General features: G+C 35.5%; 1 protein-coding gene across 2 annotated transcripts; it reads right to left on the reverse strand.

The window, feature by feature from the left end:
- Positions 1–4,674: 4,674 nt before the first annotated feature.
- LOC150105824 (chitinase-3-like protein 1) lies at positions 4,675–32,983 on the reverse strand. 2 transcript variants are annotated; one of them, XM_090394363.1, is made up of 9 exons: positions 32,907–32,983; positions 25,988–26,062; positions 25,656–25,853; positions 21,949–22,205; positions 20,152–20,255; positions 19,934–20,057; positions 18,588–18,773; positions 6,114–6,239; positions 4,675–5,289 (listed from the first exon to the last, which is right to left on the reverse strand). In XM_090394363.1, exons 2-9 carry the CDS (start codon positions 26,049–26,051, stop codon positions 4,852–4,854), a joined length of 1,497 nt encoding a protein of 498 aa, XP_090250489.1. In that variant the 5' UTR covers positions 26,052–26,062; positions 32,907–32,983; the 3' UTR covers positions 4,675–4,851. The 2 variants fall into 2 exon arrangements, with proteins under 2 accessions (XP_090250489.1, XP_090250490.1); XM_090394364.1 differs by having other exon boundaries at positions 25,656–25,850; positions 32,907–32,976.
- Positions 32,984–72,089: the final 39,106 nt, after the last annotated feature.

Below are 72,089 nucleotides of genomic sequence, written 5' to 3' on the forward strand. Positions count from 1 at the left end.
TGACCCTAAAACCCTAAAAGGTTGATGATGACTGGCCTCTTAAGTTTCTTGGGAATGAGGAAGCGGTGGAGAGGATTCAGAGGCGAGTGACCACGATTGGTCACTCGCCTCTCAATGGCCAGTGGAATGTTCCGTTTGAGGATAGATTGAGGGGGTGTCGATTGCAAAAGTTGGTTGACAGGAAAAAAAGAGGAGATAGGATAGAAACATTTAAGTTGCTTAAAGGGTTTTATAGGATTGATGCAGGAGGAAGTGTTTCAGTACTGGGGCCACAAAAAGGGTCGTCCCTGGAAGTTGAATGAAGGTGTGGTTAGTAGGAGTGTGAGGACTACATTTTTTGCTTGGAGAGTGGTTAATGAGTGAAATGGGTTGCCAGCGTCAGTTGTGAGTGCTGTGTCTGTTAATGGGTTCAAGGAGAGGAATGAGAGATTGCGTGGATAGATTGGGTCTCCCACGATGAGTCTACGGACTCCATGGAGGTGCCCGTATAATAATAATAATAATAATAATAATAATAATAATAATAATAATAATAATAATAATAAAGAGCCTCAGTGGATGTGGCGTTTGCACACCACCGCGCTTGGCCGCACGAAGGAAGACTTCATTTCGAGTCTAGTCGGCGACTAGAGGAAATTTTTCTAAGCCTTTTTTCGACCGGTTCCCGAGTTAGTAGATCTCTGGCACGGGCAAGCAGGTTTTTCCTCCCGGAAACTCGGGTTTTTCGTCCTGTAAACTCAAGAAAATCGACCGTAGAACCCACATTATTTCAGACATTAATATATTGTGTTAGGGTTAGGGACCACGAGATGGCGGCACATTTGAGCAGTCTCTCTTCACTGCGTACCGCTTAATTAGTGATAGCTTTGGGCCATCTGTCTCTGATTGGGTACCAGTGGAGATTGAACTGCCCACTCAGTCTCCAAAAGTTAGATAGGGCTAAATGGCCTCGCCTACTCCCGTATACGGGAATAAAAAGGCGTTAGCTGGTTTTTTAATAATAATAATAATAATAATTTTGATTAGAGCATCTAATCAGTCTACATGATCGAAATGCAGAAGAATTTAATTATTTGTTGCAGCCAAGCTCAGTGGAAGACTGGATGATACTGGGCGCACTTTTCTTTTTATGGAAGATAAGGATAAGGTGCAGACCCAAGTAACTATCGCCAATTAACATCCCTACCAACTATGTGTAATCTGTTCACTGCAATCATAGCAAATTTCATATACCTTTACTTATCAGATAATCAGATTTATCCGATTGAAGAAAAAGGCAATTTTCAAAAATCCAGACGAACAAAAGACCAGATCCTTATTAATAAAACGATTCTCAGAAATTCAAGACGAAAAACTTACTTAAACATGGCATGGATAGACTATAAGAAAGCATTCGATTCCCTCACACACACACCTGGATCCTAAAAACACTTCAAATATTTGGAATTAACAAACACATATGTTCGGTTCTCGCTGCTGTTATGAAACATGGAAAACAACATTAATAGTAAATAATGAACGATTCGGAGATATCAGCATTAAACGTGGAATTTTCCAAGGTGATTCCTTGTCACTATTGCTCTTCAACATTTCTTTGATACCTTTAGCTATGATTCTGAAGAAAACAAAACTTAGTTATGAAATTCCTAAATGTAATATTAAAATTTCCCATCTGGCTTGAAGTTATATGTAAAATTGGTTCAGCAAATAGATTCTTTACTGAACACAGTTCGTCTTTTTCAGGACATCAAAATGGAATTTGGGTTAGATAAATGCGCAATTTTAACTATTAAACGAGGAAAAATTAATGACAGCAATTTTAATTTTGATCAATGAAAATATTTAAACGCAATTTCAGTTGAACACTATAAACACTATAAATACCTAGCAATATTAGAAGCCAATGATATTCTCCACTCGAAAGTTAAACAACAGGCAGCATCAGAATACATCAAAAGAGTTAGAAATATTCTGAAAACAAAATTAAATGGATTAAACACAATTATAGCAATGAATTCTTGGGTTATGCCAGTGATCAGATACACAGATGGCATAACAGATTGGACAAAAGAAGACCTGGACAAACTGGACCGCAAAACGAGAAAATTAATGATTATGCATCATGGATTACAACCACGAAATGATGTTGACCGATTGTACCAACCAAGGAGAATAGGATGACGGGGTCTGCTGCAAGTGAGACAGACTGTGGAAGAAGAAGAAATTAGTTTAAGAAGTTACATCAACAATATCTCTAAGCCAATGCTTCAAGTAATTACACAAGAGGGCCTTCTAAAACCAACAGGAATCAAATTCGATTACAAAAAGGAGAAAAATAATCGATATGTGCACTGGAAAAATAAACCCTTGCATGGCAATTTCTTCGAGATACTGAGGACAAAATTGACGTGAACATGACGTGGCAATGGCTACAATATGGTTATATTAAAAAAGAAACAGAAGGATTTCTTCTAGCAGCTCAAGAGCAGGCATTACAAACTAATGCAGAAAGTAAAAATTTTGAACATCAATAATAACGGCAAATGCAGATTGTGCGATCAGAATGAGACTGTAGAGCATCTAATCAGTGCCTGCAGCAAGATAGTTCTAACTGATTATAAATACCGCCATGATGAAGTGGCCAAAATAGTTCATTGGCATGTATGCAAAAAACATGACTTTCCTACATCTGATAACTGATGGCAGCATAAAATAGAGACAGTATTGGAAAACAAACAGCAAAAATTCCCTAGGACTTTAGAATACAAACTGATCGCATTTGGAACACAATAGATCTGATATCACAATTGTCGAACATCGACAGGTTTGGATTATCGAGATCCCAGCACCCAGTGATAACAACATTAACAACAAAGAACTGGAAAAAATTACTAAATATCGAGATCTGGCAATCGAAGTTGGTCGGCTGTGGCTTAAGCACACCAAAGTCATCACAATAGTTATCGGTGCACTTGATGCAACTTCAAAGAAGCTGTCCAACTATTTACAGCAATTAAAAATCAACGAAGTGACCCCATATGACCTACAAAAAACAGCATTACTTGGAACAGTCCATATTTTACGACGCTATCTGACGGACTATTCTTAGATTTTTGGGTAGAATCTGAATTGTTCTTTATCATCAGTCAAATTGTTGTTTAAATGATTTATTGTTTTGATTGTGTATCAATTATGTGAATAAAATAATAATAATAATAATAAATTTATTTTGTCAGCGGCATGGAGAGAGGCATTCACCATTTGGCAAATATCTTTCTTGAGGTCGCTGATGAAATATAAGTGGTGTTGCTTACGAATGTGAAAAATATCCCGAAATAATAAATAAATAAATAAAATAAAAGACCAGAGGACGTCTTAGTGGTAGGTTATGTTTTATTAAGGAAAAATAGTAATATGTTTTATAATTTAATAAATACTTGTATTATTAAAATAAACAAATAACGCTTTTTATCGCCAAAGATAGTGCTCCATTACCTGTAATTAACTTTTTTGAAGGCACGGGCTGGTAGTGGGGTTCAGTTGTCACCTTTCAGCCATCACAGACAGTGAGCTCTAGGCAATCAATGAACAACGACCAATGGCGCACTCAGGATTTAATCTTGGAGGGGGACCGAGCGCTCCGGATTTAACCTTTGGGGGGCGGGGCCGAGTTGAGTAGACGTTTTGCGAATACACACCACACATCGCATAGGACCTATAACTGAGCATCTGTAGTGATCGTAGCACAGAACATAAATAAAAAAAATGAATTTTAATTAGGAAAAGATTTTTGGAAATTTTTCTAATGTTTTTTCCTTTTCTTTGGGGGTGCCCCGGCCCCTTGCCCCCCCCCCCCCCCTCTGGGTGCGCCACTGACAACGAAGCCGTCCAATTCATCTTTATGTGAAAAGTATTTATAAAATTTCTAATGTACATTACAAGGGAGCAAGGTTCAGACAAAAATATTATTTTTTATCGGTTTTGATACATAAAATTTTTCATGAATATCATTTTAAAGTTTTAAAAAATTCATCCCTGGTTTTGGATAAAGAATGTACTGTTAGTTTATTCTAAATTTTCAATTCGGATCTGCATGAGCAATGAAACGATTTAAATCGAAGTGATCGTGAATGACTTTTATAAATAAAGTAACTTATTCAGCTTAATTATAATGGATAGATAACAAACAAGTGAAATATTATAAATATTATTTAATAAAAGTCTTCGTTTTGAGAAAGTGACCTCTTCAGAAGCACGAGATAAAACTGACAACAAAGAAACTTATACTATACGAAACGACATAAATTTAAAAATCAAAAATATTTAAAGAACTAATATTTAGTCAGTGAGGTCAACATATATGATTTACTAGTAGCTGCATGAACTTACTTAGGATGTACTTAAAAAACGAAACCATTCTGAAGTATGGAATGCCATTATTTAGTTGAACCAGCATGTTCGACTAAATGAAATGAAGTACCATGCAGTAGGGAATCTATAATTTATCGTCTTACATCCTAAATTTCAAGAATAACTCAGATATCTGTATTTTTTGCTATTGTTTACAGGATAAAAATAGTTCTTTCATTTCTCTTATTTTTATTTTATTCTTCTAATTTTTTATTGGTTCAAATAAAGAGAGTAATGAATTTTGTGTCACTAAAGATATATAAGTCAATGAGAAAGATTTTTTTTTTTATTTAAAACTCAACGTACACAATATACGAATGGTTCAGTTGTTGATTTAACATTATGAATAACGCAGGTAATTTTCGACAGATTGTTTTAAACGTTGATTTACAAAAATTCCTTTCGACTGAAATAATCTTCAGTTATGGTAATATGGCTGCTTCAATTGTCTTTGGAGCAAGTGGGAACATTTTCAGTAAACGTACACACCCCTATTCGCTCATCAAATGCAGTTCCCTGGGCACAACGATAATGTCGGACTTTGAACCCTCCTGTTAGCATTTTTTCACAATGGTAAAACTTCTTACATTCGTAAGGATTGGGGAAATATCCCTCTTTGGAACACGGAAAATCCGTATTATCATCTACAGTGGAACGAATCGGTGCTGAAGATTCGGTAAATCTTATTGTGGTAGGTGATGGCTTGGGAGATTCTACATCTGGAGTAGAAATAACCGGCTTCACATTTTCCTCGTTCAGCTGATTATTGATGGTTGTCAACAATGGATAGCGACCAAGAGAACACTTTCCTCTAAAATCATCTGTCTCGAGAGACCACACCATTGCACCAGCGAGATTCAGTTTCTTTAGATATTCCACCTGAAGGAAACAAGTGACTATTTTAATTATTACAACCTTAAAAATCCAAATAAATAAAATGAGGCTGGAAAGATAAATCATTAAATAAAAGTAGGCTTAGAATAATTTATATATTAATTATAAAATATAATATTTACGATTAAATTTATAGCGTCTTATAAGCGATGTCTTTAACTCATCAACGAACGTTGTCTTGATTGTTCATGTATATGTACGTGTGTAAAATGGAATGTGCCCCCTCAAACAACTTCTTTGATAATGGGAATCAGTGACATCCTTTAGCCCTAACTTGTCTGTGAAAAAAAAAAAGTTGTCTACCGATCTCTGACATAAAGACAAAAGATTACAGTATATGAAAATACGATAGGTGATTGCCGCCATCTTGTGTCACTCATTGTAACTAGTACATTATGGTATTTTGCGATTGGTTATTTTGCGTTGCGGTATTAAAACCCGAGTTTATTCAAGAGGAGGAATAAAAAACCTTGCTGACCTGATCCAGAGGGAACTAATGCTGGAACTAAATTTAAAAAAAGTTCAACTATGACATTATAACCATTCTGATCGCGAATAATTTGACATGTGATCAGGGAGAGGGGTAAATGATCAGGAGGTTCAGTTCTAGGATATAATAATCACCGACTATGGATTGTTTTCAATTGTTGTAGTTCAAAAAAAAAAAAAAAAACATATAATCCGAAATCTATTATTATAAACATATATTTTTCTTTGTATTCTTTGTAAAGTGGTTAGTTTTCACCAAAGTGAACCAAAATGGTAAGAGTCGTGGGAAAATGTTCACATTTTCAATCACTAGGACTTACCTTCTTAGCAATACTTATAGGATCATCGTAGCTTAACCACTGGAGATATTTATAGGTATATGGAACATTATGAACATCGTTTTTTATGATGGTCCAACCACTCTGCTCTTTCAGCATGACACAAATCTGTATGAAAAAGAAAACAAAACCTCCATTTCAGACCAGAATCTAGGCTTGCTAAGTCTTAGTAATATTTTATTATTTTATTTTATTTATTTATTTATTTTATTTTATTTTTATCTAGTAAACCTCCGTTTAACAATTCATTAAATTAAATTTAATGTTAAATTAAAGTTAATTACCCTTAAAGTTTTTTTTTATTAACTATAAGCTTTCAAATAACTAAAGGGTGTATTAAACTATTTTAAGTTTATTCTAACAGTAAGAAACTTTTAAAGTAATTTTGAATGAATTTAATAAAACATTATATTATACAAAATAATTATATTATGAATTTTATGATAATTAAGGCAAAGTCTAAATCAGTTAATCAGATAACATTCATGTATATTAAAAATTATCTGGATCACTTTTTTAGAATGGCTTATGTTGAACTAATCAATAAAACATCCAATGGCCAAAGGCCTATGTCTGATGTCAGCAAGAACTCGAGAAATTTCGTATTATATTTTCATTACTGATATTATAAACACAATATAGCTTTATTATTATAAAAAAATATTTATTTATTTATTTTGGGTGCGTCAATCCGAAGATAGGTCGGTTGCAGTAGCAATGCTACTCTTTACTGAGGAAAACTGATTATAATCAGTCTTCCTTAACCGGAAATAATCGGAAACCATCTTGTTCTATAATTATAGAACAAGATGGTTTCCGGTTATTTTCTTTGCCCAACAGCAAGTATTTTCAAAAATGATCAGGGCTTTTGAACTCAAAAGTTGATGATGATTCTAACGTTGATGAAGTAATAACTATATCATAATAATTCAACGTAAACGATTAACATTTCTGATATAAAGGATGAAGCAAAATGCATTTCATACTCCCCGCTATCTGATAGGGAAACAGTGAATGGAAAAATTTATGAGCCAATTGCTCGCCCTGAACGGGCTTAGAGATTAAACATCAGAATTGGAGTTTAAGATAGCTTTTGGTTTTTTATGTTTAAAGTAATCCATTGCTTCGTAATTTGCAGCTAGTCGAACCAGTTTGTTGGGGGTGTACAGATGCTTTTGAAAAGAACTTTGTTGCTATAGTTTGCAGGAAAGTATAAATACAGGGGGCATCTGTGTCCAGATGGAGTTGCACATTTTTTACAAACAATGGAGCGTTTAGGATCATTCGTAGACATTTAATTTGCACTCGTTGTAATTTGAGAATATTAGTATCAGCGGTATGGCTCCAAGCCGGAGAAGCGTAAGTGAGTATAGGACGAACCATCAGATTGTAGATAAGTAGTTTGATTCTTATGTTTCTGTTGATTAGAGGATAGAGTTGAGCAATGTTTTTTGATGCCTTTACACAGAGAGCCTTGGTATGGCAGCTGAAAGTTAGCTTCTATCCAGTAGTGCATCAAGGTATTTGACTTCTGTTTGCGACGGTATTTTGTGTTAAAGAGGAAGATGTTCCCTTTAGGAAGCATCGGTTTGCTGGTGAATAGCATGGCTATGCTTTTCTGGGGATTCACTTGTAGTTTCCATTTGATAAACCATTTTACAATCAGTAGTAAGTTTTCTTGCAGTTTTTTGATGGCAAGATGTGGCTGTAGAGATCTGACTAATATTGCTGTATCATCCACGTAAAGGGCCATGATAGATGACAATGGATTGTGCGGGATATCAGACATGTATATGGAAAACAGAATCGGTGCTAGTAAGGATTCTTGTTGGACTCCAGCCAAGATACGTTTCTGTGCTGATACTGTACCGTTGCTTTTGATTTGCATACGCCTGTTAAAAAAGTATGATTTAATTAGGTGAACCATTTCCAGTGGTATTCCAGTTGAGATCAGTTTATACAGTAATCCGAAATGCCAAATTTTATCAAATGCACTGGCTATGTCAAGGAAAACAGCCACAGTGCATTGATGCCAACTTTATCCAATGGGGATGTATTCGACTAGTCTGTGTATCTGTTGTGTGGTACTATGGAATTGACGGAAGAAACCAAACTGCTCTTTAGGAAGAATGTTTAACTTGTGTACGGAGACTTGGAGTCTGGTGAGAATAACGTTATCTGCAAATTTACCCAAGTTTGATATGAGCTGATTGACCGATACTTTTGAGGCAGGTGCGGGTCTTTTCCGGTCTTATGGGTTGGAATTATATCCGCCACCTTCCAACAGGAAGGGAAATGTTTGAATGGAAATGGAAGGGAAATGGCTGTACTGGTGGTCCACCAGTACAGCCGCTCTGGGCTCGCAGACCATGCCTTTAGATACCCACCATAGAATTCGTTGGAAGAAAACCAAAATAATACACCGCAGCAAGTTTAAGTACGAAAGATTATTCAAAGAATCATCAGCAGCTCTAAAAAACATTCTAAACCTCAACAAATTTGGGTGCATGAAACTACTCCAAATTTGGGAGACTTACATTATGAGAACTTCAGCCCAACGGCCAAAACAACACCAAATTAGCCCGCCAGAGGGCACCATTAGGACTTTAGGAACAATATTAGTTTCTTGCTTTCTTCCTCATTTGCTGTTGTTAGTGCCTGCGTGCACATACCATATCTTTATGTTCCTGAAGATGGCGACTTGACGTTGCCGAAATATAGAAGTTATTCATTAAAGTTGCCTTTAATTAATATGCTTTATATGCGTTGTTAATTCCGTAAGCTAATTACCAGTTACGTCGAAATGTTATTATTCCATTTTATCTGCCTTTAATGTAATTATGCGCTTGTTTTCGGCTCTGTCCCCAAAATGTCCCCTATTGGCGGCTTTTGGTACTAAATCATTTTTTTCGCGGAAATCATCTCCCCATGCCTTCATGTTTCCAAAAGACTAGTTGGAAAAAAATCAAAATGTGATAAATTAAGAGACTAAAATAGCTTCATTCAAATATCATTAATTTGCTTAAGTATGTTTCGCTTGTCAGAAACAATCTCTTTTTATTATTATTGTTATTATTGGAAAGTTATGTTTTGAAAAATGTTAACATTCGTCTTACCTCGGGAATTTGCAAGAGAATATTCTTAGCTGGTAACCAAACTACACTTTAGTGAGTTTATCATATCGGTGAGAAGCCGTTGTACGCTAAGCGAATAATTTAATATAATTCTACCACTTCCATGTAGTCCCAGGTGTCATCCATGCTGTAACAATCAATGTAGGGTGACCAGACTGTAGTACACTAATCTACTCTTATGCGTCTACTTCAAACTACAAATCTATCTTACAAAATTACTTTTGTCTGATAACTTCGTTTTCACAGGCCAGTTTGACTGTTATAATGGAGGAAAAGCCCGACTTTCTTAGAGAAAAGCCTGCTCTGCATATAACGACGGCTAAATTATCTTTAGTTGAAAAAGTCCTTAAGGATTCTTCTCTACTTAGACAAATCTTTCCAACGAAAGCTCTTCGTCGTTAACAACAGAGCTACGAAGGATCACTTTTCTTTTCATCGGTTTTGTTAGGATTTCCTATTTTTTAAACTATTCAATCTATGTATAAAAATTTTCGGTGTTCGTTTCCTCTTCTTTCGTTTTGTAAAATTAATATTTTGATTAAGGGAGATATGAATAAAGAAGAATTTATCATATTAACTGTTCTATATTCAAAATGATTTAATAAATAACAGGTAGTGCGATAATGAATATCGCTAAAAACAAAACTCAGATTAATAATAACCATACCATAACGTTAACATAAATTAATGCGAAACAAATTTTGATTAAAACTGAATTTCAGTTGATTGAAAACACAATTACCAGTAAAAAAGATGGATAAAAATTATAATTTTCATTGAAAACACCACTAGTCGCTATTCTAATGTAATTTATTTATATATATAAATTCTATTTAAAATAAAAAGGTGTTTAGATATTTCTAAGAAAATTTCTAAATATTTAAGAAATTCTAAGAAATATAAATTACAACTAATATTAAAATTAAAATTAAATATTTATAGCATAAAAATTATTTTATTTCTAAGTACTTAGCTTTCACGTTCTATTTATTACATATATATTTCTTCTCATCATATTCTTTCAATCCACCCACCTGTATTTTTTGGAACGTTCTTCCTACCGAGTAAAACCCCTAACTCTTTTAGAAACATATCAATAGGCGACCTCAAGGAGAAATCCTTGACCACTTGCTCACTAAATTCTTCTAATAATGACAAAAGTCGAACTTTGGTCTTTTCCAATAGAAGTTGTTTTTCAATCTTTGCTATGGAGGAGCTTAATAATTTTATTTTTAATAATTGTTTCGTTCTATTTTTTTTATTTGAAATTTTATAATTTACAGTCAAACACGAAACATGATCATTCTCAATAAAATAAAACGCTTCTTATAATTTTATATCACATTTTTATTATTATATTTTGTAAGAAAAATGTGCGAATAAAGATATTTTACTAATCCTTTATTTGTCTATATGACGTCATCAAAATACTGTTCCATAGAGGGAGCAGCTGTCTGAAAGAATATTATTTCCTGTAACTGCAATTTATAAATATCGTGTTTGTTTCTTTCGGACAGTCTTGATTGGTGAATTGATTTGTGATAGAGTGAGGATAAGTTCTTTGCCTAGTGCAAGGTAAGAGTTTAAATTTTAATGCATCTTTCCCAGTCCCTCTCCTGTTCCCTGCTTAGTGCTCGTCAGTAGTCTTCCGCTTCTAGAAGGAGATTTCTATTGCCAGTCTACACTTGGTGGTAAGAAGGGACAAGGCAAGTCCTGAACCATACAACCCCCCCTCCCCCATTAAAACCACAGGTCAGGCCTAGACATGGACCTTCAGTTCGAAGATCTAGACTTTAAATAGCTGCTCACAGTATTGCCTAGTGCAAGGTAAGAGTTTAAATTTTAATGCATCTTTCCCAGTCCCTCTCCTGTTCCCTGCTTAGTGCTCGTCAGTAGTCTTCCGCTTCTAGAAGGAGATTTCTATTGCCAGTCTACACTTGGTGGTAAGAAGGGACAAGGCAAGTCCTGAACCATACAACCCCCCCTCCCCCATTAAAACCACAGGTCAGGCCTAGACATGGACCTTCAGTTCGAAGATCTAGACTTTAAATAGCTGCTCACAGTATTCAGAAAAGTCGGAATATTGCTACATACCAAATGGCGGGGAAGAGTAGAGCATAATATCCCGGCAGTTGAATCAGAGGGATATCACCCCTCTGACCTCTCTCCTCAGTACTTCTCAAGACAGCAGCAGAGATAAAGCCTTAACAGTTGACGCGCAGTCCTTGGAAGACCCTGACGACTACCAGGTAGTCAGCAGAAAAAAACGACTGAAAGAGGCTCCAGCCGTAGAACCCGAATCACCGATGGACACAGCGGCACAGATCAAAGAGCGAGTCCCACCGGTGATTCTACGAGCTAAAGAGCAATGGTCGATAGTTGCGGAAGTCATGAAGAATTCGGAAATTAAGTTCACTTCGGCTAAAAACTCCGATGAAGGAGTCCGTATTCAATCTGAAGGAGCATCGGACTACCGTTGACTTACTAAACTCATGGACGAACTGGAAATTCCATACCATACATTTCAGATAAAGAGCGAAAAAAATTTAAAGGTTGTTATCAGAGGTCTAGTGGAAACGATAACATCAGAAGAGATAGCTACTGACCTAAAATTATAAGGCCTCGAGCCGATAAAAATCTCGCGAATTTATCGGGCAGACAAACGTCCCATATCTCTGGTTCTACTGGAAATCAGCAAGGATCAGAGAGAAGTCTATGATCTAAAGACTGTTTGTAATCTAGTGATAAAGACTGAACCACACAGAAGGAAAACATCTGCAAGGCAATGTCACCAATGCCAGAAATAAGGGCACACGCAGAAGCTCTGTAGAGTCGAGTGCAGATGCGTAAAATGCGGAGAAAAACACCCCTCTCATACATGTTCTAAACCACGCATTACCCCCTGTAAGTGAGCAAATTGTGGCGGTCTGCATCCCGCGAACCACAACGGCTGCACACTCCATCCAGCTAACCTGCTGAAAGCTAGAGAATCAGGATCTCCAACATCACAGAAGCGTTCAACACCTCCTGCAGCAGAAAAACCCTCTGCGGACTACCACTCACAGGTCGTACTCCGAAGCGGTTGCCTCGCGCACAAAACCGGCAGAACCCACTCCAAGCAATCAAAAGTCTGCTGCTATTCTAGTTGCTACCTTAGGGGAGATGCTAACTGCTTTCAGCAAAACCAACCCCAACCAGAGTGATACAAACAAATTCCTGAAAAATACCCAAGTGATATTCTTAGTGCTTAATGGATAATCCGACTATCTCAATGCAATCCATACAGATTGCATTCTGGAATGATAACGGTATCAATAATAAACTCCTGGATCTACAAGAATTTGCAGACCACTTTAGAATTGGTATTCTCTTAATTAGTGAGGCGCATCTTCGGCCCTGCGACAACCCTAAACTTCGATATTATTCACTACTCAGAAATGACAGGCTCAATGCCAGAGGTGGTGGCACAGCTATCTTTGTCAAGAAAAACATCCGTTATAACGAAATCAAGAAGACCACGACAACAAATCTGGAAGAAACTAGTATTGAAATCCACACCAATAACGCAGGCAGCCCTAAAGCTATACTCAGTTTATAACCCTCCTGGAAAACTTCTCCTACCCTCCGATCACTCTTCCTCTATCTCTCTCAATTCCTCGATACTAATCGATACTAATGAAGCAACAACTGTGGCGGGAGATCTCAACTCAAAACATCCTTTATGAAACAGTAAAAGTCTGAATAATAATGGGATGACTCTGTACAACTTTGCTGTGCAAAGAAACATCGTAATTGCAGGTCCAGTTGAACCAACGTACTACGGACCTCGAGGCAGACCTGATGTGCTGGATATAGCCATTTTCAGGAATACCTCACATCAATTCAAGCTACAGGTGATTAACGATCTTAGTTCTGACTACAACCCAGTACTACTAAGCCTAGGAGGTGGACCCTGAGCTCATCACTAATCAGATCTGCACAAGCTTCACTAAACTCAAAGTCGCACTCCGCACTCTTATAGGCTCCATACCAACTATCTCCTTCTGTGAAGAAGTAGAGGCAGCAGTCAATGATCTAGAAAATACAATTCATGCTGGTTGGCAGCAGCAGCCTCCACAGTTACTACCCCAGCTCAAGCCAACCTGCTTCCGGGAGAAATTCTAAATATAATCCGTAATAAAAACAAAATCAGACGCCGTTATCACAATACATTATCTCCCCAGGACCGTCAAGAGCTAAATAGGACAACCAATGTAATTCGCTATGCACTCGAAGATCACAGGAACCAACAGTAGGAAAGGAAGCCGTGTTCCCTAAAAGCGGAGGATAACTGGCTGTGGAAATTGGTTAAAGCTCTCCGCACGGATCGTTCCAACATACAACCCATTCACGGAGAAAGAGGCATAACTTACAGCGATGATGAAAAGGTAGAAGCTTTCGCGGACGCCCCGAAGCTACAATGTAGTCCGACCTACACGCATGCGGATTTGCTTTTCATCGAAAAAATTCATCGGCATGTTCGCTGCGCGTTCCGTCAGCCCTACAGTCGTGAAAATATTTGTCATACTTCGCCTAGGGAAGTTTATTCTATCATCAAAAAACTCAACAATAAAAAGGTCCCAGGACCTTTGCTCATATTCAATTAATTTCAATAAACGCAATGCTCAGATTCAATTATTTTCCCACTCGATGGAAACAAGCAGACATAATCCTCTTTCACAAGCCTGGGAAAACACCTCAGTTCCCTTATTTCAAAATTATAGGTCCATCAGCCTCTTGTCATGCTTGGGAAAATTGCGGAAAAAATTATTCCCAACCGTCTGCAAGATGAGGTCAACAAAAATAGTCTTATCCCGAAAGAGCAGTTCGGATTTCATACTGGACACAGTACAACTCAACAAGTCCACAGAATAGAGTTTATAACAACAGGTTTCAATTGGAGGCAAAATACAGAAACTATCTTTCTTGATGTTGCAAAAGCCTTTGGTAAGGTTTGGCACAAAGGCCTTATTTACAGCTAACATTCCACTATACCTCACTCATCGACTCTTATCTGAAAAATCGGAAATTCCAAGATAAGTTGCGCGGACTCAGATCCTCTGGTAAAAGAATCACTGCAGGTGTACTCCCAAGGCTCGCTGCTATCCCTGCTGCTTTTCAATATCTACATTGCAGACATCTCAAGCAAGGCATCAACCACCATGACTTGCTACGCGGACGATATGGCAATTTTGAACAGATCTCTAAGGCCGCACTTGGCTACATAGCGTTTACAAAACGCAGCAACAAACCTGTAAAAATGGTTAAGAAATGGAGGACAGATGTCACTGCTGACAAAAGCACTGCCATACTTTTTTTCCAAGAAGAAAAATATCTCACTGTGGAGAAATTAAGCTGTTCAATGCAGCTATTCCATGGCAATCCAAAATCGAATATCTAGATATACAACTAGACAACTGCCTCAGTCTTAACATTGTATATGCCTGAAAACAAGCTACGGATTTATAAATCAATCATCAAACCCACTTTAACATATGGATCACCGGCTTGGGGTCACACTTCCCCCAGCAACATCAAAAAACTACACGTGATTCAAAACAAGTGTCTCTGTATGATTTTCGATGCTTCGTGGTTTGTCAGGAATGCTCTCCTCCATCGAGATGTTAACATACCGGGTATACCCACGTTGCTTCGCGGGACTGCCTCTACATACTTCTCTCAGGCGGCTATCCACCCCAATCAACTCATTCAAAAGTCATCCAACTACAATGAGAACGACAGATGGAATCATAAGCGCCCGAAGGCAGCTCTGTTCATCTGTTCAAGCGCTCACGTAGGGCCCTAAAATGCGCGAGTCAGGTGCTCGATAATCTTTTCTTCATTTAATCAACTCCTTAGCGATGAAGGGATGAAAATCCAAGGGATTTGTCATCCATCTTGCCATACAAGTTAACAGTCGTACAGTCTTAACTACAAAATTTCAATGTCGTATAAGTTAATTTAATTACTGTATTCAGAGACTTGCCGAATTTATTTAATGTCGGGGAAAACAAACACTTTGTTATTCTTTTTCATGACTAATTTTACTTATTAGATTTCATTTTGATCATTGAACGGCACCTTTAGAATTCCCCATAGAGTGAACGATTCTCTAATGTGTCGGTTTTCTATAAGTTGATTCTGCTAACCATCATTTTAAATTGTGATAAAAAATCTAAAGAAGTACAACTTTAATGTTACTAAATAAATTGCAAAATGTTTAGAGAATTCATACAATTTTCAAGAATAATCTTAGATTTTAATTCTGTTTTTATATAGTTCTGATGGTGAAAGAATGAATGATTTTTTGGTGGAAGTATGATGGAAGCCACTTTTCTAGAGGCACGTTTCTAGTGCTTCTAGAAAAGGCGAAAGGAAGAAACAAATTATCTGTGTTAAACATATAAGAAAGATTTTTGGTACATCTCCAATGTAAGAATGTAATATAAGCCGCTAGCAAAAAAGGAGGTAAGTTGTGAGATGCTTGCGCCAGGGAGGACTAAAGTATCAGTAAATAAATAAATAAAAACTTGATCTTGTCTAGTGAGTTGAGTATTATCAGAGATAAGAGAAGGTGAAGTGAAATCTTTCTTATGACAAAGAAGATAAAATTGTAGTTTGGTAAGAAGTCTAAAGAAGTTATCCTCAAGGCATTAGTTATGGGAATTTCGGAAGCTTGGGAATGATTGAATACTGCCAATATTTATCACATGAAGAGGAGGAGGAGGAGGAGAAGTGGAGTATTCTCTGACTGGAAAAATTATGGATAGAAATTGAGTTCAGTGAGAGATCATTTGTGAAAGAAATTATAAGGCTATAGACACCACTCTTGGCATTAATAGAAAAACTTGGCGTCTAGGGAATGACTTGAGAGGACACTATACCGAGTTACCTAGCCGAAAAGGGTGGATTAATCTCACTGCTTAGAAATTTCTGAAGTAGCAAGGTCACATTATTTCCGTTAATTTGGGGTTACAGCCATGTTGTCTATTTAGTAAGAATACTAATCCTGCCACATGTGTAACAAAGAGTGGACCGTAAACTGATAGCTGTAAACTGACTGTAAACTGATAGCTTGATAAATAAATACACCTCTGTACTAGACTCACACAAATACCTCGGACATGGGCTGAGCAACTGAACAAATTTCTTTAAACCATCATACTGTTTGTGGTCAGAGATGCCTGATATGAGCAAGATGTTCTGCATTAGATCAAAACCTACCTAAGAGAGTGTTGGTGTAGTGCGAATAACATCCTGTAGTCTCCAAGGCATTGACTCCACCAGATTCTGGATGAAATTGCAGCCATTCCTTTTGCGACATTGTCCCCAACTTCTTCTTAGACGTCAGTCCCGGTTACATGGATATGATTTCTCGCTCTACGGTACTCCAGAGAGATTCGTTAGGATTTTAATCCGGGAACCTTCGGGCCACTGGATGGTCCCAAACTCAGCCTATAGTACATTAGTACTATATGTGGATTAAGAATTATATATTCCTGAAACCTGTTCTAGAGACAAAAACATGGAACTTTTTTGAACTTAGAGTCACTATGGTGACCCCCTCCCCAGTAAGTCGAATATATATATATATATATACAGGGTGTTCGGGATAAATTTGACAGTTTCGTAAGGAAAAAGAAAATCTTCTTTGTATCTATTAAATTTAATGAATTGACAAAAAAACATTACAGGCAGAGTTAATTACAATACTATCAACAAGATTTACTCAAAATAACCACCATTAGCATCGATCACAGCTTCAATTCTGCTTCGGAACCTCGAACAAGCTGATGCTACAGTCTCCCTGGGAAGGGCCGCAAAAACTGTTTTAATTTTATCCATTAACTGGGCTTTTGTATTACTGGAAGTGCGATTGTTGTCTTTTTCAACTGCGCCCCATACAAAATAATCCATGGGGTTAAGGTCTGGGGAGTTTGGAGGCCAAATATTTTGGACTGGTGAAGTCGTAGAAATTTTCAGACAACCATTTTTGACTTTTCCCAGAGGTGTGGCAAGGGGCCGAATCCTGCTGCCATACATACGGCCTACCATTGGCTACCCTTGTTATCCAGGGCTTGACTACAGTTAGCAACTCCACGAACAAAGCCCGAATTCCAATGCCAGGGTTCTTCAACACCTGTTCCTGCAGATTTGCGAGGAATTCTGCTGTACGAACGCAATCAGATCGTCTGCTAGGGATCTTTCTTCTTGCTACATCCTCGTAGTCACCATTGCAAGTCTCTAGTTCATGCCTGATTGTTTTTACTGTATTCAGGGAGCATTGGGCAGCAGTCGTAATATCCTTATTTTGATGGCGGGCACGAATCATCATGATACAAGTTATTCTCTTCCATGATTCAGGTGGGTTCCAGCTATCCATCCTTTCTGACATCTTGTATATGAATGAAGAAGGGTCCAAACTTTTAAATGAAGAGAAGTGTGTGTTAATACATGTAACTTACGGAAAAATATAATTAATTATAAATATGTCAAATTTATCCCGAACACCCTGTATATATATATATATATTTTTTTTTTTTTTTTTTTTTCGTGGATGAAAAAGTTCTAAGAAAATACAATATCAGAACCTTGTTCACTCCACTTCCAAAGATCCGTTTCTTAATAAGCTACCCAAAACTTTGTCATCATCATCAACTCAAATACCCTGGTGTATATAAAATATTGTGTGATTGTGATATTCCTTATTTTGGGTAGACAGACAGACAAATCTGTCGAAATGCGTATGGAAGAACACATGAGGGACATTACTTACAAGAGACAGCAAGTCACTGCATTATCAAGTCATAACCTTTTCTCGGCTAATCCTAATGATGAAAACCAAAGTCACAAAGTCTGCTGGGAAAAATCTACTAACATCTTCCGTTGCAATGATGAATTAGAGAGAAAAATCGTGGAATCTAGAGAAATCATCTTCAATCCTGTTCATCTAAATAATAACTTAAGCTACAACCTCCCAGATAGTCATTCAGCTGTAATCATGTACTGGCGTTCACGTGATGCTGCAAGCATGCACTCTCTCCCAACAATGCAACAAAGGAAAGAAGAGTTTTAAATACAACTACAACGTTTTCATGCTAATTATGTATAATTATGTATATGTATGTGTGTGTGTACACACACACACACACACACACACATTATTTACTAATGAAATAAAAACAATTCAATTTAATTCACAGATGAAAATATAGAATACACCTTGTATTCTAAGATATTTCTTTGAATTAATAAAAAAAAGCATATGTAAAATGAATGTTACTTCATTATATCCCAACATTCCTGCTTGTGCAGTAAATATGCCACCTGGACCAGGTCCAGTCGACGGGGCTCCTATCCCATTATTCTGGGCATTTTGTAGCATAAAGTTTCTTCCATATAAAGGCATGCCCAATACAAGTTTATCGGCCGGAAGTCCATTTTCAATCCAATACTTTACAGCAAAATCCTGGAAGAATAAAACATTAAAACGAATTAGTAAAAACAAATTTTTGCTTGTTTGCTGAGATACAAGCTTTTTTTTTTCTTTTTTAATCGGAAACGCATTCATGCATTCTTTAGGTTTTTCAAACATTTGTACAACCCGTATTCTTTCTGACACATTATTAATTTTTAATTCCTTTAAATAACGATAAAATCAGTAATATCTATCATCATCCAGCGTTACTATTAAAACTACTATTATAAAAATAAATATTGTTAAATTAAATAATAATAAATTAAGTAGTTTACTATATATTTTCATTTTTTGCTAAGTAATTAGTCTTAAATATTATCTACCTTTTTATTTTATTAAGATTAATGCTATTTCAGATTTGCGTACAAAATATACGTATTGCAGAAGAGCGAATCCAATACCTTGGAGGGTAATGGATGGCAGTACTGTAGCTAATGAAGTTCTAACTGAAGTTCGGCTATTGCTGTTACCCTCCTGCCATGATCAGAGCCTTAATAGCTCAATAACACTTTATCCCTACACTGTCCTCTACAGATAACGGGAAAATGAAAAGCATTCTTGTTTCGCCCCTTTAAGCCAGTCCTTATAAGGACTATACGTATTGCATTTTAATTGCGGTTTTGGCTGTTGTTGTTACCCTCCTACCAAGATAAGAGCCTTAATAGCTCAATAACACGTTATCCATATACTGTCCTCTACAGATAGCGTGAAAGATGAAAAGCATTCTTGCTTCGCCCCTTTAAGCCAGTCCTTATAGGACTATAAGGATACGTATTGCAGTTGAGTTTATTTAGTTGCAATCCTTCATGTGAATAAATAAATGGTTTATTTATGAGTGCTGAGGTCAAATCATCTGTGTTATAAATGCTACTAAATTAAAAATTATTTCTAGAGACGTCTTATATTTTTAATAAATGATTTAATAGACTTATGCATATATATTAGTAAAAACTCTTTATTTTAAAGTGCCCTGCTCTTATTCAGTATACTGGAATAAATTCCATTCATTTCTTGCTAATAATGATAATAATATTTTTTCAAATTTATTTAAATATATATGAAAATTAACAAATATAATAACAAACAGATTATCTTGCTGAAACAGAAACATTAATTTGAAATTTAAAATAACAGATATTAAATTAACTTACCACAGTAAGAATTTTATTGTCCAAGGACTCATCTGGACTAGAATAGAGAGGGGCATTGTGGCCAGTGAAAGGCTCCCAAGACCCATGGAAGTCATAAGCCATGACGTTGATAAAATCCAAATACCTACAAGTAGTGTTTTAATGATAAATTAATACAAATGTGAGAATAGACTAAGAAGTCCGAAAAATACTGATATTACTGGATAAACATACTTTACCTTGCAATGCCAGGAACATCGTAGGCAGTATCTATAGTTGCTTTTCCTGCTGACACAGCAGCAGTCAGAAGATAACCCTCTGCTGAAAGAAGAGTCTTCAGTTCCTACAAGAATGAAATACTATAAAGAAAGAATCCGATTTCAAAACTGCAATGAAATTTTAAATATCATTTTGGATTAATATTATAACTGGTTTTTAGTGCCCTTAGTGGTCTTAACTAACCATAACTGATGTTTAAGATGATTGTCTAATACGACTCACAGATAACATCCTGATTTGATAAGCGATAAATATAGAGACCAGCAGGAAGTGACTGATATTGGTTTCATTATCCAAGTATTGTTCAATCTCATCCACCTCGTTTTTTCTCAAAAAGAATGGTCTTCTAAAGACAGTTTCTTGTTGAGATCATTTTTTTTTATCCACATTACATCTTCTAACTTTTCCCTATATCTATAAACGGGTTTATCATTCCCGAAAAACCAGTTGAGTTTATCAGTTAACCTGAGTTTTTCGGTTTGGGTTTTTCATCAAATTTCTTACAAGCCAACCTAATCCTATCCACATTATTCATCTGCAGATACAATCCATGAAAACGTTTTAGAGAAATCTATATAATTTGCTTTGTTGCTGATCGCGTGTAGGCATAAAACGATTTTCTTGAAATTTTTAAGAAATGACGACTTATCAAGTGCATTTCACCAAAACAAAGTCCCGTCTGCTTAATCACAGTAATCTTCCATAGCTCAATGGCGTATCATCGATGACTCGTGGTTGGGAAAATCCAGTTTTGAATGTCATCCAGGATGCAAGTAACTTTTCTAATTTTTTTTTCTTTTTTTTTTTTTTTTTGAGGAAGCTGATCACAAAAAGAGGAAGATGTATTTTTCTTCTCCCCGAAACACAAAGTTCGTGTTCCCAAAAAACAAACAACAACAACAGAAAAGAAAAACAGAATAAATGGTCAAAAGAACACACGCAGTTCAGACATAAAATACTGGCTTTAATTGCTTCGGCGTGAATTGCAAAACAAAATTTTTTCTCTGGATATTATCAAAGATAACGTCAGGATTTATTCTTTTGACGTTATCTTTGATAGTATTCAGTTCTCCAGATAAAAATAAATACATTTCTCATAAAAACAACCAAAATTATTTTTCCGCCTCAAAACACTATTTTATTACATCCAAAAAAACCGCACTAATCCTATACAAATTTCAAACCCATTGAACTTTAGAATACTCTTCTCACGTTTGGGGTGGCGCGCTAGAATTTGTGATGCTATCTGAGAAAATGCAGATGCGGTTAATCGATGTACGCTCGCCTCTTGGGATCGCTTCGCCCACTTTCTCACAAATATTATGCTTATGACATTTTATAGTACTTCCAGAGGAGCAGTCCTACTGAGGTGGTTATCATCATTCCTCTACTGTTCCTCCTATAAAATGTCATCAGCTGTTAGTCAACATCCATTTGAAGTCTAACTTTCTCTCTCGCACGCGTACGCACGCACGCACGCACGCACGCACACACACACACACACACACACACACACACACACACACACACACACACACACACACACACACACACACACACACACACACACACACACACACACACACACACACACACAAATTTTAGCAGCAATTTGCTATAGAGTTTAAAACATTTAGAGCATTTAAAACAGAACACTATAGGTATTCACTTGAATAAGCTAGCATACCGATGAAATTAATATTTCCTTATTTTAATACGTGATTAGTAACTGTTCAGTAGCAATAATTATTACTTACCTTTAGTAACAAGACGAAGTTCTGTTTGTCAGAGGGAGAGCCTCCTCGATTTGCCGGATACTCCCAGTCCAGGTCCAGTCCATCAAAGTTGTATCTTTTTAAGAACTTTATGACACTTTGAACGAACACCTTTCGACTGTAAGGATCTGAGACCATCTTAGAATATTTGGTGGATCCTTCGTTCCATCCACCAATTGCAATGAGTGTTTTCAGCCGACGATTCACATTTTTTAGGTTGTTAAATCGCTTATAAGCACCTGTAGAAAGCGTCAACAATGATATTCCAAATTATTTTGGAATATCATGATTACTAATATAAATAGTAGAATTATTAGAATCATTACTTATAAATAGTAGTAATGAATTAATTGTGTGTTTGTTTTGATGAGTTCTGTTGAGTAATAAAACTTTCTTTACGAGTTTAATATAAAGCTGTACTTTTAAGATGACAGTTTTCTTTTGCCCAACCCCGGCCCTTATTCCCTCACCTCCAACTATCTCAATAGGGGTTTTAAAGATTTTTTTTTTGTGGGGGGGGGATAGGTTTAATTGACATAAAAATAATATTAAAAATAATGTTTCACATGTATAGACATACAAAACAACGACCAAACTTCTAAATGTATTCAGACATTTGATTCACGAGCACTGCGAATTGACTCACAATTGATTTTTTTGTTCCGTATTTCATAATTGATTAATTACTAATCTATAAGCCAATTCACGTTTATCCCATATCATAAAATATCTTGAATCTGTCTAGCGATCTCATCAAGTAGGATGACCCACTTCTGAAAGTTTAGTTTGTTGAGATTACTTACTTTCATCGAATTATAAAGGCTTTTTCATAAGGTTTTATTATCTGTCACTCAAGGACATTCAAATTCAGACAACATACATTAAAAGTTTTAAAAATAGACACTATTTGGGACATCGATTTCAATTACGATTTTCTGTGCTGCTTGCAGACACGATTTTTGAACTGATTTTTATTATTTTATTCATTATTAATCGAAAAATTGTACAAGATCATAAATTGTTTTTTTTTATAAAAATGTGCAATATTTTTATGAATTTCTGTAAGCAAAAATTCAACTACATCATTATCCAAAAAAAATATTTAGCAAAAGTGGTTAGAAAATGTCATTTGTTTGAACAAATGACATTTATAGGGTGAATAATAAAGTATTTCATATTTCTTTAGTCACTGAGCATGTCCGCCTAGAGTCTATTTCATAATCTAATTTAGTTGAAAACTTGTAGTCGATCGTAAGTTTTAATCACTGGGAAAAAGCATATGAATAAAGAGTAGTTATTGTTTATTAATATGCTATAAATGGAGCCAGAAGAAGAATCTTTTCGAACTAGAAGAATATTTTCGTCTCCAGAACTAATACCATCTTGTATTTGCACTACGATAGTTTATATTCCTCTTGCATCCCCCCCCCCCCCCATAGAATGAAAACAAACTTATATCCAACCCATTCTAAAAATTGGATAAAAGTCTGTCTTCAAAAGCCAATGCATTGCACTCGCCTTACTCCTCCCTAAAATAATGTAGGTGGTCATTCACATTCAACGGCTTCATCATTTGGAGGTTTACCAATTAATTACTGATAACCAATATGAATTTGATCGCACTTTAGATTCATATTAAATCATCAAGCTTTTCTTCAGGTTTCGCCAGGTTCAAGTTTCTTCTGGACACATAGCTGAAAGAACATTTGCTGAAAGAACGTCAGCTGAATCCCAGTGGAAGATGGCACGGATTTTAGTGCCATGCTCCACTGGGATTCAGATAATCTGGTCAATGTTAACGCATACGACAATCGAGATGAGTAATCTTTGATTGAGTTCCACTTTTGGTTTCGATTCTTGTTGATGTTTAGGAATACAAACATTTCAAACATTTTTACTAAAATAAAGAGCCAAAAGGTTTTACTTCGGCAATGCACAAATTATAAAAATCAAGTGGATATTAAATCCAGCATTATTTCAAAGCCGAATATATAAAGTAGAAAAGTTTCGTATGAAATTTGACTAGAGAGCTTAAAGGGGTATACGCTCTCCGGCATTTACGAGTTGCCCTAGTCGGACCTTATATTTAAACCAATCAAGTATTTTAAATTGTTCTACCAGTAGTAAAATGATTTAACAAATATAGTCATTCAATACATATAACGATTGCCTTGAAAAAAATGCAGAGTTTATTTTTATTTAGGTTCTGTCTAAAAGTGTGCGGCCCTTGACGCTACCACTCATCATATATTGGCCCTCGTATAGAATGAAGTTGGCCACGCCTGACATAGACTATGAAAGGAGTGAATTATTATTATTATTTTTTTTTTGACCAAGTCAAAAGACTGGTAAGTGTTCTTTAGTTGAAAAGAGTGGAGTTTAATTCGAGGAAGAGATACTGCGTGAGGCCAAATGGAAGTGAATCTAAGATAATCTCAGGTCAAGCAGGGTTTTTGATTACACAAACTTCTTACTAATCTCCTATCCTCGACATCACGAATTACTAATATTCCAATTATTATCTGTTATTTAGCCATACATCGAAAATCAACAGCCATACACCCAACTTAACGAACTCACCACTCCAAAATTCAATAGGGAGATTTTCCATTCTGCTACACTTCATTCAAATTCTGTTCGAAGAAACCGATGGAACTTTCTAAGAGATTTAGGTAAGATAGCCAGTCTATCACGGCGTTGAAGAACTCACTCCGAAAACTCATGTTTTTCATCTGATAAAACAGGAAAGCATGCCTAAGAACACACTCAATTTATCGATGTAATATACTGGCTTAATGCTGAACTTAAGATGATTCGGTTGTAATTTCAACCAATGAACTCAACCATTGTCACGTTGCATCACTTAATATGTTTCAGTGGCTTATATTATACTATGGTGCACCCGGATTCAGGCAAGATCGGTAATGATTATGTGGATAACGAATGAAAACAAAATCGTAATTGATACCGGAAGCATTTTAACTTTTGAGAAGTTACATATAACTCATTCACCTTTTAGAATTTTTGCAGTAGCGAAAACAAATATAAAATTATTATATTACTTTACAATATATTATTATAAAATTATTCTTTAGGAATTTATTATAAACTATAATATTCTTTCAAAAATAAAAATTATTTTTGAAAATATTTCTAAAATCTGTATTTTAATTAAAACTTGTTAATACACCATTAAAATATTTCTAAACCATTAGATCAAGAAGAAACACTAGATGTTGTAAATTAGGGTTAGAGAACTCTGTTCTTTTCTCGTCAATGGTGGGTGTTCTGTCTATGTATTTATTTCATGAAGACGAAGTTGGAAATTATTATGTGCGAAGAGATTTATTTAGACTATGATAATATATACTTTGACTGTGATTAAATAGACTGTGGTTCTTCGCGCGCTGACAAAAATACTTTTTCCGGAAGTCAGTTAAATATGTATATGTCAAGTCGACAAACGAAATGCAGTAAATCGGAAATGACAATTAAAAGTGTTGTTTCGATACATCTTATGAAATTCAAACATAGCAAACCATGATCAGTGTTAATATTTCTCTTTTTCTGTGCGTTTTTCAATAAAAAAAGCTTAAAATATCTTTTTTATGTAAACATCCTGTATTATATTACGAAGGTGTATGAATCCATCCTAATTTGAATATGAACTTCAGCACAACATAACTTACCCAATCCATAGTTGTCTTCTAAGTCTAAATATGGATCAAAAACAGATATCTCGTTATCTTCAAGTTTGGCAAACGCATAGACGAGATGGGTACAGAGATATGGATCGATATCTTCGATGGTGAATTTTCCATCACCCGTACGATAATTTGCCCAGCTTCCCAAGTAGCATACTATTTTGTGTGGTTTGTTGTCTACTGCTAAAAGAAACGAAATTGGTTTATACGAAATTAAAGTAATAGTTATGAGAATTATGTTTTAATAGCCAAAATGAGTTCACCTCCAATTCTTTTGATAATTACATTATTCTAGAACATTTGGGTTTACTTCTTACCTGCTAAACTCGCTTGAATGACTACCAAACTAAGTAACAATCCACAATGTACCCGTATTGGCATTTTAACTGGCTCTGGAAAATTTAACAAACACATAGTATAGAGAGCAAAGAAATTAAAATTGTTGAGTGCATTAGTGGTTTATAAGAATTATTTAACAACAAAAAAAAATTAAAATTGAATAATTAAAATATTTTATTCATAATTAAGCTTCACAATTATGAAAAATTAGTCGAATAAGCTGTTATGACCATTGCCATTAACAATGGTAATGACACTATTATACTGTCTGTGGAAATTTTACGCAATTCAAGGAATTATTTTGAGCCCTTATGCATTAGAAGAAATCTAACGAAATTTTTAGCTTTTGCCTGTGACAAATCGATGTCACGTTTACGGTTAATGTCTCGCAAAATTGTCCATATTCAATACAGAATTATACTGATCGTAAGCAGTGGCGGCTCGTGGCTTGAAATCGTAGGGGTGTTGCAACTTTCGAAATATACATACACACTGTAAGTACAGTGTATACGTGTTTGGATAAAATATCAAAATTTTGGTAAAAATTAAAAAAAAAAAATTAAACACGATAAAATATTGTTTATTATCGATAAAATTATACAGTTTAGTATAATTCAAAATTACTTTAAAATAAAATCCATTCTTCTTGTTTTGTTTCGAGCGAAAAGGTCAATAACTTTTTCCTTGATGTTTGTGTGACTGTTGAAGAATTTTGTCTCCGTTGAAGTCTTCGCAAGTGCGTTTAACCTATCCTGATTGATAGTGCTCCTCAGAAATGTTTTTATTCTCTTTAATGTTGAAAAACAGCGTTCAAGCTCTTATGTAATCACAGGAATTGTCAAGAGAATTTTTATCAATACAGTAATTTCACTAAGAACACAATCTAAATTATTTTCTGCTATAAATTTTAACAACTCAATTAATTTACACTAATCATGTATGTCGGGTGCACTGTAGAATACCTAATATAAAAATGTTATGTCTTTAATTGTAATGTTCAAATATTTAAAGAGACGGAGTAAACACGATAAGTTCTACGAACACTCTACTACTGGCGCAAACTGCATATAAACAACAGTGGCACTGCGCGACGGACAGTGCCGCATCACGCTAATAGCTCGAATCTCACTATGACATGCATGTGCTTGCGCGCGTAGCAATATGACACTGTGGTAAACACATTGTGCTAGCGTCCTTCGCTCTCCTAAGTGCTACAAGATGGATTTTTATTATTTTTTATTCAAAATAAGAGAATTGTATAGGATTGTTGACGATAAAATTAAATATTACAAGCAAATATAAATAAATTAATAAATATATTTATATAGAGAGAAAAATTGGGGGTGTTGCAGTTCCGCAGGCCTATGCACGAGCCTCCCCTGATCGCAACTGATGTCATTATTTCCTTTCTTTTCACGAAAATTATCGTGATATCTTTGAAAAAATGAAGTTGTTCAAAGAACTCCAGTACCACAAATGATACTGGAGTAAAAATCTCATGAGATACTAAAAGTTATTACGAGTTTGAGTCCAAACTCGTAATAACTTTTAGCATAATACGTAATAACGATTAGCCTGGTGGCTTTGCGCTTCGCAACCATATGCTTGGGGGAAGGAGTGTCCTGGGTTCGATTTCCATCGTGAGGAGCTTAAGGATCTTCCTCAGCCATAGCCAAGTTAGCCGGTCTTGGGCGTGGACAGCAGGGTTTTTTCTCCCAGTTTATCTGGGGTTTTTCATCCCGCAAACTGGCCCCGTACACACATGGATCTACAGCCATACATACTTAACCCCCCCATGAGGGGGATTAATTTTCCTCAATAGCGACGGGGGAGAAAAAGGGAGGAAACTCTATATGAATAAAATTACGAGTTTGTGGGAGATATGTTTTCTTTCATTTTTTTTTTCTTTTACTGGAGATCTTAAATATCAGATTTTATTGATTCCATCCAACCAGAGAAGTATTATTAATATTATTTCAAATTATTTTTGTCAGATTTTGCCAATAAAATGAGCCAATTCAAACCAAAATTGAAATACATGGTCAGTTGTATGTTTGACAGTGTGTGTATCGTATATTCTAAATGTTATAGAATTCACACACTCAGAGCAGTATCATTCACTACATAATTTTGGCATTTTCTCGAGTGTAGTTCTGAAAATTACCTATAAAAAATCGTATCGATGAACAATTACTTAAATGCATAAGATATCATTCATAGATTATAAATTTCTGAAAATATTTTACACTTTTTTTTAATTTAAATTCCAATTTAAAATGGAATGTTTAACTAATTTTCTGACCATCATATTTTCAAATTAACCACCAAAAAAAAAAATAACCACCACCTGCAAATGTAAGAACTATATTGGGTTAAGCAGTTTATAATCACGATGAACAACGACAGTCATCGCCCTGGGTTTCCACAAAGTGGATGACATGCTAGACGATTTTTTACCTCTTATTATACTTCAACACCTGACTACATAAGATCTTCTTCATTTCTTATTTTAGAGATAACAAAGATACGATATTCTTGGAAAGAGTGCAGTATTTTACAACAACGTTCCAATACTTCTAGACCCATTTCACTAATATGTTATTATTATTATTATTATTATTATTATTATTATTATTATTATTATTATTATTATTATTATTATTATTGCACAGGCCCATCCATGGAGTCCGATGACTAATCGCGGGAGACCCAATCTATCATACCTTAAACCCATTAACAGACAATTCATTCACCACTTTCCAAGTGAAATATTTAGACCTCACGCCCTTGCTAATCATACTCTAACCCGGCTTACAGGGATGAATTCTTGTTCTGGTACCTCTAGCTAAGTGTTTAAACATTTTCCTGCATCAATCTTATAAATCATTTAAGTAATTTAAATGTTTTTATCATATCCTCCATTTATCGCCTATCAACAAACTTTTGCGACTCACAAACCCTCAATCTATCCTAATAGGGAACACTGCACAGACCACTCACCATCTTGGTCACTCGCCGTTGGATCCTCTCCACCACTTCTTCATCCCAAAGAAACCCAGAAGACCAGACGTGAGCACAGTAATCAAGATGTGATCTTATCAAGGCTGTTTAAAGAGGCATGACAACTCCCCTATCTATGCTTGTTTGTGTTCTTCAATATGGAAGTAATCAGCTGCCATTGCCGGCTTTATCACTATACTCTATAAACTTCAGCTCTCTATTACTACTACCCTCAAATCGCTGGCTTCATCAATTTCCTGGAGTACAGTTCTCTCAATGTGGTACACCGCTTGCAATCTTTTTATGCCAAAATGCAAAAAACGTTTTCCACATTAAATTGACATCCATTATGTTTTGCCCATATTGTCAGCCTATTCAATTATCTTGCAAGCTCTCTACGTCACCTTGATTAACTATTACTTTATTCGACTTAGCATCATCAGTAAACAACTGAATATCATTCTTCAAATTATTTCCTATATCATTTATGCACAAATTAAACAGAAGTGGTCCAAACACAGAGCTCAGACGCATCACTACTCACCTGTCTTCTCCTGGATTCTGCTCCTCCATGTACTATTTTTTGGTATCTCTCCTCTGTCATTCACCCGTTTACCCATATCACCAGTTTCATATCCATCCTCATTTGGTGCAGCTGGCATAATAGAGTATATGGCATCCTCTCAAACGCCTTTGCAAATTCCAGCAGTATCATCGTGTAGCCATTTCCTTTATCCAACCCAGCTGTCACTCTACTATCAAAAGTTAGTGGATTAATTACTAAGTCATGACCGACCCTTCAAAAAGCCAGACTGACTGTCATAGAGTATCATATTATTATCCATCCATTCTTGAATTTTCTTTTTGACCGACTTTTCCAATTTTTATCACCGCTCTTTAGATACTGATTTGTCTATACTTTGCTACCACAGACTTAGATTCTCCTTTATGATTATCCCCCCCCCCGCAGATCTTTATGCCATGGTATTGTTTCAAGCTGTCTCCCAAGTGTATCAAAATCACCTGCCTTATAATTTCGTATATACCGTTTCTTAAATGGAACCCCCCCCCCCACACACAAAGTCAGGACCACATGATCACTTTCTCTAATTGGAGGAAATGTAGCAACCTTAATTATAGACAAGTCTTCTGATCCTATAATCAGATTGGACTCACCTCCATCACATTCTGCTTTTAGTAATAATCTCTTAGTACGTGTATAAATTCTATTTCTTTCCTATCATGTGATCCTCCTCCTTTTAATCTATGTCTGTGAAGGTGAAATTCTCCATAATAATTATTCGATTTGCACGCATTACATGTATGCGTGTTCGTGATATCTACTTGATGATGAAAACCACAGGATTCTTATAGTTCAGCCTTGTGAATTTCTAGGCCTATAGTTATTTACAAACTTGTCATCACGTGATAAAAAAGTAACTATTTCCTTTTTCGATCAAACATTATGTCGCTTGATGCCTACAACAAGCAAGTCGTGATATCACAACGAATTATAAAAATTGTGTTAAAACTGAAATCTCTTTTTAAAGTGAATATATTATTATTATTATTATTATTATTATTATTATTATTATTATTATTATTATTTCATTGTTTATAATTTGCAGTTCGTATATATCCAAATTCACTAATATCAAGGAAGTTAACAAGTGAAGCTGATTACAGCCAATCACTACAAAGGATTTATTAACATATTAAAATCAACCAAAACAGTTAAACAATACATAATCATCCAAGAAATTATTCTTGAAGGAAATTATACACAGTATTAGCTACATTTATTATTAATATTTTTTATTTCAAGAATTTCGATAATTCATGTTCGTTCATTTGGGATAACATAATAAACCAAATATTAATAATAAATTATACATTACTTATAGCATATTTTTATTCATTACTTTTTTAATTAATAATTATTTAAATTTAGACGTTTATCTTTCTAAGAAAAAAAATAAATTCTTTTCAAAATTACCAGAAAAATATATACTGCTCAAAACAATCAGCGGATATTCTTGTTGTTATTCTTGCTAAAATTATTTGCTAAAATGTATAATTTGTTAAATTTGTAATAAATGTCGATTATTTAAACAATATATCAGCAATTACACGCTATCCATAACTAAGAAATATTTATTCATGTAAAAAGTACCCAGTAGTTATAATGATTTGCAGAAATTTATAATTATGCGACAGAAACTAAAATATCCCGTAATTGTTTTGAGCAGTGTACATTAAAATATATTTTTGAATATTTTGTAATAAGCCACCTGCAATTTAGCAATCACATTTGTGATTATGTTCATAGAACAAACCGAAACATTGATGATATGCCAGTGATTTCAATTTTATTATAAGTTTTAGTTATTAGTTGCTGATACTACAAGCATTACTTTTATCTAGTGATATACATTACCCGAACCAACATTCGACGACGCCGCCTGCTTCTTCGGGTAATGTGGGGCTTGCATATTGCAGTCCTACCTATTCTGAATGGTTTTGCGCGGATCCATGTTCCAGTAGATGTCAGGAACTCAGCATTCAACGTGGATCGACGAATGGGCTTTACTTATCCTTTGTAGCACTCTACGGTCACAGTGAGCATGGTGGGTCATCCCAAGACGACTCACCGCTAACAAAATTAGCGTCTGAGTAGGAGAAAGCATTTTGTGTTATCGAATTTGCAAAGTGTTATTCCGTAATTGCGGTTCAACATAAATTCAGCACTCAATTTAAGAACGAACCTCCTCGTCATAAGCAGATTTAGTTAGTACAAAAAATTTCAAGAAGAGGGATGCAAGGAATTAGGGATTCCTCAAACAACGGTATTGCATATGTTTACATATGAAAGGCTACAATTGCAGTTAATGCAGGCACTACACTCCGGACAAAAAAAAAGTTAGACTTTTGCGTAGAAATGTTGGATAACATAGAGTACGATGCCTTCGCAGCACGACTTATTTTTTTCTGATGAATAAACGTTTCGCTTAAGCAGTGAAGTGAATCGTCATAACGTGAGAATATGGGGATAGAACATTCACGTGCAAACATTGAACAGGAAAGAAACTCCCTAAAAGTGAACGTATTTTGTGCTATTTCTCGCAGAAAAATTTATGGGAGCTTTTTCTTTGCCAAGGCAACAGTAACTGGGATGTCATACTTCGATACGTTTATAAATCTGGTTGTTCCGCTTAACTCGAAGACGACTCTACTGAGTTCATTTTTATGAAAGATCGGGCGCCGTCTCACTTTCATCGTAATGTCCGTAATTATCTTAACCTAACCGCTTGATGGATCGAAGTGGGATAGTTGATCGTGTGCTGTGCAAGTGACCTACCCAGGTCCCAGACCTGACACTTTGTGATTTCTGTCTTTGTGGATTCGTTAAAGATACCTTTTACGTTTTGGTTATTAGTTAACTTTTGCCAGCCCTGAACTCAAATATATTAATGTTTTAGGGATTTTCAAGTTCAGCTACCGAATAGTCATAGTGTCACTATTTTAACAGGTGTGTTCGGAGGAAATCCGATAGTGATATATGCAGGACACTGCTAAGACTGTGATGTGTAGAGCAGTTTAGTTTATTAAACGTTAAACGTTCCTGAACATATAATAAAATAGATCGACTAACTTTGATGTAAAATCATTTCAAAATTTAAATACTGAAAATAAAATACATAACTGCTTACACAATAACAGATTCCTCCCCATTTCCAAAGTGCGATATAATTTAAAGGCTTGGCCCTCTAACGATTATCAAATAGAAAAACAGAAAACAAAATAACCAAAGCTAGCTTTGGTAAATATCAAAAAATCCAAGAGTAAGATAACACACACCCTTTAAAATCAACGGTAGTATAAAACATAGCTACTTACTTAGTTTTTGCTTTCCCGAGTAATTAACACATAAAAGATGTCGGCTTTAAAACAAGTCGAATATTCTTCAGTTTCAATATATACATGCCGCAAAAATGCGTATCTTGTGTTATAATCTAATCCTTTGTTGTTCAATGTGATAAATGTTAACTCCTAAACAAACACACGTATCAGTAACTTACTATGACTGAGGTGAGCTTGTATATCTTCGGGATTATTTAAATCTCATATCAGTAAAGGCAAATATAGATGAAGCCAAGCCTTAGTTCTTTTTATATCTATGCATTTTTTACTAGTGACTTGAGTTTCTTGTGTGGCTGAAGCCAGTCAAAGAAGATGGCATCGCGCCTTATATATTTCTCATATATTTCTAGATACTTTATTTGTAATATTTTTGCTATGAGTTTATTTAGGCAATGTTCAATTACGTATTCATTGCACATTTCAAAAATGCAGTTTTCATATGCAAATTTATAAATGTGCAATGTGTAATATAATATGCAAATTGCATGAGAATTGATTGCTTCAATGCGCCAAATAATATACTAATTAATTATTGACGGTCAACAGAATAAAATATATGAAATATTCCACTATTGTTTGAAGCTTTATTAATTTAGCTCCATATATAATATATATATATATATATATATATATATGGAGCAATAAAGAAAGAAACAGAATTGGTAATTTTTGCAGCACAAGAACAAGCCATTAAAACCAACGTTTTGAAGACAAAAATACAAAAAATTCAAGAAGACAGTAAATGTAGATTGTGCAAAGAAAAGGAAGAAACGGTAGACCACATTATAAGTGGATGCAGCAAAATCGCACACATTGAGTACCGGAAAAGGCACGATAACGTAGCTAAGATAATCCACTGACATTTATGTAAAAAAGTATGGGTTTAAAGTATTTAAAGACTATTGAAAGCATGAAGTTCACCAGAAAGTGGTTGAGAATGAAAAAGGTAAAATACTCTGGGATTTCAAAATCCAGACTGACAGAAGCTTGAAATGTAATACACCCGATATTACAGTGGTTGAAAAAAGTGAAAACATGGGTGTTAAGTTTATCGAAATATCAGTATCAGGAGATAGTCGGATTGACGACAAAGAAAATGAAAAAATTACAAATCGCGATTTGCAAATCGAAGTTGAACGAATCTGGCAAAAGAAAACGAAAGTTGTTCCCATAATAATAGGTGCTTTAGGCGCCATCCCCAAAACATTGAAAAAACATCTAGAAGCACTCGAGTTAGATGGATTAAAAATTGGGCAGCTGCAAAAGGCCGCTTTGTTCGGCACAGCTTTCATTTTCAGAAAGTATTTCCACAATAGGGCCCGAATTAGTGGAATCTAACCAGCCTTTTCTTAAGACTAGGAAGCAAATCAAGCTTTGATGAATATTATATATACAGTATAATTTACGGTATAATTCTTTGACATTTTTTTTTTTGGCTAGATGGGTGAAGCAAGATTGCTTTTTATATTCCCCTTTATCTGTAGAAGAAAATGTATGGATGGGGTGTTATTGAGCTAAGTTAAAACTTCATTAGCTAGAGCATTGCCATCCGTTATCCTCTGTAGTCAACCGTCTACCTCTCTTGACATTTTTTTTTTTTTTGGCTAGATGGGCGAAGCAAGAATGCTTTTCATATTCCCGTTATCTGTAGAGGACAATGCAAGGATAGGGTGTTATTGAGCTATGAGCTTTGATCATGGCAGGAGGAAGGACAACAGCAATAGCCGAGCCTCTGTTGGGCCTGAGATTGGGTGAGTGTTACAATTCTGATATCAGCATAGAAAAAAGCGTGAATTTAAATATCTTAAGGAATAAATTTATAAAGGCATAGGATCACATTCCTGTAGTGATCATATAAATTTGATATCACTGTCATTTAGAAGTCAGAAAATTGTCTTTTGTGCTATAATAAACAAACAATATATGCGAATAATTCAAATAAGACATCGATATCACAGTGTGGCGAAACTGCATCCGTACCATATCATGCAACGAAATACCAAGAATAGTTGCTGTTTATGGTAGTAAACAGAGATAGCAAAAACAGTGATATGATTGCAATAAAACTGATAAGAGAGTAAGCTGGGATAACACGCTTTGATATATGAAAAGGGTTAATTATTTCTTCAGTGGAGAATGTTTTATAACTTCATTCATTAACGATCTGACATTCTGTTGATTTTTTAATAAAAATTAAAATCATTATAACGGTATTTCCGTATTGGGACGCCTTGAGCAATGTTGAATGCGTCCTGTGTATGAAGTGTATGACATGTATGAAGTTGTTAAAAATTTGAGCAAACAATTTATATATTTTTTAAGTGAACTAATAATATTAATTATTCATTGTTATGAAATTTGGCTAATCAGAATTTTAAATACCATTCTTCCTCTAGACACATATACACCAACTTTATTATTGTATATTTATAAATGAGTACATAACAAATAAGTTACTAACAAAGGGAACAATCGACCGTGAGATGCGGTGATTGATTCATTCAATCCAATACCCTTGGAGGGTAATGGATAGCAATGCTGTAGCCAATGAAGTTCTAACTAAGGCTCGGCTATTGCTATTACCCTCCTGCCATGATCAGAGCTTTAATAGCTCAATAACACCTTATCCCTACACTGTCCTCTACAGATACCGGAGAAGATGAAAAGCATTCTTGCTTCGCCCCTTTAAGCCAGTCCTTATAAGGACTATATCAATACTAAACAAATATCGTTCATTTCTGTTCTTTTTATTTTTGTAGCTTCTCTGTACACGGCTTTTTTACACGATTTAGAAATAACACGGTTTAGAAAACAAAAGCAATTATATTTTTACACGGAACATTTTGATTTAACACGGTTCAAATGGCGCTTATTTTTAAAATTTCTGTTTGAATTCAGTTTTGTTAAAAAGGGTATTTCCATTATAATTATTTCTGGAATGGTACATATCCATATGTACTTAAACTCGAATTTGGGAACATCCCCCCCCCCCCCACCTCGATGATCTAAATATCAGGGATTACTCTACGCTACAAATGTAGATACTTGTCTTTCATGTTTAGTTAATGAAAGTTTTGTTCGTGCAATAGAGTATACAGGTATGTATTAAATTTTGAAGTTTTGTACGCGTATTATCAAATTAGTAAAATTTATTATTGATTGTTTTCAGATGTTTTCGTAACATTACCCAATTAATCACGATGTCAGATAATTCAGTTAGACAAGAAGAAAAAGAAAGGCCATTTCTTTAAAAATAAGGATTCAAATTTTAGATCGTTTAGCAGCTGGAGAAGGCTCAACATCCTTAAGGGAAATATTTTAGATTGAATGAATCTACCGTGAGAACGATTAAGAAAAATGAAGAGGCCATTAGAAAAATTGTTCTTTATGGAACAAAATTGGGTGCCAAGTCGTCATCGTATATGAGAGACACTATAAAAGTGAAGATGGAAAAGACCATAGTGATGTGGGTAGAAGATTGCTTACAAAAGGGACTACCTTACAAAAGGCAGAAAGACCGATTCAGGAACGAGCCAACAACCTCAAACAACAATTGTGATTTTTTCTGCAAGCGCAGGTTGGCTTACAAAATTTCTTAAAAGATAGGCGCTTCATAATGTAAAAATAATAGGAGAAGCTGCACCCTCAAATGAGCCGGCAGCCAGGGAATTTCTTTCAAAACTGTTCAGAAGTATTGAAAAGGGTGGCTACATCCTGATCGAGTTTGGAACGCAGATGAGACCTGCCTTTTTTGGGAAAAAAAAATGCCAAGTAGAACTTATATAGCGCAATCGCAAAAACGTGCTGTTGGCTTTACAGCAGCTAAGGATCATGTGACTATTATTTTGCAGTAATGCTTCAGGAGATCGTGTATTAAAACCATTACTCATTAATCGATCCCTTAAACCGCGGGCAATGAAAGGCGTGGATTTTAACACGTTGCCAGTGCACTGGAAGGCAAACAAAAAAGGTTGGATTACAAAAGAAATTTTCAATGAATGGTTCCGTAAATGTTTTCTTCCAGAAATTAAAAGCTATTTGATGGTAAAAAACTCTGGACTTAAAAGTTTTGTTGATTATAGACAATTCGCCTGGCCATCCTGTTTTAGAACACCCGAATGTGGAATTTTGTTTTCTGTCACCTAATACAACATCCTTAATACAATCACTAGATCAGGGTGTGATGGCTACCTTCAAAACTTACTACACAAGAAGATTCTGTTTTGGATTGCATCAAACTTGCTAAGTTGGCGTTATCAGAATTGAAACCATCAACTTTAAATACATGCTGGAAAGCTCCTTGGCCAGAATGTGTGAAAAATAAAACCTTCGCATACAACCGAATATCCCAATATCACCAGATTGGCACATGCAGCTTGTGGAGAAGGACTTGATTTTTCGTTTGCAGAAATTGAAGAATTGATGGCTGACAAGGCTGTTAGTGATGACGAAATAATAGAAGCTGTCCTTTAGAATCTCGATGTAAAAGAAAAACGTGATAATGATGATGATGATAATGATGAAGAGATTCTACTTACTGCAAGATTAATTAAAGAAGGACTTCAAATTTCTAGTAAAATTGCAGTCATTTTCTTACACATGATCCAAATACTGAAAAGTTTAAACCTGAACTGAAGTCATGTATGGTGCGATATGAAGAATTATACACAAAGATCTAGTAAAACAGGATCTCAATGATTAATTACAGAGTTCACGGTAAAAAAAAAAATCAACCTTCAGAATTATTGGAAATGATTGCTAATTTAGTTCGTTTTACTGAAGGAAACGTTTCGCCATTGCAGTATGAACAGGACGGCCAAAGTGTTTCAATTGATGGAAGGGATTTAATTCCATTCTCACGCAAAAGAATGTGGCTACTGGCAGAAAGTGACGGCGAATAAAATTTAACTGATAACCATATACGCGGGTGTATTTGGCATTTTAGAATTTATGTTTTTTTAGTGACACACTATTTTCTTTAAGAAAGATACAGACCATATTTACTCGAATATAACTCGCACTTTTTTTTCGCAAAATTAAAGTTAAAGTGGTGCGAGATAAATGCGGGGATTTTCGGAACTAAAGTTTTTCAAGAAAATATTAAATTGACGTTTATAATTATATTCTCAGTGTTCATTATAAATTACAATTGCTCTCATTATTTATAAAATGAATGCATTTAAATTTTAATTATCAACGTCATTTACTCAAATAGCCGCTCACCTTCATCACGCGATATATTTGAATCTTTGGCGACAATGCTTCTGTAAGTAAATTAAAACTGCTGAAAATGAAATGGCTATGACTTACCAAGAAGCTACTATTCGCTATCGCTACTTCCGGTCTCGCGTATGATTGGTGCGACTGTATTAGCGACTCAATGACAAAGGCAAGCCGAAGATTGTTGAGTTGAAATGCTGATTCTCTTCAACCGAATAACAAAAAATATCTGAAAACTGCCATAACAACATTCACTATGTATTTCTTAAAGTTTGAAACTTTTTTGTTTCAAACTTTAAATTGAAATAAAATAAAATAAAAAAATTGAAATTAATAAAAGAGAATGGCGTGTGTTGTCATCAGTCAAGACTATGGGAGGGTTTAAGGTTATGGAGAGAAGGTTATTTATGTATATGAGGAAGAGTGCTGGATAAAGCACAGGTCCCCAAAAGTCGGAGAAATCTGAGGGGGAAAAAATCAGAAATCGGAGAAAATCATTCACAGTGTGCGCAAAAGGCAAACTATCTAACTTGTAAGATGGCTTCTATGCCATACCCAGTGAAATGTTTCGGAAATGTCAAGATCACACATGATTTTCTCCAAACGTTTTCATGCTGTTAAGTAAATTTCGGACGAGTGTCACTGGGACAGGATAAATGTACCCTTCAAAATTCTTCTGCTTCTGGAAGCATCGGTATTAATTATGGAGCAAAATTGTTGCGCACAACTGGGGATATACCATCTAGAGCACGAGTATTCAGCCTAGTGATCTTTTTCCCGATATCTTTCTGTCGGAAGATCACATAAGGCATGCAGCAAGCTGTTCTTGGTATTGTGCAAGGCGAAAGCATGACAGGGAAGAAGTTATGCTTATTAGCCAGATGGTTCAACTGTATTTCAGTGGAGCAGTTTTTCTGCGTTCAACGATAATTCGAATTTTTTGATAGTTTTTACAGATATTGCGTGCGGCAGGATAGGCTGAGTGTGAAGTTAGTGGGATTTTTTTTTTTTTTGACCATTTTGCCATGTGCTGAATTTTTATGTTAGCTGCTATGGCATACTGAGGCTTGGACAGTAGTGTGGATCTATGTGCGGAGTAGGGAATAAAAATCCTCATTCCGGCAGTTATTGATTCGAATCAGGGTGTTTGCATCAAGAGACAGTAACTGGACCATGGAAAAGAGGCGTAGAAATTACGGAGGTCATCCCAGTCGTTCCAGTTACTGCCTGGAACCAATGGGATGACCTGGAACCATTAGAAGTGCCAAAGGATAGGAGGTCAGAATTGGTTGACTAGATGAACTTTGATTTGTAGAAAATAAAACGTCGACGAAATTGCTGTTGGTGTTTCCAAGAGAGAGATAACCTCCGCAAGATATTTTCAGGGATAGATGGCGAAGAAAAGGTCCAAGTCACTGGTGACATGATTTTGTGTTCTGGCTAATAGGCTAGAAAATTGTGTAAGATCGTTACTGACAACAAATAATTTGGCTTCTCTTGTAATGCGATCTGTGAAATTAGTAAAGGGATGATATTTTGAGTCATTAACATTGTAATATCCAAGAAGATGATCTTACTGTGTACAGCTGTGGAAAATCAGCATAAGGGATAAATATTCAACTGGGTCAAAGTTTTAGCGGAGAGTTTGAAGAGTGTAAAGTCAGTAAATGAAAACAACAAGTGAAGAAATGAAATGTTGAGCCAGAGGGGATCAAAAAGAAGGATCGAAGGTTTAATGACCGTAGCATGCAAGTAGAGGTCTGATAATTGCACATCTATCACTCTCCTTGAGGAACGAGAGACATGCTGAATGTATAGTTTGGATATTTGAGAGAAAGTCGCGATTGAGGACATCATTTGAGTTTCAGTAAGTAATAACAGATCAGGTTTGGATGCCCGTAAGTGTTGATGCATATAATTAATGTTTGTTTTGAACCCCTTAAAATGTACCAGCACCAGAGAAGATGAATTATATGAGCGCCCTATGATTTCAAGCTGTCCATGAGAGAGAGAGAGAGAGAGAGAGAGAGAGAGAGAGAGAGAGAGAGAGAGAGAGAGAGAGAGAGAGAGAGAGAGAAGAAGTGAGGGTCAGGGAGATAATGATGGCGGGTAGTTAGGAATAAGTTATCTATGTCAACATCAATATAACCCAAGGAATAATCCAAAAAGAAGTTTCTGCTTTAGTAATAAAAAAATTGGATGCATAGTGCCATGTAACGAATCACGTGTTTGTATCTGAATTATTTTCAGGAATACGTTGTTGCCAAGTCAGTGCAATTGTCTCCGAGTGAAATGGCTGAGAGAAGGGAACTGTAGGAGTTTGAAAGAGGCGTTGTGATTAAGATGCCATGTTGCAGTCCTTTCGGTTCAGCAAACTGGGCCATCCTAGGTCAACAATCAGTGATACCATACTGAGATGGAAGCGCAATGAGTCAACTGCAAGTGCTGCCCCCAGTGGACGACCAGCCACACTCACCGAATGTGACAATGGGATACTACGAAGGATAATCTATAAAACCACCATTCGTCGGCTGACAGATTGAATGTGGAGTTCTGCGCATCGACTGGAACACGAATCTGCACAAAAAACATACAGAACTGAGGCTCATATTATGGGTTTCCATGGTAGGACCGCAATATGCAAGCCCCACATTACCCGAATCAACATGCAGCATCGTCTTCAGTGGTGCAAAGAGCGTGTACAGTGGGAATTGCAAGCTTAAAAAACTGTGTTATGAAGCGGCGAATCACGCTACACTCTCTACCTAGCAGATGTGGGTGTTACGGATGCCATGGGAAAACCGTTTACCAGAGTGCGTAACCCCAACTATGAAATAATTTGGAGATGGTGGTGTGATGATATGGTCAATTTTTCCTGGTTTGACCTCGGACCTCTGTTTGTGATGCCAAGAACATTGAACTCTGAGCGATATCTGAACATTCTGGACAACGCAATGTTCCTACTTTGTGGCGTTTCTACTGAACTGACTATTCTCTGTGTAGGCCAGTCAAATATGGTGATGTTCGTGTTCACAAACCACGCAGTCACAGCAGCAGCAGACTTATGACACAAAGCCCTGATTTCAACCCTATTGAACATCTGTGTGATGAACTGAAGTGTCTGGCAAGGTCAAGGGACGTCAACCTTACAACAGTCCAGTCCAAGATGTTTTTTCCTCACACTATGGTGTCCATTGACTTCTTTCCTGGAATACCTATAACAAGGAATACCTATTCATTGTTATAGGTATTCTCGATAAATATACCTACATCGTTATATACATATGAAATTAATGATGGAAACTATAAACTGATTGGGATCTATGTCTTCGCTTGTTTGTTATAATATAAAGTTTGGCTTTTCGTAATTAGTTTCTGATGGAGAAAAAAAAAGACTGACATTTGAATTGAGATTTCAGTCGCAACAGTTCAACATAATATCTATTTATCTATCTATTAATATCTATTTAACGGAGAAAAGTTTTCTATTTAAATCGCATAGTTGTTAAGTTCCTGATTGTAATGAGTAAGAGATGGAAGTTTAGACTTGAAATTTCATTTTCTCTATCATGGAGATGCAATTTGAAGATTTTATTGATTTCATTTCATTTTCATTTCATTTTATTCACCTACTATTAAAAAAAAATCAGATTTAGTGTGAATTTGACAAATATTCATAATACATTTGTGGAGAAATGACTAAAATCTATATATTTATCTAAAAAGTATACTTGTTTACATTACGCTGTTTAACTTGTTATCTTTAATAGATAAATAAATTGTTGAGAAAAATCAGTGTAAATGTTTTGGACTGAGTGATCAGAAAAACAAAAAATCAGTTTTCAGATACATAATCTGTAAGATAAACATATGACTTTTATTAACTGGAAAGTTCCTTTGATTTATTACATTTCATTAACTCATATAAATATAACCACAACCGAGTATACGTTTTTATGTTAATAAATAAAGACATGCTGAAGTTATTATTATTATTATTATCATTACATGATGACATCGCCATGAAGCCTAGGGACTACACCACCTAGATAATCCAATATCCACAACAACCAGCTAAAAACAGAGTAAAAAAAAAACAAAACCGGAAAGATGATGACAAGTGTGTGCTGTCTGTTCGATTTTCTTGTAATTTTCATGGAACCATATGAGATTGGTTACAGATGTATTCCTTATAAATACAAATATGAAGAATGAGCATCATTATGCGTGCAAGTTCTTAAAAGAACTGGGAGATGGACTGAGTCCTTGACTCTTAATCCCGTCATCTGAATGAAGAAAATCCGTGTGGATGGGGTGTTATTGAGCTAAAAGCTCTAGTCATGGCTGGGTAACAGCAATAGCCGAGCCTCAGTTAAAACTTCATTGACTGCAGCATTGTTGACGGCAGCATCGTCATTCGTTACCTGGAAATCCTAAAAAGGACTCGCCATTATGCGTGCAACTCAGTTAGTATTTAACCTTTATGTTTCTTATATGCGCTATTTTCTGGTGTATCATTATCATTTAAATGTAAATATTCAGAAAAAAAAAATTTCTGGTGCTACACATTAATATAATCTAAATATATTACATATTTAAGATTCCGTTAATATTACGTAAGTTTTATTTTGAAATAATTATTCATTAAATTAAAATTATACAAATATTTCAAATTATATATTAATTATAATAAAATATTTGAAATGTACAAATGATAAATCAATCATAATTTATAATAATTTCCTACAATTTTACTGCAATTATTATTTATAATCGTATGTACAAATTTTATTGCAGTGTTATCATTATAATAATTTACTAGAAAAATAACTTATTTGGCATTGAAAACAATTCGTTTCTCTTAGTTTTGAACTTACTGTTCTAAGAAATACACTTACCTACTGGTGAATCAATTTGGAAAATCAATTAAAAAGAACAACTGCCCGTGTTGACTGTACTAATCCAGTATATCTCGGCGTATTTGTAACATCTAAAAAGCTAACTAGATAAAAATTAGTGTTCAGTTACAAACAGATACAGATTCTAGTTTGCTTTACGCATTGCTGATTGTCTGTGACTTTACTAATGCGTGATTTCACGCTCAATAAACGTGCGGGCAGAATTCACCACTACTTGCTCCGATTGATAGAATATTTTCGATTCAGAGTGGAAAGAAAGATGGGAATGGAATTCTATTTACAGATTTGGAGAGAGAAATTTGTTGACGTTTGATAACAGTATTAGTACACATGGAAAATTATAGAAATTAAAAGGGAAATCAGTAGTGAATATTATATATATATACAGTATATATATATATATATTTTTTTTTTCTTTTTTTTCCCTCATAATTCTTGAATCTGCATTTGATATGTTACAGCAGTATGTTTTTATAAAAAGATTGTTGGATAAAAATGTTGTATTCTTACTATGTTTATATAATAATAATAATAATAATAATAATAATAATAATAATAATAATAATAATAATAATAATAATAATAATAATAATAATACTTATCAGATCTTAAGATTAATCCGATTGAACAAGAATGCAATTTTCAAAAACTGAAGGGAACAAAAGACCAGATTCTTATTAATAAAATGATTCTCAGAAATTCAAAAAGACGAAAAACTTACTTAAACATGACATGGATAGACTATAAGAAAACATCCGATTCCCTCCCACACTCCCGGATCCTAAAATGCCTAAACATATTTGAAATTAGCAAAAACATTCGTTCGTTTGTGGCTGCTACTATTTATTATTTATTCGTGTGGGGTTCTCCCGTTCTTCGACCCCCCCCTTTAGGACTGGTTGAGACCTCCTAATGAGGACTCAACCAGTCTTAATCCTATGACCTTAACCAGCCTACCATCATCCTATGACTGTAGCCTGTGTGTCATGGGACCGTTTTATCTGCTTTCGGGATGAAAACCCCCAGATAAACTGGGGGAAAAACCCTGCTGTCCACACCCAAGACCGGCTAACTTCACTATGGCTGAGAAAGATCCTTATGCTCCTCACGTCGTCGACGAGAATCGAACCTAGGAAACTACTTCCGTAGGTATATGGCTGCGAAGCGCACAGCCGCTAGGCTAACCGCGCGGACTCGCTGCTGCTGCTATGAAATCATGGAAAACAACTTTAATAGTGAATAATGAACAATTCAGAGATATCAGCATTAAACGTGGAATTTTCCAAGGTGATTCCTTGTCACCATTGCTCTTTAACATCTCTTTGATACCTTTGTCTATGATTATGTAGAAAACAAAACTTGGATACGAAACTCCTAAATATAATATTAAAATTTACCATCTGTTGTATATGGATGACATGAAGCTATATGAAAAATCGGCCCAACAAACAGATTCTTTATTGAACACAGTTCGTATTTTCAGTCAGGACATCGAAATGGAATTTTGATCCGCAATTGATAGATAAAATGCAATTTTATCTATCAAACGAGGAAAAATTAATGACACTAGCAATTTTAATTTTGATCAAGCGAAATATATAAAAGCAATTTCAGCTGACGAAAAATATAAATTCCTACGAATATTAGAAGTCAGGGACATTCTCCACTCGAAAGTTAAACAACAGGCAGCATCAGAATACATCAAAAGAGTTAGGAATATTCTGAAAACAAACTAAATGGATTAAACACAATTAGAGGAATGAATCCTTGAGCTATAACAGTGATCCGATTACACAGCTGGCATAATAGATTGCACAAAAGAAGATCTGGACAAACTAGACCGCAAAAGTAGAAAATTAATGACTATGCATCATGCATTACATCCACGAAGTGATGTTGACTGGTTGCACCTACCGAGGAGAATAGGATGACGGGGTCTGCTACAAGTGAGACAGACTGTGGAAGAAGAAGACATTAGCTTAAAAAGTCACATCGACAATAGCTCTGAGCCAATGCTTCAAGCAATTACACAAGAGGGCCTTCTAAAAGCAACAGGAAACAAATCCCATTACAAAAAGGAACAACAAAATAACCGATATGTGCGCTGGAAAAATAAATCCTTGCATGGCCAATTTCTTCGAGATACTGAGGACAAAATTGACGTGAACAAGACGTGGCAATGACTACAATACGGATACATTAAAAACTGAACAGATGGATTTATTCTAGCAGCTCAAGGAGCCGTATTACAAACTAATGCAATCAAAGCAAAAAGTTTGAACATCAATAATAACAGCAAATGCAGATTATGCGATCAAAAAGATGAGACTGTAGAACATCTAATCAGTGCTGCCTGCGGCAAAATAGCTCAAACTGACTATAAATATCGCCATGATCAAGTGGCCAAAATAGTTCATTGGCATGTATGAAAAAATATGGCTTTCCTATTTCTGATGACTGGTGGCAGCATAAAATAGAGACTGGATTGGAAACTGAAACAGCAAAAATTCTCTGGGACTTTAGAATACAAACTGATCGGAATTTGGAATATAATAGACCTGACATTATAGTTATCGAATATCGAACATTCCTCATTTGGATTATCGATATTGCAGTACCCAGTGATAACATCATCAACAACAAAAAACTGGAAAAAATTACAAAATATCGTGATCTGGCAATCGAAGTTGGCTGGCTGTGGCTTAAACACACTAAAGTTATCCCAATAGTTATCGGTGCACTTGGCGCAACTTCAAAGAAGCTATCCAACTATTTACAGCAATTAAATCAATGAAGTGACCCCATTTGACCTAAAAAAAACAGCATTACTTGGAACAGTTCATATTTTACGACGCTACCTGACGGACTATTCTTAGATTCTTAGGTAGAATCTGAATTGTTCTATATCACCAGTCAAATTTTTGTTTATAATATATCTTGTTTGGACTGTGTATCAGTTATGTGAATAAAATAATAAAGTGCCTGTGTAGCTTAGTAGATGTGGCGTTTGCACTCTATAGCTCTTGACCGCACGACGAAAGGCGTTCGAATCTCGTCACCTACCAGAGGAACTTTTTCTAAGCCTTTTCTCGACTGGTTCCAGAGTTAGTCGATCACGGGATAGCAGGTTTTTTTATCTCGGAAACTCGGGTTTTTCGTCCCGCGAACTCAAGATAATCGGCCGTCGAACCCACACTATTTTCAGACATTAATAAAATATTGTGTTAGGGTTAAGGACCACCAGATGGTTGCACCACCTAGCCGCCGTTTTCACTATATGCTGATTAATTAGTGATAGCCTCGGGCCAGCTATCTCTGATTGGCTACCAGTGGAGGTTGAACTACCCACTCAGTCTCCAACAGTTAGATAGGGCTAAAACACAGCCTCGCCTACTCCTTATACGGGATCAAAAAGGCGTTAGCTGATTTGTTTTTAATAATGATAATAACAATAATAGTTAGAAAAAATTAGAACAGTTTAACTTCAGTTTATCGTTTTACAGAAATGCTATACATACACACATATATATATATATATATATATCGCGATTAATGCAATATTTGATTTAGTAACAATTTGTACAATGATACCGGATCGCGTTTAATGAGAATCAAAATGCAGTTAATGCAAGGCTAGCTCATGCGCAGTTCAGGTTAATGCAAGTGCTGGTTTGATCGATGCAAAAACTGAGTTCAGTTGCATAATGCCAAGGACCGGTGACGTTAAAATTATCAGTGATGCAGACACTGCAAATGAGGAAGCAGCATCTAAATATCCTCATGTTTTTTAAAAAAATAATCGAAGAGGGTGGATATAAAGAAGATGATGATAATAATAGAAATAATAATAATAAACATCATTATTATTATGCCTGTGTAGCTCAGTGGACGGGGCGTATGCACATCATAGCGCTTGACTACACGAAGGAAGAATTTGTTTCGAATCTAGTCGACGACTAGAGGAAATTTTTCCTAGACTTTTTTCGAGCGGTTCCAGAGTTAGTCGATCTCTGGCACGGGGAAGCGGATTTTTCGTCCCGTAAACTCAAGAAAATCGACCGTTGAACCCACACTATTTTCAGACATTAATATATTGTCTTATAATATGTTAGGGTTAGGAACCACTAGATGGAGGCACTTGTTGAACCGTCTCTCTTCACTGAGTGCCGTTTAATTAGTGATAGCCTTAGGCCAGCTGGCTCTGGATACCAGTGGAGATTGAACTGCCCACTCAGTCTCCAACAGTTAAATAGGATTAAAACAGCCTCGCCTACTTCCTATACGGTAATAAAGGGCGTTAGCTGATTTTATTATTATTATTATTATTATTATTATTATTATTATTATTAAGTACAACTCTGGGACAATATAAAGATTTTCACTCCACAACAAATTACAAAGAATCATATCTGTTTCTCTAGCAATCCCAAAATTATCCAGCATTCAAATCGTATTCAAATTCTTTCAAGTCCATTTTTAGTGTAGAGAAGAACATGATCATAAATATGAAACTTTTTAAAGGTCATAGGTCAAAAAGAACGAAGCATGGAATTTAATTATTATTTTATTCACATAACTGATACACAGTCCAAACAAGATATATTATAAACAAAAATTTGACTGGTGATATAGAACAATTCAGATTCTACCTAAGAATCTAAGAATAGTCCGTCAGGTAGCGTCGTAAAATATGAACTGTTCCAAGTAATGCTGTTTTTTTAGGTCATATGGGGTCACTTCATTGATTTAATTGCAGTAAATAGTTGGATAGCTTCTTTGAAGTTGCGCCAAGTGCACCGATAACTATTGGGATAACTTTAGTGTGTTTAAGCCACAGCCAGCCAACTTCGATTGCCAGATCACGATATTTGGTAATTTTTTCCAGTTCTTTGTTGTTGATGATGTTATCACTGGGTACTGCAATATCGATAATCCAAATGAGGAATGTTCGATATTCGATAATTGTCGATGTTCGATAATTGTAATGTCAGGTCTATTGCATTCCAAATGCCAATCAGTTTGTATTCTAAAGTCCCAGAAAAGTTTTGCTGTTTCGTTTTCCAATCCAGTCTCTATTTTATGCTGCCACCAGTTATCAGAAGTAGAGAAGCCACATTTTTTGCATACATGCCAATGAACTATTTTCACCACTTGATCATGGCAGTATTTATAGTCAGTTTGAGCTATTTTACTGCAGGCACTGAATAGATGTTCTACAGTCTCATCTTTCTGATCGCATAATTTGCATTTGCTGTTGTTATTGATGTTCAAAATTTTTGCTTTGATTGCATTAGTTTCTAATGCCTCTCTATAGAATAAATAATTATAATAATTATTTATTCTATAGAGAGAATAAGCTAGAATAAACGTTCTGTTTCTTTTTTAATGTATCCGTGTTGTAGCCATAGCCATGTCTTGTTCACGTCAATTTTGTCCTCAGTATCTCGAAGAAATTGGCCATGCAAGGATTTATTTTTCCAGCGCACATATCGGATATTTTGTTGTTCCTTTTTGTAATGGGATTTGTTTCCTGTTGCTTTTAGAAGGCCCTCTTGTGTAATTGCTTGAAGCATTGGCTCAGAGCTATTGTCGATGTAATTTCTTAAACCAATTTCTTCTTCTTCCACAGTCTGTCTCACTTGCAGCAGACCCTGTCCACCTATTCTCCTCGGTAGGTACAACCGGTCAACATCATTTCGTGGATGTAATGCATGATGCATAGTCATTAGTTTTCTAGTTTTGCGGTCTAGTTTGTCCAGGTCTTCTTTTGTCCAATTTATTATGCCAGCTGTGTATCGGATCACTGGTACAGCCCAAGAATTCATTGCTCTAATTGTGTTTAATCCATTTAATTTTGTTTTCAGAATATTTCTAACTTTTTTGATGTATTCTGATGCTGCCTGTTGTTTAACTTTCGAGTGCAGAATGTCCCTGGCTTCTAATATTCCTAGATATTTATATTGGTCGTCAGCTGAAATTGCTTTTATATATTTCTCTTCATCAAAATTGAAATTGCTGGTGTCATTAATTTTTCCTCGTTTGATAGATAAAATTGCGCATTTATCTAAACCAAATTCCATCCTGACTGAACATACGAACTGTGTTCAATAAAGAATCTATTTGCTGGGCCGATTTTCCATATAGCTTCAAGCCATCCATATATGATAGAGGGGAAATTTTAATATTACATTTAGGAATTTCATATCCAAATTTTGTTTTCTTCAGGATCATAGATAAAGGTATCAAAGTAATGTTAAAGAGCAATGGTGACAAGGAATCACCTTGGAAAATTCGACGTTTAATGCTGATATCTCCAAATCCTTCATTATTCACTATTAAAGTTGTTTTCCATGATTTCATAGCAGTAGCCAGAAACGAACTCATGTTTTTGCTAATTCCAAATATTGTTAGTGATTTTAGGATCCCGGAGTGTGGAGGAAATCGAATGCTTTCTTGTAGTCTATCCATGCCATGTTTAAATTAGTTTTTCATCTTTTTGAGTTTCTGAGAATCATTTTATTAACAAGGATCTGGTCTTTTGTTCCTCTAGATTTTTGAAAATTGCCTTTTTGTTCAATAGGGTAAATCTGATTATCTGATAAGTAGTGGTATATGGAATTGGCTATGATTGCAGTGAACAGCTTAAGCATTGTTGATAGGCGATAGTTACTTTGGTCTGCATCCTTATCCTTATCTTTCATGAAGAGAAAAGTGCGCCCAGATATCATCCAGTCTTCCACTGAGCCAGACTGCAACAAATAATTAAATTGTTCTTCCATTCGATCATGTAGACTGGTTAGATGTTTTAACCAAAATCCATCTAGTTCATCTTTGCGAGGTGCACTCCAGTTTTTTAATTTTCTAGCTTGAACACTGACCATTTCTTTAGTGCTAATGACATTTTGCATTTGTGTTTGTTTCATTTCCGATTCTATTTCCATAATCCATGAAGCATCTTTATTGTGTTCAATAGGATTATTCCAGATTGACTTCCAAAATTTGAGTGTTTCTTCTTCTCCGGGTGAATGATGGTTTTCATTTGTATTTCTCTGGAGAGACTGGAAGAACTGACGTTGGTTCTGTCGAAATTGCATATTTTGTACATATTTATTCTTGCTTCGTATCTTTTAATTTTCTGTGCAGTCGCTGTAATTCTTTGTTTTAGCTCTTCGGTAACTTCAGTAATTATTTTGTTGGCCAAATGATATGTGTTAATCAGTTTGTTTTTGATGTTATTATTTTTCAACCTTCCTTCTTTAAAACTCTTTAAGTTGCTTAGATCAGCTCGAAGCCTGTTGACCTTTTGTTCTAACCGGAGTTTCCATGGTGCAGATTGTTTCATTCTCGGCTTTTTCTCTTTCGGTTTGCAACCAAGCTTAACTGAAATGATATAGGCTGTGCTGTATAGGAAATGATTTGTTTCCTTTATACTGTTGGTTGTGATGCATTTGCGTCTAAGAGGAGCTGTTTTAGCTTAGATTGTTGTAAAGCTTTTAATGGTGGTAGTCTTATACGGTCGTTTATGGAGTTCATATGTTCTAATTTCCCTGACTTCATTTTACACTGCGCTTCTGTCAAAACATTCTGAGGTATGTCGTCAGCTTGATGTTTACTGAGTTGATTTCCAAAGTTTGATTTAGCTACCTCCTGATGATTTTCTGTTACTGGAGTTGTTGGTTTATTATTATTATTATTATTATTATTATTATTATTATTATTATTATTATTATTATTATTATTATTATTATTATTATTATTATTATTATTATTATTATTATTATTATTATTATTATTATTATTATTATTATTATTATTATTATTATTATTATTATTATTATTAAGAGAGACCTCCAGAGAGTCAAGGACTCATCGAGGGAGGCCACATACTACACGCAATAGCTATCATACTTATTTATGAATTCATTCACACTGCTTACACTAACAACATCCAAAGGCAATTCATTACAATTACGAACCACCCAATGAGAGAAAAATCTAGCCCTCACATCCTTCTTAGCGGCACTCATTCTTAGCTTCCAAGGATGCCATCTTGTTCTTTCTCTACGCCTCCATAAATTGAAAAATTCCATTAATTTAAATCCTGTATGACCCTTTCAGAAGTTTGTAAGTCTCAATCATATCACCCTCTTTCTCTTGTTTGCCGTGTCTGCAGTCTACAAATTCTCAATCTGTCTTCATAATCAGTATTCTACAATCCTGATATAATTTTTAACACTCTCATTTGTAGTCTTTCCAATATATCAGAATCACAACGGAAACCAGGAGACCAGACCTGCGCATAATAATCCAAGTGAGGTTTTATGAAGGCCTTGTAAAGAGGCAAAACAACATTCTTTACATGTGAACGTTCGTTTCAGCACTGCAATTATCTTTTGAGTTGTATCTGCAATATTTGCTAGATGGCCCCCTTCTTCAACTTCCTATCTACTAACACTCCAAGATCCCTAGCCTCATCAGATTCTTCTAGCATAATCCCACCAATATAATACGACATTGGATACCTAATCATGCTGAAGTGAATGATTTACATTTAGTGACATTGAAATGACATCCATTTACCCATTCGCACAGTTCCAGCCTATTCAAATCATTCTACTAGTATTGCATATCAGTAGCATTGCTGATTACCCTGCCTATCTTTGAATCATCATCATCAAATAGCTATATATTGCATGTCAAATCCTTCACAATATCATTAACATACAATTTGAATAACAGTGGACCAAGCACTGATCCTTGTGGTACACCACTTATTACTTTAAACCTTGCAGACTCGCATCCCCCGTATACTACTTTTGATATCTGTCAGCCAGCCATCCTCTTATCCATGCTAATATTCTATAACCCACATCCTTATTCTCCAATTTGCAACAGTGTACCATGCTGTATTCTGTCAAAAAGCTTTAGCAAAATCCAAAAGTATCATGTTGTGTCCATTCCCCTTGTCTAGTTCAATGGTAACATTGTTATCGAATGTGAGCAAGTTGCTAAAACATGACCTTCCCTTTGTAAACCCATGTTGCTCATTGCAAAGTAGAGATTCACTGTCAACCCATTTCTGAATGCGAGCCCTGACCATTTTTCTTTTCCAAAATCTTCATCACCACTCCTGAGATACTAATTGGTCGATAGTTGGATACAATGGTCTTTGCACCACCCTTGTGCAATGGAATTACCATACATTCTTTCCATTCGTGTGGAATCATCCTTTTTCTGGGACTCATATTAAACATCCTTGTCAAAGGAATGACCACTTCAGCTGAACACTCTTTTAGCACACGTGTTGATATCCCATCAGTCGCTATTGCTGAATTCTCATTCAGTTTGTGCAACAGCGCTAATACCTCAGTTTCTTCACTTCATACACCTCAGTTTCTTCACCCAGTGAAGAGGTAACGATGAGTTCAATGTTGCATACATCAGGTTGATAGCTTTTAGTAAAATGGGCACTTATTAGTTGAACAAATCTCTTTTGCTTCTGTAACCCTCACGCCATCTGCATTTATTCTTTCATATTCATTCTTTCTTTTACTCGCAGCATATCGATAGAATTCTTGTGGGTTGTCTTTAGCACGGGGAGCCAGTTTATTTTATTGTTTTTTATATTATTATTATATTTAGATAATTATCTATTGACGCTGTTTTTCTTTTTACATTCAATTGTATTTGTGTATAACTTGACTTAACAAATAAATGATATGTTTTTCAATCCGTATTGATTTTTATTTACTTTTTTTGCTATGACCCCACCACTACAAATTCTTACAAGCCTGCACTGCACATATATAGAATGGTATTCAGTCTACTATCCTAACGAAATACAGTTTATTATTTTTTTTTTTGGCTAGATGGGTGAATCAAGAATGCTTTATCTGTAGAGGACAATGTAAGGATAGCGTGTTATTGAGCTATGAGCTCTGATCATGGCAGGAGGATAACAGCAATAGTCGAGCCTCAGTTAGAACTTCATTGGCTAGAGCATTGCCATCCATCACCCTCCGTCGGGACCCATTTTAGTCTTCTCGTACGACATGCATGGGCTACAGTGGGACTATTCTCATCCTGGCCACCACACGGGGTGAAATACAGCTTCAATTTTAAACAATTAACTTATATAATTAATAATATCTTATTTCTATACTTTCTTGGAAAAAAAAATATAATTTTCATTGTGAAAGTTTTCTAATGCTTTTAAAATCGAGCGCAAATTAATTCCTTAAATTTTTATTGCTTTCAGAATTTTCCTAAGACACCATTTTTTTATCTCTTACTTTTAAGAATTTAATATTGATTAAAAATAATAATATTATTTAGACGTAATATTTTTTTCGCGCCATGTTCCTCTACAAAGGACGAAATCCCCTTTACTACTTAAAAACACGAATAAACATCCTTATTACAAAAGTATTTGAATCCTTTTGGTGCTATTGGTTGAATCTTATTGATCCTATTGGTTGAAAGCGACAACACTGTCTCTATATGGTGAACTTTGACTGTTTTACATAAAATGAAAAAAATGCTTTCAGTGTATAACAAAATGTCTGATTTCAAATTAACATATATAATCAAAAAGATTAAAGGTTGGAAAAGTGATAATTTTTAGTTCGATTAAAGTAAATTAATTCATAAATTCACATTTATTAATATGTATTCGTTCTGGTTCAATCGCTAAAAGAAATAAAAACAAAAGTAATTGTAGCAAACAGTTGTAGCCAACGGAAGAGTTAATAAAGAATAAAATTCATTCTTATTTTTTTGGGTTCACAAATGTAACTTATGCTAAAAATCTTGCAAATAAACAAACAAACAAATGATTTTGTTAGCCCTAGCAAAATGCATGTTATTCTCTAATTAGTGCACAATAAATTAGGGCACACAATTTTGTGCAACTAAAAATCTCTCAAAGTATTTAAACATGTGCAACTAAAGTCTTTCAAAGTATGTATGTTGAACGTATGCCATTGTAAACTATAGCTACCATCACTGAAAGTATTAAATAGGCACGGAGTCAACCTTAGTGACTAGGCTATTGTGGCGCCATCTGGTGACATAGAATAAACATTTATTTGAGGCATGGCTATATCAATTGATTTATAATTTACATTATAAATCAATTGATATTTTTGAACATTTTTCGTTTCTAAGATGAGGCCAGTGCGTTCAGACATTTTATATAAAGCTTGCATTTGCGATACTTTAGTTAGAGACCAATACCTGCTCTTTAAAAAAAAAATAAGTCCTGATGTAATATAACATTTCAAATATGAAAACTACTTATTTCAACTACTGCAAGAGAAAAGCTACATTGGAAAGAAAATATTAAAATGTAAAAAAGAAATGTATAAAAATCGTTTAGCATGTGCTCACACGCTTAGTGAAACCTGCTTGCCGAAATCAACAACCTATATGCATAGATAGATGATGGACTGCAAAAAATATACTGAAAAAAATCCCTTGTTATGTAAATCTTGTGAAACACTGTCTATAGGATGGCTAAATTCACTACTGAAAGCCTGTAAGTATTTCTATCACGATAAAGTATTTAGGGAAGCGCCCGGATGTAAATAAGACATATTTCAATAATAATAATAATAATAATAATAATTTAATTTTCCTGCAAGAACTTGAAATCAAATCATTTGACCTCTTTGACGTTATAAAAAAGTTACATGGAATAACGTTTCTGTTAGACTCGCAGGCTCCAGTAATTCTTCGCATTAATAATGGAACCCAGGTTTTCGAATTTGGTAACTTCCTTCAATTCTTTTCCCATTAAGGTACACTTGTTTCTCAGGAGCTTACCATGTCTGTATTTCTTACGAGAACCATAATCTTCGTTTTGGCTAGAATTGAGCAGAATTCTTCTGTTCTTTGTCAAGAATTTGTCTTAGTTCTTCCTTGTCATTACAAACGAGTAATGTATTATTAGTGTATCTCAAATTACTGATGCATCTGCCACCTATCGTAATTTCTATCTTAAGCACAACCAATGTCACGTGTATGATGTTCTCAGCACAGATGCCAAACTGATTACGAGAAAGTAAGCTTCCTTGCCTAATCCCCTATCCAACCTGAAATGAATCAGTTAATCCTCCAACATTATAATCACTGCAGATCTGGATTTTTGATACAGACTTCGAATAATATACGAATACCCACAATAGGACAGTGGTTCGACTATTTTTTTCCACGAATTGGATTTAGGCTGATTATTGCGAAATATTTTCCTCGCGCCATTGAGTTATATATCGTGTAAATGCTTTGAAATGAAGAAGTTTTAATATATCCTAACGTAGGAAGGTGCTCTTTATACCTGCATGTCAAAGTTTGACATGTAGGTATAAAGAGCATCTTAATAAAATCCACTCAATTCTTATTTTATTCCTGTGGTTATCAACTTACTGAAAAGCGAACAAAATGAGAAATAACGAAACTGTACTCAACATTTAAATCGTGACCCTCTGTGACTTCCAAACAAAGTATTATTAATTCGTATTGTCATCTTATACAAAACCAGTATTAGATACGCAGCACTCGACTTTGGAAGTGTTTACTTACAAAACAATCACAATTACACACAAAGCCAAGTCTAAACAAACGTTTAGAATTAGCTTTTTTTTTTTCTTTTTTTTTTCCCGGGAGATGGACCGAATCCTTGACTCTTCATCCCTTCTTCTGAATGAATAAAATCTGTGTGGATGTGGTGTTACTGAGCTAAAAGCTCTAGTCGTGGCTGGGTAACGACAATATCCGAGCCTCAGTTAAAACTTCATTGGCTACTGAATAAGTAAAGCGATCTCTAAAAATTAGGACGATCCCTAGACCACTCCATAGTGACCGAAAGACCGCCCAACTCAGCGTTCGTTCCACTCAGTGACGGCATCTCCCACCACCGAGCAGAACCGCTCATATTCCAGGGAAAATCATCCACCGACACAGCCCTTCACCGGAGAACGCCCTCCCCGGAAATTCAAAATGCTATCTCATGGCAAACCCCACGAAACCAAGCCCCCCCCCCCTCACCGGGAGCAAAATTTCGGAAGAAACCTAAGAGAGCGAAACTCAACGTCCCAGGGCAACGGCAATGCGGAGCCTCAGTTAAAACTTCATTGCCTACGGCATTGTCATCGGTTACCCTGAAACTATGATTCAGAATCAGCTTTCGGAATCGGTACTGAGTTATAATCATTGTTTATACAAACATCGGCATGGTGTTTTTCACTGTACGCATTTTCCCATTAAAATATAAACCAATTAACAAAATTGCATATTAAACTTTCTTGTTTATTTTGTCCTCTATTACTAATCGTAGAAAGAACTTGATTGAAATGCATAATTTTTTTACACTTGAATGAATTGCAAATTTGATGTCTGATCGCATCTGCTGGGAATTCGTATTTAATTTATGTGTTAATTCATAGTATTTCAAAACTATGTTCATGAATAATGAAACAAAATCCATGCTAATTGAAGAATCTCTAGATGCAAGATCAAGTTCAGCAGTTTTGTTTTCAAAATCGAATGTATTTTTGACAAACGAAGGAAGCTTACGTATCAACGTGGGTACCAACATGGACAATGGTTTAGTAAAACTTTATAACTGGTACAGCCTGTGCAGTTTATTACCAGTCTCAACTTTGTTTGTGAACCTTAGGAAATCTGTATTTATTCCGTTGTCGATTTTGACAATCCACTGAAAAATATCACTGATGCGTTGTGCAAACTGATAAAAGTGTATATTTTGATATTCTGAGGCCTTTAAGTGGAATAATGCATATCATGGAAATAATTATTATCTAGCTGATTTGAGATGTAAACTTCTCAGCAGTATGTAAGCATAGAAGATATACGAATGCTTAATAACATGTTCATATTTCAGAGTAATATTACCTGACATTCAGCTTAAAGATCTGACAGCCCAGATTTGAACAGCCCAGAATGATGATTCAAACATGAACATATTATATCGATCAAGCCATCTAAATAAGTTATACCGGTTGATTAGGTGTCTCTTTTCACAATAATTAGAAATCACTAAAGGAATGGAATAATTTTTTGTAATGCGAGCTTACGAATTTCCTTAGAAGTTCACAAGAATTAGTTGAATTCATTCAATCAAGTAGCCGCTTGTAGAAATAACTTTAAAGAACATCATTTTAGAACTTAAAAAAATAAATATTTTCTATATAATAAATTTTATTCAATTATTTTTAAGAATAATAATGAAAAATATTTAGTAAAAAATTTTGATTTAGTTTTTAAATGCTAAATATATTAGAACACCTTTATTATTTTCGAAATAAATTATTATTTCAAACGGGTGAGGTAGAGTTCTTAGATTGAGGTGTTACATGCATAAGTTATACGTACATGCAATTAAACACAAAAAAACCTTTAGCAAGAAAAATTGCGAGTGCTGCAAAGTCGATGATAACAAGGTCTAATTATGAAACATAATAACATTTACTACAGTATTGTGTTTCTTTATTAGGAAATAGAGATATTTAAAACAGAATTTTTATTACTGTGTGTGTGTGTGTACTATAAATTACGAGACTGGAGAAGTTTTGGGTATTCTGCTCCTAACGCTATTTTCCCCCATAGCCTTGTTGTTTTAATTGCGCAAAATTCTGACGATACGTTTACTGCGTCACAGGAGAAACGACAGTAGACAAGAGCAATTCATTTGCAGGAAATACTAATCTACTAAGCAGGGCAGGAAATAAGTGAATATTAAAATAAATTACAGAAAAGAAAATACTATACAATGTAGGCAAATACGTGTAACACCCTGGAATTTCGATATTTTTTTAAATCTCTGCATATCGAACATTGAACACCGAGAGGTATTTGAACATTCTCTCTTTGACCATTTTCTCTTTCAGCAAGACAATGCACCTGTCGTAAGGCTGCTGCTGTAACTGCGTGGTTTGTGGACATGAAAGCCACCACACTTGACTGGCGTCCATAGAGCCCTGATCTCAACCGTATTGAACATATGTGGGATGAACTCGAGTATCGAGTGAGGTCAATGAACGTCCACTCCACAACAGCGAAGGACTTCCTTAAATACCTAACAGGAAGAACGGTCCAAATTTCCCATCGATTGCTATCGTAAGTTTTTAAACTTTTTTCAATTAATAGAATTTTAATATATCTTATTTTAAACTCTATCTGAAACTCACAAAGATTAACCAAATACATTTATTTATTAATAAAATTTCTTCGTGAACCATACGTTGAATAACAGTGCTCTGGAACATGTTTTCGACTATCCATAGACACTGCTATATTCATCAAGTAATAAACAGGCACATTACACATACAGGGTGTTCGGGATAAATTTGACATATTTATAATTAATTATATTTTTCCGTAAGTTACATGTATTAACACACACTTCTCTTCATTTAAAAGTTTGGACCCTTCTTCATTCATATACAAGATGTCAGAAAGGATGCATAGCTGGAACCCACCTGAATCATGGAAGAGAATAACTTGTATCATGATGATTCGTGCCCGCCATCAAAATAAGGATATTACGACTGCTGCCCAATGCTCCCTGAATAGAGTAAAAACAATCAGGCATGAACTAGAGACTTGCAATGGTGACTACGAGGATGTAGCAAGAAGAAAGATCCCTAGCAGACGATCTGATTGCGTTCGTACAGCAGAATTCCTCGCAAATCTGCAGGAACAGGTGTTGAAAAACCCTGGCATTGGAATTCGGGCTTTGTTCGTGGAGTTGCTAACTGTAGTCAAGCCCTGGATTACAAGGGTAGCCAATGGTAGGCCGTATGTATGGCAGCAGGATTCGGCCCCTTGCCACACCTCTGGGAAAAGTCAAAAATGGTTGTCTGAAAATTTCTACGACTTCACCAGTCCAAATGTTTGGCCTCCAAACTCCCCAGACCTTAACCCCATGGATTATTTTGTATGGGGCGCAGTTGAAAAAGACACCAATCGCACTTCCAGTAATACAAAAGCCCAGTTAATGGATAAAATTAAAACAGTTTTTGCGGCCCTTCCCAGGGAGACTGTAGCATCAGCTTGTTCGAGGTTCCGAAGCAGAATTGAAGCTGTGATCGATGCTAATGGTGGTTATTTTGAGTAAATCTTGTTGATAGTATTGTAATTAACTCTTCCTGTAATGTTTTTTTGTCAATTCATTAAATTTAATAGATACAAAGAAGATTTTCTTTTTCCTTACGAAACTGTCAAATTTATCCCGAACACCCTGTAATTGAATGTGCCTGTTTATTGTTGATTGCCACTTTCAGCAGGAAAACGGATCGTGTCGGAAGGCATGTCTGATTCATGAATGGTCAGGGGAACCGATTTGGATTGATTTAATAGAATAATTTCCCCAGACATGGTTCTGTCTCCTTAAGTATCTTTGAGATGCGATGTAAAGAGCGTCCATGGTATCCTGTTGAAATATAAATGCTTCATCATCTTGGAAAAGATCACACGCGGAAGGCTTCAGTTTGGGCTCAAGTATTTCGTTTATGCATTTTTGGGCATTTATATCCCCATTAATGACGCAAATTCTGCCCACACCTTTTGATGTCATACAACCCTAGATCATAACGCTAAGTGGGTGTTTCACGGTAGATGTAATGTAATCAGGATGCAAATCTTCTCTGATTCTTCTCCTTACGTATTTTATGCCATCACTACCAAACAGGGAGATTTTGGACTCATCACTCTAAATAACACTCTTCCATTGTTCTGCTGTCCAGTTAACATGGATTTTAGCCCAGTTTGATCTTTTCAATGTTTGTTTGAGAGATAAAAATGACTTTTTGTTTTCGTGGAATTCTAGCATTTAGACCAAATTCCTGCAGTCTGCGCCGAACAGTCCTTGCACTCAACTTCATATTGTATTGCGCCATTTCATCTTGTATACACCTAAGATGATTTTCTTCTGTCACGTAGGCACAGTCTCTCAATTATTCTATCATCACTTGCTGTTGTGTACCTTTTCCTGCCTTTACCAGTCTGGTTTTGTAGTGACTGAATCTCCTTATAACTATTCAAAAATTTAGAAATGCCACCTTTGGTTGAGTTTCTACCAATTATTCTTCTAATTTCTTCATAACTGTAGCCTTGCTCACTTAATAGTACTATGTTACATCGCTTTCTGGGTGACCAGACAACTCTTTGCACCATTTCTTTAATTTTACAAGCTCACTAAATGAAAGAACACATAAAAACCCAACTTGATAGCAATCACATAACACACTGACAAATGTCCTCTTCTCAGCTCCAATACATGACATCAATAGCTGAATCCAACTGTGACCTTATTTGCTCATAGTCAAAACAAGATGTCACCTGATTGGATCTCTAAACACTCATGCTCATTGGCTACATTCAAATGAAGGAAAGCTATTTCATATCAACCTAAGCAAGTTGTGCTGCTTTTTTCTGGTTATTTAGCTATAGCCTTTCACAGAATACAGATAATTGAACATACTTTGTTCCATTACATTTCTGATTAAATTATCTTTCCATTGATATATAATTGTATGGTATTACACCAAAAATGAGTGGTGTTATGAGCCATCAAACCTCAAAAATATACTGTTTCCAAAAGGTATCCACAATTTTGGCCACTAGTGTACTGTATAATTTTACAAAATTCAGCACTATGGGCTGCATATGTGGTTCATTGTCTACATTTGATTTGAAATAAAATTTTGATAACACTTTTTTGCCTTTATGTTATGTATTTGCACCATATGTTCTTTTAATATCAACAACGAAATTTTTTGTATAACGATGGCAAGGTTGTTATTATGGAGAGTATTTACGTATATATACATGAAGCGTTTTCTGTATAGTACAAGGAGTCAGTACAAAATGCAGAGTGCTTAATTCTTTATAAATATAATTATGCATTTTTTAAACTAATTAAATATTTATCAAACGTATTTACATATGGATTTTCATGAATGTGCATACAGTTCACTACACAATGCAGCAATACTGCTCACAGTTCAATAGTAATTATAATAATCGAATTATTTCCTATTTTATATGTATATATCTCAATCACTTTGAAATTCAGCTTTTTTGAAATATACATATATTATGATTATTCATTTTTACTAGGTAGAAAATATTATAAATTATTTTAAATGACTGATACCGAGAGATAAAGAGATGACCTGGTTTATTTAAAAATATACTACTAGTTTACTAGTTTCGTTGAATGGATCAACTTTTTCAGGTATCACAATCAAAGAAATATACAAAAAATAACAGAGACTTAAAAATTGCATTAACAGTACTACTCCAAATTGCTGTCACGAGTGCGCCAGTATTGAACAGAGGCAATGTGTGCGTCAGAGAGATTGAAACTTAGGTTGTTGTTGATATGGGAAGAATCTAATGCAATTTCTCTGGACTCGACAATCTTTCTTTCAAGTTCATTATAGCACACATGGATATTAGAAGTTTGTGTCTAGTCCACAATGTGTTGGCGGCCTTAATCTGAGTTAACGGAGAAAAGAACGTGGCTAGAGAGAGTGCGCTGGCTCTAGTCCTGTTGTAGGAAATATCTCTACGGTGTACTTCCAAACGTAGAACGATGGATTTAGCAGTTTGGCCGTAGTATGGCTTTCCACAATCACATAAGATCTTGTAGACTCCTAGAAACTGAGTGGAAAATGATCATCAGTACCTGATGATCATTTGGCACATTTATTCAGTAGGTACTTATGTGGAACACAATGAACAGCTTTCTTATAATTCAGAGAAGCCATTATGTTCGTCGGTTTTCTTCGTAACTTCTTTCGTAAAAAGCAGAACTATCCTTAAGGGTCTCTATAACGAAACCGCCTTGTGCATTTCTTCACAAGTCCCCATAAGACCTTAATAATTTTTATTACTGTGTTATAGACAAAGTAAGATAAATTAATTAGAAATCGTACCCATGATATTCTTAACAGAAATTCGTATAAATGATCTTTAATTAATGCCACAACATTTGAATTGAAATGTCTTGCAGATGTTCATTCAAAAGTAACTTTTCTTAATTTTAGTAACCCTCTGATAAAACGTTTTCATTAATACCATCATTCATCTGTTACAACAAGGAGAGAATCATCCGAACTCCAACCCTGTCAATTTCCACTTGAGTTGTCGAATATGTCCTTGACGTGTATTATATCATTCGTTAGATCTCTTTGACGAGTATTTTTTTTTCTGTCTGATCAGTGTTCACGCCTTCGTTGCAAAATTGTTATCGATATATTCAGTCACAACTAAATCGTTCAAAACGGGCGGAAAATAACTTATATTTATTTCTTATATGTTATCCTTACCTCCTTTACACGTATCTATAAAGCATTTTCTCGGATATGGTATAATGTTAGCATTCCACACAGTTTTAATCAGTTGCAGATTAAAATTGATCAGCTAATCTCTAATTAGCTGATCAATTAATGTTATTGTTACTTATATCTACATATACCAGCCACCGAATTAGAAACGTTTATTTAATAACAAATTGGATCTCCTTTAGCCCGAATAATACCACATATGAGCTTTGTCACATATTCCAATGAGTTCACTTTCCATCTACGTCTCCTGGAAAACATCAAGTTCATGAAACATTCCTCTAACTCGTCAGATATGGCAGAATATGCATTGCTCCTGAATCCATTTTGGAAATGTCCAATATATTGTCAACGGTGTTCAGATCCAGTTTTTGTGGTAGTCAAGGAAGATGGTGGATCGTCCTAGCGGAATCATTGCTGAAAAATTCTTGCGCGATGGACACTATCGCTGTGGTCCATGATACAACCGTCACCAGCTGGATAAAATTTCAACATTGCACGTTCAGATGTTCCTCGAACACCATACCTTACAGCAGGGATGGGGAACCTTTTTTCTGCCAAGAGCCATTTGGATATTTATAACATCATTCCAGGGACATACAAAATTATCAACTTAAAAATTAGCCTGCTATATTTCGTCAAATATTTAATTAGCTCACCTGTAACGTGATGGCCGGAACTGCTTCTCGTTGGTGAGACATGTGATGTTAGCTGGTATTGAAGATGTTGATACTCGCAACTGCTTTTCCAGGTTTGCGTCGGACAGTCTAGAGTGCAGCCGACTCTTTGCGATGGTAAGTTTTGAAAAGAACTACTCGCAGCAGTACGTTGTTCCGAACACAGATGCATATTTCAATGCATGTCTCCTCAAAGAGGGAAATTCATCTTTTCTTATGTAACTTTTATAGAACTCAAGCAGTTGGAGGTTGTTGTACCTAGCTTTCATCTTATCAATGCTTTGAAGCTGAATGATTTCGTTTTGGAGGTTATCAGGCACATCAGTTGGTTCCACATTGAACGGTGTGGCAAAGATGTTCAATTCCATTTGTTTACTTTTCACGTCCTTGAATCTTTCATTAAATGCATACTCCAGTGTCGTAGAAAGCTTTTATCCTACCGGAGTGGGGAAATGCACCGTGATATCCCTTTCGAGTTGCACTTTCCACAGCATTAATTTAGCTTCAAATGATTTCACGTTTGACAGAAGGGAGCTGTGAAGCTGGTTGGGGCCCTGAAGCTTGACGTTCAGTTCTGAGAGGTACTTAATAGTGTCTACCATGAACAATAGATCACACAGTCACTTGCTATCATGGAGTTCCGTGACAAATTTTCCCTTCATCTCCATGAACTGCTTGACTTCATCCCGCAGTAGTTCGTAAAACCTCACGAGCATGTCCCATAGACTCAGCCACCGCACACTTCACAGTGATAAACAAGATTACCGTACTCAGACTCAAGATTATTCAGTAACTACTTAAATTGGCGGCTGTTAAACCCTCTGCTTTTGACAGAATTTAAGCATGACACTACTGTTGACATCACATTGTTGGACAGCAACGACTGTGCACAGAGACTTTCTTGGTGTATGATGCAGTGGCATATAATTAAATCACTTGGATCAAGACTGAGACGATTCAGTTCTTTCTTGACAAATGCAAGTAACCCTTTTTGCGAGCCAACCGTGGCTAGTGCTCCATCTGTAGTAAGGCCACTTAACCTTTCATATGTTAACTCCAGTTTTTTCATTGATAAAACAAGTCTCTCAAAGAAGTCTTCACTCATTGTAGTGCCATACATGGTTTTCAGTGACAGCAGTTCCTCTCGTGTGCCAGTTGAGCAGTATTTGTTATGTCCGTTGTTTTGTCACAAGTCAGAGAGAAAGATTGGAAATCTCCTGTAGAATCTTGCAATGTTTTTTTAATTATCTTGTACTAAATAATTAATCAGATCTGAGATGGTTCTCCGAGACAAACTAATACTCGGAAACAACTTTGTATGATGTTAACAACTCCGCAGCAGCAGCCACCATGCACTCTTTCACAAACTCTCCCTCTACATCAGGCCTCAGCTTCTTTGCGTTTAGCTTGCTCACTACATAACTCGTCTCAATAACGTTGTCTTTGTCAAAACGAGGTCTAGTAAAAGCAGCTTGTTGTGATTCTGAACTCCGCTAGAAGAGCATTGATTTTATCCAGACGCCTTTGGCCTCCCCATTCATTGAGTCTAGCATGGTTTGAGCTGTAATGACGCTCCAGATTGGCTTTTTTTCATTACTGCTAACACATTGCCACTAGGCACACAGGTTTGCCTTTGACGTCAACAAAAAAATAATCATTTGTCCATTTCTCTTGGAATGATCTACACTCTGCATTAACATTTCTTTTCTTCGAAGTCGCCATTTGTAGGATGTCGCACTACTTAAGTTTTAATAACTATCCAGTGTGTGTCGCCAGCGACGCGATTATTTTACTTTGATTACTGTTTTAATCCTGCGTCGTGGATTTGGAACATATCCAATATTCGTACCATCGACTCTCGAGGTCTTCTCTTCGGCTGCCCCTGCAGCCGACAAGAAGCATACCTATCTATCCCGTATGTGTCCTGTCTATTGCATAATGGACGTTCCTTGCTTGTCCCTCAAAATTTACGTCATTATTATGATTCGCTTAATATAAATTTATGTTGACATGAAAAAAGCTCCTAGATTTATTGAATTTCGAGTCCAGCCTGCGGTTGCCTTGGCAGGGCCAGACCAAATCATTTTGCGGCCTTATACGGCCCGCTGGCCGGACGTTACCCATCCCTGTCAGGGGGGGGCCCATCTGGTGCCAAAAGAACATTCCCTACAGGGCAACACCACTTTCAGAATTCTGCAATCCTGTAACACACACACACACACACACATGTACTATAATCAACCTCTAGTCCTCGAAGATTACAGCGTACTGTGTGTCTGATCTTTTTGTGTGTAACAGTGGGGGGGTTTGTATGTGTGTAAGATATACACATCGCTTCTTCATTCGATAATAAGAGAATAACAAAATTCAACGCTCCTTTTGAAAGATTGTCGCAGTAGGAATCATAAATTCCTTTCACATCAGTTGAAGATCGACAAACTTATATTTCCGGGCACAATGAAGATTACCGATGGTTCATCCAATGAAGACAGCAGAGAAACTGAAATACTCTCTGAAAAAAACAGAGATACTTGCAATGGAATGAACGATAACATTTAAAATTATAGACATTTATGTAACAGATGGAAGTAATATTATAACACAACAGTCAGATTGACAGAGTGAATATATATACTCTTTAAGACTCGTTGAATGTCTGATCTCAATGAGTCAACGGTAATAGGAGCCACGCCGATCATTGCCTTGCATTGGCAATTATCAAGCCGTTTAATAATGTCAAGTTTCGTATCTAAAATAATAACTTCACATTATTGAATGGCTTTGGTTTTTCGTGTTTGGTATTTAATCGTTTCTTCTCGTTGGATCTCAAGGTCGATGACTTTTCGTTTTGGACATAAGGAACGTTTACGGAATATTAATTATTACTTAGCGAGAAATACAGTAATGGGATGAAGACATCCCTTTGATAAGTCTGTGTAAGCGAAACTATGCTTATGGCAGCATAATGGCACAGTAAAAGCACAATCTGGCAACACTGTTTAGAGACGACAGTTTTTTGCGTCTTTCTTTTTAATCTGGCGCATTCTTCGAAATTTTACGGAGCACGTATAGAGGAATCGTATGAATGTTTGTGATAGTGCTCACCGAAAATAGCATTGATTGAGGTCTACCTGTATTTTATTTTGTAAACTTGGCATGTAATTAAGCTTCATGGTGTGTACCACATGGTGGATAGTAGATGGAATAATGTCCTGTAAGAAAAATTACTTGGTGAAATATTTCACGGTGTCGTACAGTGCAACGTAGTTTCCAGGGATGAGTCCTCGACTTCATGCAGGTATAATAATAATAATAATAATTTTTATTGATCTCTAAAGTATTTACATATATGCCATAATCATTTTGAGTGACATTACAAGATGTTATTTTCTTGTTATATTATTATTGATTATATTATGATCGTCTGAGTTCATTGACGCGTTTTTAAAGCAGCTACTTAGTCGTTCCACCCAGGTATTGGATTTCTGCCATAGATCTTTAGCTTCTTGGTTGTTCTGAGTGTTTGTTTGCAGTAGTGTTTCAGACTTGATGAAAGTTTAGAAACAAGGAAGTCTATATCTGCGTGTGCTGATGGCTACTTTCTTTGTGGGTTAAGCAGTTGTTTGGTGATGAGAGCGAAGGTGAATTTCTGATCTGAGCTTAGGCTTGCCAATTATCCTTTCAGTTCTTCCGCAAGTGCATCTTGCTTGGTTTTCTTCGCGAAGTACTTGAAGTTATTGCATTGGTTTTAATCGTATATTCTGTTTAAGGTTTTGTTGTGAATAATGAAACTTGAGCTACGAAGATCAGAACAACTTTCTCGGATCTTCATTCCGAAATCTGGATAAAATATTGTCAGGTCAATGAAGATTTTTGAATGAGAAGACTTTTGAATGAGAAGACTGAATGTTTCTTCAAAAAATATATGTGGGTTTGTTGTTACGTATTCCGAATCTAATCTGCCAGTATTTTGAAAAAGAGACCCTTTGCAGCTGTACTCCAGTTTTCAAGAAAACCTTTGAGTTATTGTTGACCACTTTTCAAAATATCAGTTTTCAGAACGACTCTCAGGTCAGGTCAATTCAGATCATTGAGACCCTGGAAAAACATTGGTGGAGGAAGAAATGTGATTATGTATCACGACCGTGTCTTACACTTGCATACCAGGAAATTCACAAGAAAACAAATGTGACATCATTCATACTGAGATTCTGAATATTTAATCCACTTATGACATAAAGAGTTTAGGGGAGGAAGTAACAGAAGACTTCAGCATCTCATTTTTGGCTAACAGAAGGAATAATGAGGTTTTCTTTCCTTTCTACTGTTTCTTCTGATACGTGGAGACAAGCAGAAGAACTGGCACCTGTTAAAGCGACGTGGTTAGGGTGTGCCATTACAGGTGGATTCACCGTGGGTACGTGGGCGAGAATAAAATTCCTAGGACGGCAAGTGTTGCAGCAACATCGGAAACAACAGAGCAGAGAACAAACAGCGGTAAAAATAACGATGGAAATGATACCTCCTATAATGACGCCAACGAACCCCGAGTTATACTGGGTCGCTTGCATCCCTCATTTCAGCCGACAAATTCGTATTCCGATAATCTAAAGAAAGAAAGAAAAAGTCTGTTTCTGAATATCAGGTAACACTCATTTATTCCATATTACATTATATTTCACGCTCTTATAAAATAAAAATTCTATTAAATAACAGTAAATCTCTTTTTCATTTCCCAGTGAAATTGAATATGTGGTGAAAGAGATTGAAGAGCAATTTCTTTTGAAATATTAAGAATGCTTTAAATTAAACAAAGCAAACACTCGATTCATAATTAACATATATTTTATAATAAATTTATGGTCTTGTGGAACATATATTAAATCCCGGCGAAAAACGAGTCAATTACAACTTCAATCCTAGACAACCATCTTCCAGTGATCTGTGACTTGAATGAATCATTGTAGCTGTCAATTTATATTTTTCTTACGAGACACTGCTTGAAAGTACAGTTAAATCCTTCCTTCTCTTCTTTTGTTTGCAGGTAGCAACTTAACAATCTCCATATTTAACTTCATATCGTTTCTTTATAATAACTCCCCCTCTGTTTGAGGAGCACAGTCTGACCTAATGATATCCAGCTCATTGGATTCTTCAGCGGTGTTTCATAAATAAGCCCATTATAATTCTTCTACTTATTTTCATATGTGGGAGGGCGACCACTGTTTTAGATGGCAAGTTCATTATTTCGTGGTCATGTAATAGGCATCATCAGTTCACTCAATACGTCATTAAGATGTTTCACGTTAGCATCGTAACAATTTGGGTCATCGTAATATGCACTGGAGACCAAATACATTCGCCTCTTGCAGTGTTGAATGAGAATGTTTTTCTTTATTGAACGTTAGTGTTACTGCGAGTAAACTATACATTACAAGTTTATTTGTAATAAATACGAACGAGTAGATATACATTTCGTACTTTTGTGAATAAAGATAACACATCTCATGTTTACTAAAAAACATTCTTTATGTTAAGGGGTAACAATTCTGGATCACTCAGAGGAATCACAGACGATTATAATTGAAATGGACTAGTTTCTAATCCTGGTGTTGGTTTGCGAATCCGATATGTTGGATTGCCCCTTCAATGCCTTTTCGAATGGCTTTTAAAAATGAGTAGTTAATACAACGCGGATTTGTAAATTGTCGTCAAGACTACTTACCTGTGCCATCAATGTACAACAGACCTTTGCCTCCGTGAACAACACATCCCCATCAGAATATTCTGCATCTTTCTAACTCTACAGTGTAACCAAAGGTCACGAATGATACCGAATTTTTCTCAATGATGTACACCACTATTGTAAAAGCACAGTGCTCAGAACGTGGGCTGTATTATCACAAATTCACCTTATGGCCATATTGTAAACATAAAATCCATAGCAACGCTTAATCGATCTTCCTTCGTCGGTATGTTATTTTACTGTTGGTCATTGATTGTTGCGAAGTAGTGAGTTAACTTCGCGCTGATCTCTGGGTAATGATAAAGAGAAATAATTTACCGTTTTCTAAACATCGCTTTCGTTCTGGCACTTAACGTATGAAGTTGTTATATTTTAAAGTATATTTTAACGACTTAACTGTCTAAACAAAATCTTTTAAATTCTGACTTAAAAACAATAAGAAATATGGAATCATATTTTCTTATATTCTAGTACATCACTTTAAGGTCTACCTATTAATGTGATATGATAGGTCGTTGTCTCTACTTTTGATGTGGGTGAACTTCTCTTCAATCAGTAATGAGACTTATTTTTGAACTGATTTTTCTTTGCACTGTGGGTTTTAGTATTATTCATTAAATAGATATAATAACGTAGATGAAGAGAATGGAGCCGGATTGATGGATATTTACGTAATATTATTAGCAATTTCTATCATGTTAATAGAAAAAAAATTCATAAGAAAGCGTTTTGTAAAAATGTAAAAAGTGAATTATAGTTTCATTTTATTTGAATTCTATCTATCTATCTATCTATCTATCTATCTATATATATATATATATATATATATATTTATATATATAGATCGCTGATCCATGTCAATCACTAATTATAGGCACCAACTGATGAAGAGACTCGCAAACAATGGCTGTCATTTCTTGCTACCTAACGTTAACAGGATATGTTACTGTCTGAAATAATGTTGGTTCTACGGTCAAATTTTTTGAGTTCACACCTCTAAAAACCCGATTTTCCGAGTGAAAAAACCGCTTGACCGTGAGATTGACAAACTCAGGAAATGGTTGAAGAAAGGCTTAGAAAAATTTCCTCCACTCGATGACTAGACTTGAACTAGGGGTCTTTCTTCGGGCGACTTAACGCAGAGTATGCAAGCACCACTTCTACTTAGTGGTCTAAGAATTCTTTTTCTATTGCTTATGAGATGGGTTGTTGGCCTCTTTGTCTACAGGAATACTTCGAAAACGGAATAAGCAAAATCAGCTATTAAAAACAATCACTATTTTCCAAGCTAAATATTCGTCTTAAGTTTTGTGTCAGAGTTCGGATCTCTTTACTGGATCTGAAACCTATCATACCAAAAACGCTAGATCTTAACCGCACTTGATTGTTCTATATCAAGTGCAGGCACAGACACGATCCTCCTCTGAAGGACTTGACCCCAAGCTTGGATAAGTTGCAATCTGACGCAGTAAATTACAAAAGTGTACGAATGAGATTCGGGTAAGTCACCGAGTCCTTTCTCTGATTCAAAGATCCCAAAATTGTGTCCTTTTTCGCATTGTGTGTGTGTGTGTGTGTGTGTGTGTGTCCTTTCAGGGTTCGTCAAGGATTAATTAGGATGTAATCATGCAAATTCCAGACAAATTTTTCGCTATCACGTGATTCATCTTTCCCGTGAAATGAAACATAATAATGTCGATTAAGCGATAGCACTTTCTGTATGCATCCTATTTCATATGATATATTAAAACATTATTTGAAACGTTTTATGTATAGTTTTTCAAATAGATTTCTGTAATTTCTTAAAAAAATTGAGGAAAATGTTATAACTTTTAAGAATATCACATTATTAAATATATTAATTAGCTTACTAGTTTATATTTAAAATATTGTCAAAATATTTCTCAGAGACAAATATTTTAACCTCCATCCCGGAATATTTCCTGGTAACTAACTTAGTTAGTGTAAGTTTGATAATATATGAAGCATGGAAATATTTTCGAGCATTCTCAGTTATTGAGAAATGAGATTATGTACGAGGGTGGTATAAAAGGTTCTAGACCACGACCATAGATGGCAACACTATCGGTAAGTTATTTTTTTTTCTAAGTTGGTACATCTGTCATAAGCATCAATGTGAAATTGCAAGTGATTCTATCAAGTATTTTGTTTTATACAGCTGTCTGAAGCGAACTTATCGTGCGGTTATAAAATTCTTTCTAAAAGAAGGTTTAACGCCAAAAGAAATTCATTCGAAGTTCACAGAAATATATGGGCTCTCTTCTCCTTCATTTTCAACAATTAAGAAATGGGCTGCAGAGTTTAAACGCGGCCGTACCAGCCTTGAAGATGATCCACGTGAAGAACGTCCAAAATGTGTAACAACACCAGAAATCATTGATCAAGTGCACCATATGGTACTGGATGACCGGCGAGTCAAAGTGCATGAAATTGCAGAGACTACAGGCATTTCAAAAGAAGGTGTAGGATATATTTTGCATGAAGAATTACAAATGAAGAAGGTTTGTGCAAGATGAGTGCAGCGCTTGCTCATAGCAAATCAAAAATAAATGCATTAGCATGAAAATCTCTGAACAGTGCTTGTAGTGTTTAAACAAAAATAAGACTGATTGTTTGCGTCGATTTATTACTATGGATGAGACTCGGATTCACCGTTACACACCAGAAGGCAAACAGCAGTCAAAACAGTGGACAGAAGCTGGTTATTCAGTGCCAAAGAAGACAAAGTCGGTTTCATCAGCAGGAAAGGTCATGGCATCGGTGTCTTGGGAGGCTAAAGGCATTTTGTTTATTAATTATCTTGAAAAGCGTAAAACAATAACCGGGGAATATTATTCCGATCTTTTAACCAGAATAGACGAAAAAATTCAAAAAAAAAATGATCCGGTTTGCAAATGAAAAAAAAAAAGCATCTCTCATCAGGACAATGCATCTGTGCACAAAGGTGTTTTGGCAATGGGAAAATTTAGGGATATGCAGTATGAATTATTGGAACATCCACTCTGTTCCCCAGATTTGGCTCTTTCTGACTAAGAAAAATTTTTCTCTAAGAACAGTTTTCTGATGATAAATCAGTTAGAGTTTCAAATTTATTATACAGGTCTTGCTGCTAAAGTAAAATAACTGCGTTAGCTCAACATGCATTTAATGGACTACTTCAAGTTTCCAGAGGTATTGAACTGTGTGTAAACTATATACCCTTCGTCGAT

The sequence above is a fragment of the Typopeltis vanoorti genome, chromosome 6 (assembly GCF_054136105.1).
Source record: "Typopeltis vanoorti isolate ZY-2024b chromosome 6, IOZ_Tvanoo_1.0, whole genome shotgun sequence".
Lineage (NCBI taxonomy): Eukaryota > Metazoa > Arthropoda > Arachnida > Uropygi > Thelyphonidae > Typopeltis > Typopeltis vanoorti.

Excerpts from the sequence above, each read along its gene's own strand:
- LOC150105824 (XM_090394363.1), bottom strand. The coding sequence starts at position 26,051 with ATGCCAATACGGGTACATTGTGGATTGTTACTTAGTTTGGTAGTCATT. Across the intron at positions 25,854-25,987 it reads CATTCAAGCGAGTTTAGCAG|CAGTAGACAACAAACCACAC; the intron begins GTAAGAAGTAAA and ends CGTTTCTTTTAG. Across the intron at positions 20,058-20,151 it reads GATGTTCCTGGCATTGCAAG|GTATTTGGATTTTATCAACG; the intron begins GTAAAGTATGTT and ends CACTACTTGTAG.